Consider the following 72,089-nt stretch of genomic DNA (forward strand, 5'->3'; position numbering starts at 1 on the left):
AGTCGGCGCATGCCCGCGTTTGGGCCAGGTCTCTCGAGAATACTTAGGAGAGGGGGCTAGGGGACCAGGCCAACGTCTGAAGGGTCAGCTACAGTTCCTTTCAACCACGTAACATGGAGCATGTGAAGCAGGAGGGCTTCAGTTTACGAGCATCCCAGGAGAGTGGAAAGAGAGGTCAAGGGGGAAGGGAAAAGAAATAAAGGAGGGAGAGCACTGAACTGGAAAGTATGAGTTTGAGATAAGATTCTTTCCCAGCACTGCTGTGTGACCTCGGAAAAAGCACTTCACCTCTCTGTGCTGTGCTTAGCCTGCCAGGCCCCTCTGTCCATGGGGATTCTCCAGGCAAGAATACTGGAGTGGGTTGCCACGCCCCCCTCCAGGGGATCTGCCAAACCCAAGGACGGAACCCAGGTCTCCCGCATTGCAGGTGGATTCTTTACCGTCTGAGCCACCAGGGAAGCCCAAGAATCCTGGAATGGGTAGCCTTTTCCTTCTCCAGTGGATCTTTTCCTTCTCCAGTGGATCTTCCCAACCCAGGGATTGAACCCGGGTCTCTTGCATTGCAGGCGGATTCTTTACCAGCTGAGCCACCAAGGAAGCCCGCTTAACCTCTCTGCATCCCACGTTCTCTGTTTATAAAGTGAGACAATGACAGCAGCCCCTCAGGTTTCTGGAACATCATTATAAAACGCCTCACAGTTTGGCAGGCCTAATCCAAGAGATTCCCAGGGTCCGCTCCCCTTCTGACTTCTCTGAAGGACTTTTCAGAGCAGACTCCTTCCTAACAGAGGCTTCGGGAGGACGGAGGAGGAACAGCGGAAGGCCTGGGCGGGGGACTGAGCTCCGCGGGCAGGTGCTGCTGTCCATGGTCCTCCCTCCACGGCGGGGAGAAGGGGCTGAATAAAGGCGCCCAAGGGCTCAGTGGGCTTTCCAGAACCGTGCGCAATGAGAGCCAAGGGTGCTGAGCAAAGCTCTCCGGTCTGTGGCAAACGACGTCCCCGGAACGTGGGCGGTTTTCACAACCAGGGGAAAACAGGCGCGGGGCGAGCCCGGCCCGGCGCCCGGCCGACGCCAGGTGGCGCCGCGCAGCCAGGCAGCCCGAGGCGCGGCCGGGAGGGGCGCGGTCGGGCAAGACCGGCCCTCTCCTCCGAGACGCAGAGTTTGCCCCATCCACAGGGCGTCTCTGCCTTCCCGTTAGCATTTGCTGAGCAAATCAACATCTTTTATTTTTTAACACTCGACCCCCAACAGAGATGTACAAGCAAAACGTGATGTACGCAAGACTGATGCTTCTGTCAGTTTTTCCTTAGTTAAAAAGGGATTTGAACTGCGTAGGAGGAACTCAAAACGATATGAAATTGTTCTAAATTGTTACTTTGGCCTGTGGGTAAAGTCTGAGTTGAACAATTAACATTTATAAGGTGGAATGTAAAAACCAAACCAAACCAAAACAAACAAACAAAAGAACTAGCTAAAAAAAAAAAAAAAATCATATGGCAATGAAATGAATCATAACCCACGCTGTGACCCAGGAATTCCACTCTTGGTGGGGAAAGTGTTGGTGTCCAAAAAAAACGTGTATGCAGCAAGAGTGCTCAAATATAAGATTCATTCATAATAGCCCAAAGCTGATGTCTGTCAACAGAATGGATGGACAAATTGTGGTATATTCATATCACAGAGTCGCTCTCAGAAATAAAAAGGGATGATCTGTTGATACTGGCGACAGCATGGCTTCATGGAAAGCAAAAGGAGCCGGGTACTGAACGCGAACACTGAATGTTCCGTGGTCCCATTTTGATGAAGTTCTGGAAGAGGTGCTCGAATCTACAGTGATAGGAAGCAGTCCAGCGGGGCCTCTGTGGGTGACGGCTGCCTGGAAAGGGGCACGACAGAACTTTCTGGAATAACGGAAAAGTTCCAGTTCTTGATTCCAGTGTTGGCTACACAGGTCCGCATAAGTGTGTACATATTCATGGTATGCATTTCGGTAAAATGCGTGCGTTTCACTGCAGGAAATTATGCCTCAATTAAAAAAAAAAAGACGGAGGAGAGAAAAAGGAAGATTATTTCCACTCCTGCCTTTCCTGTGTGTTCCTATATCCATTTTACAATTTCAGTATATGTTTTCCTCTAATGTGAAGAATATGGCTTATTTCTGGTTTCTGTCCCTCCTGTTCCATTTTTTTTTTTTAATAATTTAGCTAAAGACTTCATAGTTTTCTTTTAAGTTCTTATGCTCCTAGCTAATGAATTGTCCAAATCCTCATCACATGATTTGCATTTCACTCATTAGAAACTTAACTGTCAAGCCATTGAAATGATCCTTATTGTTTCTTCTAATTGCTGTTAGGAAGAGCACTGGAATTATATGTGGTTTACTAGACACACATCAATAATGAGGGACAAATTAAGTCGTTTTCCCTGCAGTTGTTCCTCAGATACAGGAAGGGGCATGGTTAAGCAATGCTGCCCTGGGCATCTCTGAAAGGAACAGAAGCAGGCTTCTCTGGGTACCTTGACTTGCCTTTCTTGTCTTCAGTGCCTTTTTGCCACTCCCCTCAGGCACTTGGGGCCTTCGGAGAGCGCTTTACTTCTTGCCGCCATCCTAACGCCCTCTACGGAGAATCTGGTGTTGGTCATTACTCCTCCAATGAGATGCCAATTGGATCCCCACTTGCCAGTCCTCCCCAGGGTCAGAGATTCAAGCGTTGGAGAGACACGGTCACTGTGTTCAGGGACCAGGCACCAAGAACCCGGGGTTTGTAACCAAGAACTTTAAGGGCAGTGGTGTAATGTGGGTGCTTGGAACAAGACACCTAACAAGGGGTACGTGGGGGCCAAGCCCAAACTAAAGACCCCAGAGCAGGGGCTAAAGTGGGACCCTTTTCCTCCCCCCAGAGGGAGGGAGCTTTTTCCCCATACCATCCAGCTATACCCAGAGAAACTATTTGTAGTCTGCACAAGTCACTGCTGAGGCTAGCAATGCCCCAGATGTGGCTTCTGGAAGATTGCCTTGCTCCTCCCGTCAGCACCCCCACTCTGAGTGTCCAGCTGTGATACGAGAGGATGTAGATGGTTCTCTCATCCCCACACAGAACTTACATCCTAACCAAGGAGGGTACAATGATGCCCGGAAGCTAAGCCCTCTCCATCAGACCCCCTTCGGGAAGCCCCCTCCTGTTTGGCCGTTCCTCCGAAAGGCTGTTTTTGATTCTCATCCTTTGAGTTGGGAGACCCTCTCCCTCCAATGCCCTCCAAAACACAGTCCTTGGATCAAGTTTCATCATAATTATCACACATGCAGAGTTTGTATGCACACATATGTATACTGCGGACTTTAGAAAAAACCATCTCAATGACTCAGTAAGGTTGTAGCCTCAGTTTCCTCATCTATAAGACGAGAATAACAAAAGTGTCCACCTTCAGGTGTTGCCGTGAAGATGAAATAAAGAATACTGATTTGTTTAATGCCCCTGAGATATTCTACTTTGCTAAGAATTGAGGGTACCACTTCCACCCGTGCACGTTGATAACAGAGGTGAAGACACACGAGAAGAGTTCAGTCGGCACCCAGATCTCAGGATGGTCACCAGCCTCCCGCCAGGCCCCTGGAAGCTTGTTTAGGCTCCTCCCACAGAAATCTACACAGGACTTACATGCCTCTGCTTCTGGATCATCTCCAAGTCACCTCTCCACATACCTCTTATGGGAGACACTAGTTATGTAAAAAGAGAGTTTAAATATACAGAATTTTAAGGGAGGGAGGCTAACAAGGGAGAGGGTATGTACATATAATTATGACTGGCTCACATTGTCGTATGAAAGAAATCAGTGTAACATCGTAAAACAATTTTCTTCCAATTAAAAATAAACTTAAAAAATAAAAATAAATATATAGAACTTTCAGTTCAGTTGCTCAGTCATGTCCAACTCTTTGCAACCCCATGGACTGCAGCACACCAGGCTTCCCTGTCCATCACCAACTCCTGTAGCTTACTCAAACTCAGGTCCATAGCATTGGTGATGCCATCCAGCCATCTCATCCTCTGTCGTCCCCTTCTCCTCCTGCCCCCAATTCCTCCCAGCATCAGGGTCTTTTCAAATGAGTCAGTTCTTCGCATCAGGTGGTCAAAGTATTGGAGCTTCAGCTTTAGCATCAGTCCTTCCAATGAATATTCAGGACTGATCTCCTTTAGGATGGACAACTTTGATCTCCTTGCAGTCCAAGGGATTCTCAAAAGTTTTCTCCAACACCACAGTTCAAAAGCATCATTTCTTCAGTGATGAGCTTTCTTTATAGTCCAACTCTTACATCCATATATGACTACTGGAAAACCCATATCTTAACTATATGGACCTTTGTTGGTAAAGTAATGTCTCAGCTTTTTAATATGCTGTCTAGGTTTGTCATAGAAGTTTATGGTGAGTAAAAGTGTCAGTAATGAACATCCTTGTCTTATTTTTGATCTCAAAGGTAATACTTTCAGCTTTTCCTTATTGAGTAAGATGTTTGCTGTGGGGTTGTCATATATGGTCTATACTATGCTGAGGTATCCCACTTCTGAGAGTTTTTATCTTAAATGGGTGTTAAGTTTTGCCGAAAAAAATTTTTTGCATCTATTGAGATGATCATACGGTTTTATTCTTCGATTTGTTGATGTGGTGCATCATATTTTTTTGCAGATATTGAAAAATCCTTGCATCCTTGGGATAAATCCTACTCGATCATGGTGTATGAGCCTTTTAATACACTGTTGGATTAGGATTGCTAGTATTATGTTGAGGATTTTGCATCTATGTTCATCAGCGATATTGGCATGTGATTTTATGGAATTCTTTGGTGGTCCAATGGTTAGGATTTAGCATTTTTACTGCCATAGCCAGGGTTCAGTCCCTGGCTGGGAGAAATGAGATTTCCCAAGCCACATAACATGGTCTATTGTTATGTGTCTACAATTTTAAAGAGGAAAAAAATATTTCAAGACCTCAAAATGCTTGAAATGATTGCTTTTCAAAAAGGAAATCATGAAGGATCTGTTTTCTTCTGCTTTTTTTCTTTTCCTCCAGCTTCATTTTTAAATAAGTACATATTGTTTTTGTAATTAAAAAAATGTAGCATAGTTTAAAATTCAAGCAAGTTTTGTGACACTAGTGAAACAAAAATCAGTGCTTCTGCCCTTCCTGCCTTGGCCAAGAAATCCTCTCAGAATATAGGAGTCTAAGGCTGAGGTTGGGGCTCTAGTGCATCTGATCTTCTTGCAAAAATTAAGTGGCAGTGGCGGAAAGCTGGACCTTCCACACAAAGTCTCACCAAGGTTTTTATTGCTTATTGGCAAACCTGGCTTTATATATTTTATTTGCTTTACCCACTTTTTAAAATTTTCCATTTATTTGAAGTGGACAATTTTGCCACATAAATCTAAAAAAATGACCTGGCCGTCAGTGATGACCTGGATTAGTCCAAGTGAAGACATGAAGAAGGTCAAGGGCACAATGCCAAAGTACAGAAACAAATCTTCCGTAGGGGCCACCTGTGGGCTTCCCAGGTGGCATTAGTGGTAAAGAACCCGCCTGCCAGTGCAGGTTAGACATAAGAGATGCAGTTTCCATCCCTGGTTCAGGAAGATCCCCTGGAGGAGGGCATGGCAACCTACTCCAGTGTTCTTGCCTGCAGAATCCCATGGACAGAGGAGTCCATGGGGTCTCAAAGAGTTGGACACGACTGAAGTAACTTTGCATGCACACACAGGGGACATCTGCAGATCCGTGAGGACTGTGTGAACACGCTCCACAAGGGCAAGAATGAGCTTGAGGAGGGAGTTTGATAGTGTGCAGCTTTCCAAGTAAAAGTAGAACTCATGGACTGCTGGGCAGAGACCTCACCCTGCTCAGCCCACACCCGCCAGGTCCATCAGGGGGAGCTGGACCTGGAACTTCCAAGAGCGGAACACAAGACCTCACAGCAGAACTACTGACCAGATCTACGAGTTAGCAGATCCTGGTGATGCACAGGCACATTAGCGTATGAGAAGCACCGCCATAAGCAGCTAGCCCATGGGGGTGCTCACCCACTGGTGATCAGGCCTGCATATCCATGCATTGTCATATTGGCTTCTCACACCCTCCCCCAACCCTACAGCAGAGGAATAGGATTGATGCTACAGGCCCTGTTTTACAAAGGAAGAGAATGATTCAGGAGGATAAGTGACTAGAGCAAAGCCCTCTAGCTTGTTGGTTAGGGAGCAGCCCTGGGGCACCAGTCTTTGACTCCACATGCAGGCGTCTCTCCACTACACATGCCTGCTTCTTTGTGCTGGACTCCAGCTCAGGGAATCAGGTCATGTCAGTTACAGATGGCCCATGCTTGTCTTTGTAGACAGCTTCCATTGACAGCAGCGCAACTTTTCCTATCCTAACCATCTTTATCTCATTTACACTCTATGTCCAAGGCTGTCCATGCCTTTGGGTGGAGTGAGGCAAGTTCACTTTCTCACAAACATCTACTGAGTACCCAAGTAGGTGGACTCTGAAACACTTTAATGAGAATAACAGAGGCTGCAGCTTGTTCCAAAATACCCATTCCATCTTCTTTCTCAGTAACAAAACCCCAGCTTTAATTGAGGTGGTATTGTACCTGGGTAAAGACTACCTCCAAACCTACCTTGTAGCTAGACATAACCATGTAATCAATTATAATGAGAGAGAAGCACACATTACTAGTGAGGATTACAATAAAGTTCTTTAAAGGAGAGACAAATGGCTGTGCAAGATCTTTTTGCCTTTCTTTACTACTTCCTGTTCCCATCTGGATTGTGGATGTAATGGCTGGAGCTCTAGCAGCTCTTCAGTCATAGAGTTTCCTGTGATCAGAGCCAAGGACTAGGGATGAGAGCAGTTCTTGCTGCTGGTTCTCCCGTGGGTGTCTGGAACCCTCATACCAGCTCTGGTTATTGCTCTCTGGACTGAGATATGTAAGAAAAAATATCATCTTACCTTATTCGTTTGAGTCTCTGCTGTAGCAGTCAAATACAATTTCTAACTGATACAGCAAACAAGACCAACATACCCTGATTATACAGAGGTTAGAGGCTCAACAGCTGGATCTAAAGCAACATAACAAACATGAGATAGGAGATTATAGAAGCCATAAGTCCAGGGAACCAGCGAGATACAGGAATATTTCTCCAGAGAAGTAAAACCTAACTAACCATGGGCTGGACTTAGCCACACAGAGAGGGGAGAGGAGAATGTTCCAGGAGAAGAAGAAGCACGTGTAAGGACGCACTGTTGTGAAATTTATCACAACATTGATAGAGGTTGTTGAAGGCCTTTAAGTAAGAATGTTCATCTTAGAAAAATCCCTCCAGTTGCTATGCTGAGAAACTAAAAAGGCAAGTGTGAAAACAGGAGGCCAGTTGGGAGGCTAGTGCAGGAGCCTGGGTGAGACACCCAGGCAGCCAGGGGGCTGGCAGTAAGAGGGGAGAAAGTGATACATCTGAGTGATGCTCGGCAGATAGACTCAGCAGGATGTGGACAGGAAGGGGAAGAGTCAAGAGGGGCTCAGTGTCCTGGTTTTGTTTACCAAGCAAGAACTTATGAGGGTGTCTCAGAAGAGACCCCCATCCATGTCCTCTGCCTGCCTTTGGTCTGTAGAAAAACTTTAGCCGCCTAGGCCTTCCCCAAGTTCCAAAGAATACATTTAATCAGAGAAATGAGAAAATGCAGAAAGAAAAGAAAACAGCCAAGCAAGACAAAATAATAATACTTTAACCATTAAAGTCAAGGACTTTAGTTCTTCCTCAAGGACTATAGATAATATTCTGAACCATGTCTTTTAAGCTGTTTTGCAGACACTGAAACCCCCACCAAGTAGAAGAAGCTAACTGCGTGCTGCCCACAAGCACATAGACCCCAGACGGGCTGCAACCAGAAGGACTATGATGTTGACTCTAGATGACCTCACCACCAACCAGTCAGAAGAATGGCCACATGCCAATCACACCCCTCTCCCTGAACACTAAAACACTCCTCATAACCTTCTCAAGAGCGGGACACAGTCTTAAGGGCATTAGCTGGCTCTGGCCCCCTTTGCCTGGCAAGGCTCTTTCTTTCTACTTCACCCCAAACTCTGTCTCCAAGATTTAATCTAATGCTGATGAACAGAGGCCAGGTTTTGACCACAGGTTGAACAAATCTGGGGACGTGAGAATCAGCTCATGGACTATACTGTGTCTATCACCGCTACAGAAAAATCTTATTTCTTAGCAACAGGCTGTTCTCTTGCCTTGTTCATGGCTGTGTCAATGGGTCAGCTCCAGCCCAGTTACCCATGACTGCTGAAAAGAAGTAAGAAAATCCTTTTCTCAGGCACTGAGGCAGCATGTGATTTATGAGGCTAACACCTGCTGGGGAATAAAAAGAAATGTTTCCAGGGTTTTGTGTGAAAGAAAAAAAGTGGTGAGTAGATATTTACATAGATAAGTCCACAGCAGATATCTGTTAGGAAAATGATCCCAACTATTCTTAGAGTCCAAATTCTATGGTTTTATTCAAGCAGTGATGTCAGTCTCAATTCTCAGGGATGATTTAGGCAAAGGTTCCGAGATGCAGTACGTGAAATATGCTGAACATCAAAAGAAGGTCCTGGAAATAAAGAGAAACCCACTTCACTACAAGGAACACTGTCTCTCACTGGGTACCTGGCGCAGGTCTGGCGGCCAGTGTTACAATTAATCAGACAGAAAGAAGTTAAGTCAGGACTACCGACATGCAGTGCAGTTACAGCAGCTGCCAGAGGAGGGCAGTCTAACCCGATTCCCATAAGAGGATGCTCAAGACTAAGGTGTAAATCAAGGCGCAAATCCGGCCTCAAAAAGACCAACACTCACAGTCCCACTCCGTGGGCTCCCTTGTTGGGAAAATAATGAAAAATATGGAGTTGGGGATACATCCTCAAAACCAGTAACTGCAGTAAAACTTGCAAGAGAGGAAAACTGGAAACAATCTGAATGTGCCATGATGAAGACATGGCCAAGGAAGTTATGATGTATGTAGAATACTATGCTTGCTTTCATTGGAAATGATAACAAAATTATCGCGTTTAGTTTTTAAATGCTGGATAAAAATCTTATGTATGAACATTAAATTCACTTTAATATGCAATTAAAACCAAATTACTATGGGAATGGAGAAGGGAATGGCAACCTACTCTGGTATTCTTGCCTGGAGAATCCTCATGGACAGAGGAGCCTGGAGGGCTGCGGTCCATGGGGTCGCAAAGAGTCGGGCACGACTAGGTGACTTAGCATACTATGGGAAACATGGGTAGAATAGATAAACACCATACACGTTGATAATATAAAATATGAAGATGTAACAATCATGAAACAGGAAATGCAAGGCAGGAATAAGAAGAGTCATGTACAAGGCAAGAAGTGTAAATGTAAATTAGAAGAGCATGGGCTGACCATCTAGAAAGTTTTCAACTATCTTTTAATTTACTCATGGATATTTTAAGCAGAATCTCCGAGGGGAAATGTGTTTTTCTAGATCTAGGGTATCAAAACCCTGCATAAGTAAATAAGAAAAATGAATTACCTAAACACCCAAATTGGAGAACTTAAGAAAAACAATAAGATACCCAGAAGATGATGATGAAGGTAAGAGTGCAAATGAAACAAATACAAAACGGAAGAGAAGGAAATGGAGCGTTTTCTAGGAAAATGCAGGTACAAAATTGGCCTCAAAAAAGGGAGAAGACGTCAGGAAAAAATACAAGAGAAAAAGCAACAAAGAAAGAAACAGAAAATGACCACAGCATTGGTGAAAAGCTGCACCACTTTCGTTGAAAACTGCAATATATCAAAAGAATAAAACTGCTTTGGATGAGCTGATATGACAGTAACTTTTTAAAGGGGAAAAGCAAGGTGCTGAATAGCAGATATGATGTAATGTGACCTTGGTGTAAAATTTACAGACTCATTATAGGCTTCCCTGGTAGCTCAGATGGTGAAGAATCTGCCTGCAATGCAGGAGACCCCAGTTCGACTCCTGGGTCAGGAAGATCCGCTGGAGAAGGGATAGGCTACCCACTCCAGTATTCTTGGGCTTCCTTGGTGGCTCAGTTGGTAAAGAATACACCTGCAATGTGGGAGACCAGGGTTCCACCCCTAAGTTGGGAAGATCCCCTGGAGGAGGGAAAGGCTACGCTCCAGTATTCTGGCCTGGAGAATCCCCATGGACAGAGGAGCTTGGTGGGCTGCAGTCCATGGGGTGGCAAAGAGCAGGACACAACTGAGCGACATTCACTTTGACACTTTGACTTTCGATGGATACACAGTGATATATGTTTATGGCTTTAAGGGTCTAAAACCATCACCGTATAGTACTGGGGCAGTGTGTGTACTCTCGATAGTTCATACTGAGATTCAGGGGTCAGATTTGCTGCATTTGGATGCCTGTTTCATCACTTCCTTTTGTGTGATTGTCAGTAGTTTCCTTAACTTTTCTGTGCCTCTATTTCTTCATCAGTAAAATGGTAACAGCAATAGAGCCTAACTCACAGAACTATGGAAATTAAATGGGCTAATCCATCCAAAGACCCTTGGAACATTATCTAATAGTCACATGATAGATGCTTACTAATTGTTGGCGATGTAATTGTCTTATACATGTGGGTGTTTCCTTTTTAATTTTTTTCCTGAAAGCAAACATTATCAGCAATTGTCCTTTGAAATTGGGAGGAAAGACAGCAATGGATGGAGTGTGCTCTTGGGCAAAGGGAGGATGGCTCTCATTTTCTGAGCTGCTTGCGTGCTCTAAACTTCTACCTCATTCCATAGGACTGTGCAGACAGTGGAATTACAGAACACTTTGGTTTTATTTTTCACCCTTTTCAGTATTTAACCAATATTATCTTTTTCAAATGTTATGCTCCCTCTTAGCACCACTATGTAAGATATATACAAATAAAACAGATTAGAAAGAGAATCACAACAGTTCTGATAGTACTTCTGTTAGAGAAAGAAGCATTAGCAATCTCTTTCCTCCTTCATTTTAAATAACTCTTTTATATTTCTTTTCAAATCCAAAATGATATAGTTTAAAATGAATACATTCTTATAATCCTTCTCCCTCTCTCCAGGGGCAGTGGGCATCTTCCCAGGCCGTCCTGGTGTATCTTGACATAGATACACCGATATGTACAGAAATGTATAATTGTTTGGTATTTTTAACAATAGAAGTGTTATCACACTTCTTGCATTGTTCTGCAAGTGCCTTTTTGCAATTAAGAATAGGTTCTAGAAAGTTTCCTTATCATTATCTATATCAGACACCAATATCTACCTGATTTGTTAAGAGCTAATTAATATGATAATTTTAACACATTAATATGTTTAACTTAAGATGTTAATACCTAAGTAATCAATATGTTCCCTAATGGCAACATTTATGGAAAAGTGAAAGTGTTAGTCACTCAGTTGTGTTTGACTCTGTGAGCCCCTGTCCATGGGATTCTCCAGGCAAGAATACTGGAGTGGGTTGCCACTCTCTTCTCCAGGGGATCTTCCTGACCCAGGGATCGAATCCAGGCCTCCTGCACTGCAAGATGTTTCCTTGTTGATGGACATGTAGTTTCTCCTCCCATGCTCACTTTTGCCAACAGCACTGCCACACACAGCCTTCTGAACATTTGTTCATGCTCCCAAAGAGTTCTTTATGATTTTTTCCTATTGTGCGTACTCCTGAGGGTGTTGTAACTGCTTCAATAATGTGAATTAATTTTTTAAATAACAAGAGTAAGATAAGGGGAACATGAACTTGCTTTCCAAACTTAAGAATTCTGTATAAGTTCTGTGTAAGTTTAAGTTCTGTATAAGTTCTGTATAAAATTCTGTATAAGTTCATCCCTTAAAGCCCAACATGCAAGCAAATATCAGGACACCTCAAAGTGAGTAATACAGCCAAAACACACACACACACACAACAATACTCATTTTCTTCAGGAGGTAGTCCTCAGGAAAGTACAAACATAAATCTGTAGCTTGGCCAAACGCGTGGACGACCTGGCATTAATTGTCCACCAGAATGATTAGGGACAAACTGCATTTAATGGAAATACTGTGAACTATCACGTTTCCTGGGAAAGGTGCCAGTGGCAGGTGACTGGGCGAGGAGAAGCCAGAGGCGGCCAACGTGAGCAATATATGCCCTTCCTACCACTGCTACCACAAATGACCAACCTTTGCAAAGATCCCCTGTTACTTACTATCTTGTCTCTTTTCTATTCCCTCCTCCAAGGGATCTTCCTAACCCTGGGATCGAATCCAGGTCTCCCACATTGCAGGCAGATTTTTTACCATCTGAGTCAGCAGGGAAGCCCATCTCTTTTCTAAAATTTACTATTTCGTGAGAAAAGATTCCACAAATCAATGAAGTACAAGTGTATTAATTTGGATATGAAAAAGAAAACATTCTCTTTCTACTTCCATTTTTCTTTGTGAGTTTTCATAAAGGCCACAACAAGTCTCAAGGCATTCATCACACCCAAGACCAGAAGAAGCGGCACAAATCTCAGGGGAGAGGAAAAACCGTGGGTCTCCAGAACTTTCAGTGGAGGAAAACATTCCCTCATGATCTCTCATGTCAGTGAAGTCAAGAAACAGGACACTGAGGTTCTCCTTCAATAACAGAGCGAACATGTTACGTTGTTTAATGCAACAGCACAATGATCCTCTTCTGAGAAAGAGTTTGATTTAGGATTATAAAAATGAAAAGATGAGGGTCTCTTTAGAACCCTACTCCTACCTCTGACCTCTGGAATGCACAAGTAAAGGCTGGCTACACAGCAGCCATTTTGCAACCAAGAAGTGAATGCCAATACTGTACACATTGTCACACTCACTGAAGAAGAAAATAAAATGAATGCATCCTACTTAATCCTGCAGTGGTGGGATAAAATACCTCAATGTGCATATTTGGGAAAGAAAAAGATATAAGCATACAGCCTAAAACACAAGTGTGTAGGCTTCATACAATATGATTATCTGGGACACAGTGGAGAAGGAGAGGGTGGGATCAATTGAGAGGACAGCACTGACAGATGCACACTCAGCTCAGTTCAGCCGCTCAGTCACGTCTGACTCTTCATGACCCCATGACCGCAGCACGCCGGGCCTCCCTGTCCATCACCAACTCCCGGAGTTCACTCAAACTCACGTCCATCAAGTCGGTGATGCCATCCAGCCATCTCATCCTCTGTCGTCCCCTTCTCCTCCTGCCCTCAATCTTTCCAAGCATCAGGTCTTTTCAAATGAGTCAGTTCTTTGCATCAGGTGGCCAAAGTATTGGAGTTTCAGCTTCAGCATCAATCCTTCCAATGAACACCCAGGACTGACTTCCTTTAGCATGGACTGGTTGGATCTCCTTGCAATCCAAGGGACTCCCAAGAGTCTTCTCCAACACCACAATTCAAAAGCATCAATTCTTTGGCTAGCAGCTTTCTTTATAGTTCAACTCTCACATCCATACATGACCACTGGAAAAACCATAGCCTTGACTAGATGGACCTTTGTTGGCAAAGTGATGTCTCTACTTTTTAATATGCTGTCTAGGTTGGTCATAACTTTCCTTCCAAGGAGTAAGCATCTTTTAATTTCATGGCTGGAGTCACCATCTGCAGTGATTTTGGAGCCCAGAAAAATAAAGTCACACTACCGTGTGTAGAACACAAAGCTGGCGGAAGCTGCTCTGTAACACAGGTAGCTCAGCTCGGTGCTCTCTAATGACCTAGATGGATGGGAGCAGGGCTCAAGAAGGAGGAATGTATATGTATATGTACATTGTTGTACTGTGGAAACTAACACAACATTGTAAAGCAATTATCTTCCAATTAAATATTAATAAATAGAATAGGAAATAAAAAAGCCTATTTGGGGAAGCGTTGAAGACTGAAAGCAAAGAGTAGATTAAATGTTATGAGGTGCTGTGTCTTTTTGTGAGTTTGCAGGTGGTCTAAGAAAGTAAAAATAGTGTAACTTTGATCTGGCAGATTAATTTTAAAATCACACTTCAACATTTGACCTGTTTATCGAAATCCCACTGTGACATCACTGCTCACATCCTCAGTTTCGACTTTCTTTCTGCTTCAAAGTCCTCCAGGCTCACCAGTGCCTTTTTATCAGCCCTGCACTTTTCTCCTCTGACTCCTATGCCTTCTAGAGAAGGCAGATTCCTTTTATCTCATACAAATTCCTTTTATCTCATCCCTTCCCTGAGCTATGAAGAATCACAACAAACAATGATAAGGATGCATGAATGTTTAATAAACTTATTTGAAAGCAATGGCCAAATTAAGGTCTAATTTATAGCTTCATGTCACACTTGAGGAAGCTTCTTCGATAAAGTGTTTGTGTTTGTTCTTCCTGTATCAAAAGCCATGGGATGAAGAATTCTGGTCTGAGTGGAGTCCTACCTTACATTCCTTCCACCAGCCGTTAGCATGTTGTTTATCAATGGAGAATGAGTAATTCAAAATCTATTCCAACTTTCTTTTCTTTGCACTTTTCTATTACAGACTGTAAAATTATATACTATACAGACACTTTATACTATAAACCTCCATCCCTCCACCTCTGCTATAGTCAGGAATTGCTATGTGACTCAGTTCTGATCTACAAGATATAAGGGAAGTCTGCTGGTCTCTTCAGAACCCTACTCCCACGTCTGGAATGCACAAGTAAAGGCTGGCTACACAGCAGCCATTTTGCAACCAAGAAGGGAATAACAAGAGAACTTTGGAGATTTAACTTAGTTGTTGTTGAGCTGTTGAGCCAATGACTTTAGGAGCCTACTCACAATATAAGGCAGGAAATTTCCCTATTTAAGTTACATGAAGCCAGATTTCTATTATCAGATCAGATCAGATCAGTCACTCAGTCGTGTCCGACTCTCTGTGACCCCATGAATCGAAGAACTCCAGGCCTCCCTGTCCATCATCAACTCCCAGAGTTCACTGAGACTCATGTCCATCGAGTCAGTGATGCCATCCAGCCATCTCATCCGCTGTCGTCCCCTTCTCCTCCTGCCCCCAATCCCTCCCAGAATCAGAGTCTTTTCCAATGAGTCAACTCTTCGCATGAGGTGGCCAAAGTACTGGAGTTTCAGCTTTAGCATCATTCCTTCCAAAGAAATCCCAGGGCTGATCTCCTTCAGAATGGACTGGTTGGATCTCCTTGCAGTCCAAGGGACTCTCAAGAGTCTTCTCCAACACTGCAGTTCAAAAGCATCAATTCTTCAGCCCTCAGCCTTCTTCACAGTCCAACTCTCACATCCATACATGACCACAGGAAAAACCATAGCCTTGACTAGACTAACCTTTGTTGGCAAAGTAATGTCTCTGGTTTTGAATATGCTATCTAGGTTGGTCATAACTTTCCTTCCAAGGAGTAAGCGTCTTTTAATTTCATGGCTGCAGTCACCATCTGTAGTGATTTTGGAGCCCAGAAAAATCAAGTCTGACACTGTTTCCACTGTTTCCCCATCTATTTCCCATGAAGTGGTGGGACCAGATGCCATGATCTTGGTTTTCTGAATGTTGAGCATTAAGCCAACTTTTTCACTCTGCACTTTCAATTTCATCAAGAGGCTTTTTAGTTCCTCTTCCCTTTCTGCCATAAGGGTGGTGTCATCTGCATATCTGAGGTTATTGATATTTCTCCCGGCAATCTTGATTCCAGCTTGTGTTTCTTCCAGTCCAGCGTTTCTCATGATGTACTCTGCATAGAAGTTAAATAAACAGGGTGACAATATACAGCCTTGATGAACTCCTTTTCCTATTTGGAACCAGTCTGTTGTTCCATGTCCAGTTCTAACTGTTGCTTCCTGACCTGCATACAGATTTCTCAAGAGGCAGGTCAGGTGGTCTGGTATTCCCATCTCTTGAAGAATTTCCCACAGTTGATTGTGATCCACACAGTCAAAGGCTTTGGCATAGTCAAGAAAGCAGAAATAGATGTTTTTCTAGAACTCTCTTGCTTTTTCTATGATCCAGCAGATGTTGGCAATTTGATCTCTGGTTCCTCTGCCTTTTCTAAAACCAGCTTGAACATCAGGAAGTTCATGGTTCACGTATTGCTAAAGCCTGGCTTGGAGAAGTTTGAGCATTACTTTACTAGCGTGTGAGATGAGTGCAATTGTGTGGTAGTTTGATCTTTCTTTGGCATTGCCTTTCTTTGGGATTGGAATGAAAACTGACCTTTTCCAGTCCTGTGGCCACTGCTGAGTTTTCCAAGTTTGCTGGCATATTGAGTGCAGCACTTTCACAGCATCATCTTTCAGGATTTGGAATAGCTCAACTGGAATTCCATCACCTCCACTAGCTTTGTTCGTAGTGATGTTTTCTAAGGCCCACTTGACTTCACATTCCAGGATGTCTGGCTCTAGGTTAGTGATCACACCATCGTGATTATCTGTGTTGTGAAGATCTTTTTTGTACAGTTCTTCTGTGTATTCTTGCCATCTCTTCTTAATATCTTCTGCTTCTGTTAAGTCCATACCATTTCTGTCCTTTATCGAGCTCATCTTTGCATGAAATGTTCCTTTGGTATCTCTGATTTTCTTGAAGAGATCCCTAGTCTTTCACATTCTGTTGTTTTCCTCTATTTCTTTGCATTGATCACTGAAGAAGGCTTTCTTATCTCTTCCTGCTATTCTTTGGAACTCTGCATTCAGATGTTTATATCTTTCCTTTTCTCCTTTGCTTTTCACTTCTCTTCTTTTCACAGCTATTTGTAGACCAAATGACAGGCCACAGTTATGGCAGCCTAGCGGAAAAGAGTATAAACCACATCTAAGAGAGGCAGGTATCTAACCAATTAACTAAACTATTGAGTAGAATATGAACAGTACTAAATTGAAATAAGCAAAAGTCCAAACACAGAAGCAGAAAGAGAAATTTTGTATTACCAATAGGACCAAGGAAATTCTCACAGAAAACATGGGAAAGACATTGGAGCCACAGGCACTTCATTTTGCAAAGAAGTCAAGGAGTGGTGGACTGCCCATACCAAGGAGCTAGCACAAAGAAAGGAATAGTGGCCTGGCACAGCACAGTTAGCTTCAAAATAGCCCTGGGTGGCTGGAGAACTGAACTGTGTTTCATGACAACAGTCCTGGTTGATCTTCCTACATTACAAAATGGATCTCGCAGGCCTAGTTCTCCTAAACCATTTCCCACTTTCTATTTCATGTTCAGTAGCAATTTCCATCAAAAATTCATCTACTGTGAGAAGCTAGGTATAACTCATTGGCTATTACCCTTCAAAGAAAAAGAAAATAATGTTCGACAATGGATATAAACATTTGGTCTTTCATATGAGTCACTCTCTGGGGAAGGCCATGGCAACACACTCCAGTACTCTTGCCTGGAAAATCCCATGGACAGAGGAGCCTGGTGAGCTGGAGTCCATGGGGTCGCTAAGAGTCGGACATGACTGAGCGACTTCACTTTCACTTTTCACTTTCATAAATTGGAGAAGGAAATGGTGACCCACTCCAGTATTCTTGCCTGGAGAATCCCAGGGGCAGGGAAGCCTGGTGGGCTGCCGTCTATGGGATCGCATAGAGTCAGACACGACAGAAGCGATTTAGCAGCAGCAGCAGCAGCAGCATGAATCACTCTCACTCAAAAGTGATTTTTTTTCCCTAGGAGGACATTAGGCAATTTCTGGAGACATGTGTGGTTGTCACAATAAGGAGAGTTGGCTTCTGCCAACATCTAATGGGCAGAAGCCAGGGATGCTGCTAACATCCTATGATACACAGGGCTGGCCCCCCCCATAGCAAAGAATTATCTAAAGTGTCAATAATGCTGAAATCTCTGTAGTATTTGATTGTGGCTGGTGGAGCTGTCACAAGTGGCTTCATATCACCAAATGAGATGAGTGGATGGCAGCAGCATCCTAAGACCAGTGGTCACGTGAGATGCACCACTGTGTTTTCTAATTAATACTGAACCAAAGTGTGCTGACTGAAGCGATCTACTAGTGCCTTTACTACTTTGGGGTCCTTTATACCCAGAAACCCCTACAACAGAATTCTCAGCAATAAATATTTGCTTAATCAATGAATAAAGAAACAGAAATTCCATCACACAGGGTTCAAAGTACATTTTATATAATGAAGTTCGCTGGAGATGGGGTGACAGGAGAAGGGTGGAGTGATTTTCAGAATTTTAAGCCCTTGTGTACAACAACAACAAATACTTAAAACAATTGTTAAGGCCATATTGGGCTTCTCCAATATGGGATGCTCCAGACTCAGAAGGTAAAAGAATGGACCTGCTATGCCAGTCGGACACAACTGAAGCGACTTAGCAGCAGCAGCTATTCCGGAGACACAGGAGATGCGGGTTTGATCCCCAGGCTGGGAAGATCCCCTGAAGGAGAAAATCACAACCCACTCCAGTATTCATGTCTGAAAAATCCCATGGACAGAGGAGCCTGTTGGGCTGCAGTCCCAAGGCCATATTTACTATTTCATTCAAAAGAAACTCCATGTCAAGAATAACAATGTTTTACAAAAGTAGTCTTCTTAGAAAAACTTTTTAAAAAATCATACTGAACTACAATGGATGCAGCCTTTGTGAAGAACGGCAGTTAGACCACAGATGGAATATTGAAAACTGTGCTAAATCACAGATGGTATATTTTTTCCTATATTTCACAAAACAGCCAATTTCTACCATGTTTTTCTTTTACATTTTGCTCTTGGTAATCCTGTAGATTGAAGAAAAAAAAACAAACCTAAAAACTAAAAAGAAACGTGAAAACATTTACTTTTAGTGCTGTTTATAATCTTAGTCTTTAGTGGATAGAAACACCACTGAATATTCTGTGGTGTCATTTACTTTTAAAAAAAAACTTGGAGTGTAATTCATTTTAGGTGTGCAATTTGTTTTATGAGCCGTGCATGCTTATTTGGGGTTGTGCTGTTTTTTTATTGAGTGCAATAAAGACACTTCTTATCAATTGATTTGTTGTATCAGCAGTGGGCTTCTCTCCAGACTGAGACGTGGCAGCTTTTCTGAGGACATTATCCCGCATCTAATTTCACCACAGACATGAATCCAGGTTCATTAGGGCCCACTTGCACTGCCTGTTATGACCTAATTTCTAGGATTCCTGCTCGATGGTGGCATTATCTTCCTCTCACACAGTGTATCACATGGCTGTCAAATGGCTTCTCTCCCTTTGATGGTTCATCACATACACAACTGTGAATTGTGCCAACTTGTATACCAACTGATCAAATCAAAAGTTCAAAAGTTCACTCCCAGTCCCACGTGACATTGAAACTTCAAATAGTGTAGAGCTTACACCTTGGATAAGTAAGAAATGGCAAAGTAGGGTAGAAACCAGAAATGTTAGGGGACTATTTCAGTGCTATTAAAAACACAAATCCACCCAAAGGGGGATTAATACAATTCAGTTGCGTATTATGCAAGCCACCTGCCTTCTCTCTAGCCCTGGGTGTGATGAATACTGTCCTTTTGGGCTTGGCTGACTTAACCATGACTGCTAGAGCAGGGGATGCTTGCAAGGTCTGATGTCAATGTGTATCTCACATATTTGTGCATTTCCAGGGTGAGAAAATCATGCCTTGAGAACAAGATCACAGTGGGTGCAGATCTCACAGAAGCGCATATCCCATCATCCTGGGGAACATGTCCTTCGGTCATACTGTGTGTGAGACAACACACGAGCAATACACGCCCACGGAGAGCAGTGCGGTACTGTGGAACAGCTGTGTAAACAGGCTTAAGAATGTAAAATGAGGAAGCTGTGTCTTTAGAAACATATTTCTTTTAAATTCCCAAATATCACATCTGGTTGCATCAAGTTGTCATTATGACATAGTATTTAAGATGATTTAATGGGTTATTGCAGCATAAGAATCTTGGAGTTTATTTAACTACTGTGCATTAAGAGAATGTAGCTCTCTAAACTGTGTTCTGACAAAGCTGATACAAAGCTGTTCTTGATGTTGGATGACTTTATTGTATGCTTTTTTTCTTCCTTACTGTAGTCAGTATAAACATAGCTTTCAAACATAAACAGAATATATGCGAAGACAAGAGTGAACGTGGAGCTTTGGAATAGAAATGTAAAGTGAGAGGCACACACCAAAATGTAGAAAGCTATTCACTGTTAAAATTTATGAGGTGCATTCACTGTGAGTATGAATATGGGGATGCCACAGTTACAAGGCACCACGTACCTCCTGGCCCTTGTCAGCAGATTCCCTGAGTGGGCCTCTGCCAGCCAGCAGGTCAGCCCCCAACCCACAGGCAGGTTACCTCGGACTCAGCAAAGCCTTGCTCCCTCCTCACACTCTCACACCCCTTCACCTCCCCCAATCATCAGGAACCTCTTACTACGTCCCCTCAGAAGTACACATCATTTTCAACAGAAAAATGAGGCTCTGTGTAGTTAGAACAATTTAAGATAGCTGATCTAAGGCCAAACTCCAAATCCATCACCCCCATTTCCCAATCCATAGCTTTGTCTACCAAATCATCTCATCCCTGCTGCTACTTAGGTCAACTATCTTCGTGGACGTCAATATTACATGTTTTTCCAATATGGAGAAGTTTCTCAACGGAACAGCTTTTGTATGCTTTTCTATCCCTGCTGTGTTTTTGCCTTAACATCCTTTTAATGTGCTAAGAACTTTTATGAAGGGGTTAAATAAACAAACACTACAATGAACCGCAGACTTGGAGCACATCACAATGACTATTTAACAAGGTCTTAAACAAAACAGAAGTTTAGTCTGGGACTGGCACAGAGGCCCTGCTCAGTAATGTCCTCAAGGACATAAGCTCTTCCAGATCACTGCCTTGTCGTCCCTCCTCATGGTCCAGGCAGCAGGATGCAGGAAGAGATCAAGAGAAAGACAGGTGAAAAGCTGGCATCGACTACCTCCAAAGAGTGTCTCCCAGAAACTTCCACGTAATGCTGCGCCTTGCATCCCATTGACCAAAACTTATCATTCAGCTGCAAAGAACAGACCAGAACATTTCGTTTTTATTCTGAAGAACCATGTGCCCAGGCAAAATCCTACCATTATGAAAGAAGACAATGGAACAGCACAGTTGCTGTGGATGGTGAAATGTGCATTTGCCTGTGGACTTTTAATCATTAACAAGTCTTCCTTATTCAATGTTTCTTTCATCAGTTACAGACTCTAGCATTAAATATAGTGCATACGTTTTATCTGGAGGCAACCCTGATGAATAGTTTAACCCGATTGATGAATGCTTGATTAATCATTAACCTTGATTAATGACCGCTTGAGAGAGTCTGAAACAAAGTGTGGCCTCAGCGACAAAGAGTTCTGCTATCCATTGGTGATGCCTGAAATGGGTACCCACAGGAAGAGAGAGTGGGATTGAGGATGCCTTCTGTTATATTCCTGTGCTAGCACTCTCATTTGGTATTCACTTTCAAATAAAGTTAATGGTTCTACAAGTAAGTCTAGCAGCATGATAATAACTAACGAAACTGACACTACCCCAAACAACGTGTGCCTACGCCTACTATTTCCATCCCAACTGGCTTCTTGCAAGGTAAGTGTTTTTATGATCCTTAATTTAGAGATGAAGAGGTTGTTTTAAGCAGAACAATGGGCTTCCACCAAAGTCACCTAATAATAAATGGCAGATACAGAATTTGAATTTCATTTTTCAGCATTCAAAGAAAAGAAAATTTCTCTTGATAGACTTTCTTGAATCTTTAAACTATTATGGTGCCATGTGCTAAAACAAAGATAAAATAGGAAGAAAACAGAGTGATTGTATATTATCTACTAATGATTCTCTCTTCAAGTTTTTGAGTCTTCCCTAATAAACTTCCCATGGTACTCTAGCCCAAATGAAACATTCATTCAGCAAACTTAAAACTGAACCAAAAAGTTGACTGAAAGGAACCCTAGCAGGAAATAGGTTACACAGATGAATAAAAAATCAGTTTCCAACTATAGAAAAATTATAAACGTGTAAACAGAAAACCCCCATTGTGTTCAGAGAGGCCAGTACAAGGACCTGTGGTGGTCCAAAGGGACCAGCAGCCACCATACTAAGAGGGGGTGGGCAGAGCGCGTGTCAGAGTGACTTTACAAAAGAGGAGATGGTTGGGTCCCAGAGGGTGGGTGGGCCATCACCAAGCACACTCAAGCAGTAGCTAGCCAAGCAGGGAGCAGCAAATGCCAGAACCAGGGTGGGGGTTCCAGAAACAGTGTGGTGAGTTCAGAAAAAGCCAGGCAGCATGTATGTGTAATAGGGGTAACTGAGGCAGGGCGTGGCACGCCTGGAGTATACAGTGAGTTGGAGGACCACAGGCGAGGTAGACAAGATGGTCCCAAGAAGCTATTTCAGAAGCTCGCAGCCCCTGAGTGAGGCTAGGGTTTATGGATTTTAGCCTGTAAGCTGTGGCAGCCACTGGAAGCTTTTATAGCAGGTACACAGAATAACCACGTTGGCCTTTGAGAAAGACCACTGTGGAAGTGCGACTATGGTTTCCTAAGGCAGAGGCCATGCAATCAGGTAAAAACTGAGCAGAGTCTAGACTGAGAGTTCTTCCTCTGATATTGACACTCTTTGAAGGATTTATGAACACCCTCAAGCCACATGTTCCAAACGTGGGAATGAGTGAGTCTCTGAGGAAAGGCTCAGTACTTTTCCCCTGGTTCTCAGGGAAGTCCAAAATATTCGAGAGTTGAAGTAATAACATTCTACAGCTGAAAAGAATCTGGCCTAAGCTCAATTCACAAAAGTGGAAATTTTTTAAAAATAGAGATAAATGTAAGAGTTGTACAGAAGTCATATATAAAACAAGTAGGATTTTAAATACGGTATTTGCATTTATTTTAAAAAATGAGCAAAGGCCTTGACAATAAGACAAGTGTATGTGGCTCATATTTTATACATAAAGCAGAGAAATTCATGTGTGTATAGGAACCTTGCCACAGATTTTCCAAGACAGGCCAATCCTCTTCAACATCTCATATTCTTGAACTTACAAGTGCTCTCTTACTTGGCAAATACCCCAAACTTAGTTTGAAAAGTAAATTCCACATAAATTCAAGTCTCTGAGAAGGTGGCCAAAGAGGGTTTTTAATAGAGTTTGGGGAGAGGAGGGTATTGAGAAGCATCAGATCTCAAATCTCTAGCTATAGAACTATAAACAGAAAATGGGGCAGTTATCAGGTAAATATGGAAAGAAAAATCTATATCAGTTGTTCTTAACCTTTATGGGGGTCACAGACCCATTGCCTCAATAATTTTGAAAAATTGATGAATGCTGCAAACCTCCTCCAGAAGGGATCCATGCAGATACTTCCTTACAGAATTGTGCAGAATATAAGAGATTCACAAAAATCCAAGGATACTGACCTGACCCTGGATGCAAATTTAAAAGCCCATAGTCTCAACAGCTCTCCTTTCTCTCAACAAAAATTCCTTTATCACAGTTTATCATCTAAATTAGTCCCGTTAATGTTTACATTATCTGGTTTTCATTGATCTCATTCACTTTGCAATTAATTTTACCTTTCCTGCAAATATGCAACCTCCATCAGTTCTAAAATCACAAAGTCAAAAAGGAGACTGATTCCAGTTTCCACTAAGTTGAACTGTTGCCCAAATGTCATACAAGCTCCCAAATGGATTCATAAACCTAGAATAGAAAACACCGTGCTATGCTTAAGCTTCATAAAAATGCCTTATCCTCTCAGCATCACTGTGTGTTCTTACAATCAGGTATTTAAATCCTGGTCTACTGTATGGATATATGTCTACATTCTTTAACATTCTCTCCACTACAAAGCAAATTTATAAACGCTAAAAGAAAAAAGAAAAAAAAAAAAGCCCAAATCCAGCAATGGTCTTGATCTCTTAATGGATTAGGGAAAAGAATAATTTGAAGGGAAAAAATTACAGCAATTTCTATATCACTTCTTTTCTCTCCCACATTGCAGTTACTGAAAACCTTTGATTAGACCTCTGAAAAGGACCACACATTCAATAATTTGAAGCAAAAGGTTAATGGTGTTGTTACAACTATTATCCCTTTTAAAATCATTATCCTCTTGTTTTTTATGGCTGTATTACCTTCACCTTTCAATGAACCCACTTTACCAGCTGTTTCCCTCTGTCATAAAGTTTGCTGAACATCATCGTGGAAATAGGATAAATGCCATGTTTTATCAATCAAGCCTAAGGGGATTTGAGTCTTCTTATATCCACAACTGTAAAGGGAGTTTATTGCAAGTTTCTGTTTTGATTTGTAAATTGTCCTTAAGTAAAACACATACCTGATGCCAAGGAATAGAATGTAAAAATGCAAGACGTTATACTACAAAAATCTGCATCATAAAGTTTGATAGGTTGACAAATGAGAAAGCTTAAGATTACTGAGGAACACTACAGGCTTGCTTTCTTGGTAAGTTGACATCTACCTGCCGGCATTCCTGAACCTACCCATATGTGAATTCCCTGGTCCTTAATGCTGCACCACCCCAGCAAGCCAAGGAGTGTATGAAACATAAGACTGAGGTTTTTATCCTACACAGGGCTATGTGGTCTCAACACAAATCTGATATAATGAAAATATTCTTTAATCATATGCAATAAAATTTTAATTTACAGTAAAATTCCCAAAATACCATTACACACTGGAGACTAAAACATGCATTACTAAATTAAAGGACATTATAAAATATCCATAATTTACTGATAGCAAATGTCAAAATTTTAGGTTACAGCTAAATGAGTACTTAGGAAATTCTGAACCCTTAATAAGCACTTTTAAAAACTGAAAATAAATGAACAAAATATTCAACTAAAGTAGACATAAAAAAGGCCAAGAAAAAAATTCAAATAAAGTTGTAGAAAGGAAATAAGCATAAAAATAAAAATTCATACTTTATATATTTATTCAAACTTTATATGTACATAATGTGTGTATATATACAAAGAAAGAGAAAGAGACAGAGATGAATAACAAAACCAAAATCAAGTTTCTTAAAAAGATGAGTACTATTTATAAATCTCTAGCAAGACTGCTGCTGCTGCTGCTAAGTCGCTTCAGTCATGTCCGATTCTGTGCGACCCCACAGACAGCAGCTCACCAGGCTCCCCCGTCCCTGGGCTTCTCCAGGCAAGAACACTGGAGTGGGTTGCCATTTCCTTCTCCAATGCATGAAAGTGAAGAGTGAAAGTGAAGTCACTCAGTCGTGTCTGACTCTTAGTGACCCCATGGACTGCAGCCCACCAGGCTCCTCCGCCCATGGGATTTTCCAGGCAAGAGTACTAGAGTGGGATGCCATTGCCTTCTCCGCTAGCAAGACTAATCAAGGAAAAACAGAGAGGTCATGAATTAGCAAAATTAGGAATTCAAAAGAAACATAGATAACTTATACATAATTATAGATGTTGTAAGTTAAAATTATTGTTATTGAATAGGGGGTCCCAGTGCTAGTCACTTACAAAATCAATACAAATGGTAGAAAGGAAAGGTATCTTTAATCAGAATGCCAGCAATCTGGGGAGATGGTGGACTCAGTGTCCCTAAGAAACTGCCTACAAAGATTCTGTCTGGCCTTGAAATTTTTAAAGGGAAACAAGGAAAGAACCTCAGTTAATCACTGAGATGGGGATCGGGGTTGTCGTCATCCCCATCGTGTGCAGGCTTGTCCACTCCTGGTGATCTTCTTCCAGATGTTATCTTCACATAGTTTGTTCAGGAGATTACTGTGGGGGAAGCCAGGAAAGAGACCTGGTCATCTCTTAACTATGTATTCATCATTTCTACTTCTTTGATCTATGGAAAGAATTGACAAGCTAGGCAAACTAGTATGTGATTTAAAGACTTGAAAGCTGTACTTGAGCCAGAGATGAGTGGAACATGGGGGTGCCTGGTTTAAGGTTAAGACAAAAGTGTGCCTCCTGCAGAGAGCTCTTCCCTGCCAAAAGCTGCTTATACTACAAATGTGTGTGTGTGTGTGTGTGTGTGTGCCAGTAGCTTTGAAAACATAGATGAAATGTAAAATTTCCTAAAAAAATATTTTAATCACCAAAATTACTCAAAAACAAATTTTTAATAAGCCAGCAAACATTAAATAATTTGAACTAACAATCTAAAAACCATCTCTCCCCAACAAATTTCATGTGATAATTTTGTTAACTTGACCCCAAAAATCTCTCTCTCTCCCTCTCTCTCTGCTTTACAAAATTTTCCAAAAACACTGAAATACTGAAACTTCTCCAACTCATTCTTGATGTTATTATATCCCTAGGCTGAGACCAATCAAGGGCAGTGCAAAAGAAAATTAAGTCCAAATCATTTACAAGTATAAATGTAAAAATAACAAAATAGTATCAAATTAAATCAATAGTGTATAAAAATAATACATCATGAATGAGCTGGATTTATTTTAGAAAGGCAAAAATATTTCAAAATTATAAAATCAGTCAACACAAAGAGTAAAGGACAAACTAATACAATTATTTCAACAGATGTAGAAAATTTTCAAATAGAAACATTTATCTAGAATAAAATCTTTTGACAAGGTAGGAATAGAAAGAAACTCTCTTAAGTTAAAGATGACATCATTCTTAACCTCAAATTTTGTAATGAATCCCAATAAATTCAAGAAAAGGGCAAGAATTACTGGTATTGGTAATTGGTGTCACTGAACAATACTATAATACAGAAATCCTAGCCCATGAAATATGATAATGAAAAGAAGCAAGGGGCTTAAGATATGGCTTTAAGAACAAAAATACCCTAAATAGTCAAGCAATATGCATTGTTTTTTCAGGTATGTCCAACTCTTTGTGGCCCAATGAACTGTAGCCTCCCCATGGAATTTTTGGGGAGGCTAAATTCCATGGCTCTATGGCTCCTCTGCCCATGGAATCTTTCCAGTCAAGAATACTGGAGTGGAGTGCCATTTCCTACTCCAGGGGATCTTCCTGACCTGGGGATTGAACCTGCATCTCTTGTGTCTCCTGCATTGGCAGGTGGATTCTTTACCACTAGCACCACCTGAATAAGAGGCTTAGGGTATATCTTTAAGAACAAAAATGCCCTAAATGACTACATACATTAGGGGTCTGTAAAATAAGGTCCATGGGCCAAATCAAACCTATCATGATCCAAATTCAGTAACTTCCATGGTCCAAATCTATTTCTTTATGCATGGTTTATGGCTGTTCTTATTCTGAAACTACAGAGTTAAGTAGTTTTGATTAAAAAAATACTCACCATTGGCCTTTTCCAGAAAAAGTTTACACACCTCTGATCTACAAACAAACCAGTAGAATAAAAAAAAATATATAACATAGTTTCTGGGCTCAAGAAGTGTACAGAAAATCAATGGCATCTTTATAAACCAGCATGATCTAATTGAGAGCTATCTCACAAAAAGAACAAATATTTAAAATAACAATAATGATAAACAAATAAGCAAACTATAAGGCATATAGAAAAATATGCCACAACTTTACAAAAAAACAGTCTTTGAAGGATGTGCAATAATAACTGAATAAAAACTGAATAAGTGCCTGTTTCTTCAGCAAACTGTTCAATCACAATATATACAATAACTGTCAAGTCTGCATGGAATTCTTTAGGCCAGAAACTGGAGTGGGTAACCTTTCCCTTCTCCAGGGGATCTTTCCAACCCAGGGATAGAACCCAGGTCTCCTGCATTGCTGGAGGATTCTTTACCAGCTGGGCCACAAAGGAAGCCCAAGGATACCAGAGTGGGTAGCTTATCCATTCTTCAGGGAATCTTCCCGACCCAGGAATAGAACCAGGGTCTCCTGCATTGCAGGCAGATTCTTTACCAACTGAGCTATCAGGGAAGCCCTTTTCCATTGTGCACCTGCTTCACAACTGTTTTGACTATTTCTAGATTTCCCCACAATGTATGATGTAGATAAATAATAGATAAGCGGAATGTGATTGTATTCCATACCACAGTAAAATAAAAGGTGTAACGACAAGAGGAGTAAGAGAGAAAGGAAAGCAATAACCATACTTTTAATGTATTGTGACAATCATAAAATATTTAAATGTATTATATATTTATAACATGCTTAACTCTGACATAAAATATACCTGTATGTTTTACTACAATCCTGTGAGGAAGATATCACTAGTATTTTCAATTTATGTATGAGGAAACAGCCTTGGAGAGAGTAATGGCTTTGACACGTTAGATAGGCAGTCATTCAATGAGGATTCAAACTCAAGCAATTTAATTCCAGACCTTGTTCTCTTAATCTTCACTCTATGAAGTAGGTATTACTCCCTTCATAAATATATGTCATATTACTCATCTCATAATTATAAAATGGAGAAAAAGAAGCTTGGAGCTATTAAATGACTTGACCAAATTCACCAGCCTAGAAACTGGTAATGCTGAAATTCAAATGAGAATGTTATTAAAGTGCATGTTATTGCTACTGTACCAACTATGGTCCAAAACTCAAATGATACCAGTGGAGGAACAAGAAGAATATAAAGCCTGGATATTAATTATTCAGCAGACACTGTGATTTGGGGTAGAACAGAGCTTCAGAAATGTCAATAGACTACACATTATTAATCAATTTATCAAAGTCAAGAATCTAAATATTTAAACATTTCTACAACTGAAACATAGGTAGCAAATAGCACAGTCAGTAAAATGGTTTGTAACACATTAAATCTCTGCCTCCTCACTAATGAAATATACTTCAGATCATTTGATTCTAGTAATTTTCTGTAGAAAAATAGGCTGGGAGTATCAGGAGAGGAACAGTGGAAAGTGGGAAAGTACCCCCAAGTTACTGATTCACAATCTGCAAAGCTGCTTCCTTCAATAGTTATATCATCTTTTAGCATCCCTGCATTCCATTCTTAGGTAGAAATGTAATTACTATCAACAGTAGTTCAAAATAAGTTTGGGGCTTAATTTCTTGAAAATGTGATATATACTTACTGTAGATTTAAGGGAAGAAATATCAATAACCTCAGATATGCAGATGACACCACCCTTATGGCAGAAAGTGAAGAGGAACTAAAAAGCCTCTTAATGAAAGTGAAAGAGGAGAGTGGAAAAGTTGGCTTAAAGCTCAACATTCAGAAAACGAAGATCATGGCATCCGGTCCCATCACTTCATGGCAAATAGATGGGGAAACAGTGGAAACAGTGTCAGACTTTATTTTTGGGGGGCTCCAAAATCACTGTAGATGGTGATCGCAGCCATGAAATTAAAAGACACTTACTCCTTGGAAGGAAAGTTATGACCAACCTAGGTAGCATATTCAAAAGCAGAGACATTACTTTGCCAACAAAGGTCCGTCTAGTCAAGGCTATGGTTTTTCCAGTGGTCATGTATGGATGTGAGAGTTGGACTGTGAAGAAAGCTGAGCACTGAAGAATTGATGCTTTTGAACTGTGGTGTTAGAGAAGACTCTTGAGAGTCCCTTGGACTACAAGGAGATCCAACCAGTCCATCTCAAAGGAGATCAGTCCTGGGTGTTCATCGGAAGGACTGATGCTGAAGCTGAAACACTAGTACTTTGGCCACCTCATGTGAAGAATTGACTCGTTGGAAAAGACCCTGATGCTTGGAGGGATTGGGCGCAGGAGGAGAAGGGGACAACAGAGGATGAGATGGCTAGATGGCATCACCGACTCGATGGACTTGAGTTTGGGTAACTCTGGGAGTTGGTGATGGACAGGGAGGCCTGGCATGCTGCAATTCATGGGGTTGCAAAGAGTCGGACACGACTGAATGAATGAACTGAACTGAAGGAAAGAAAGAGAATCTTTTACAATATTAATAGCCATAGATAACAATTTTTAACCATCAAGGACATTTTTAAAATTGAAGCAATCCCCTGAGAATTGCCATAAAATTGCCTTAGTCAAGAGATTTGCTTGGACCTCAGCCGTAGGCTGTCAAAGTATATGGGATTTTGTTGGGCAAAGACTAAGTTTGTGATGTAGAAATAGAGTTTGACCTCCAAAGAAAGTGGTTATCAATCTAAAGTATTGTGTATAAAGCTTGTATTCGATGCCCAATGAGCCAGCCTGAACAGCTAGGTGACCATCTCTGAAGTTTCTGGGTCAATGACAAATAGATGGAACTTTCTGCTCAAGCAGCTCTCTGGATTTGGACATGATCCCAGGCACCAGCTGTAAGTAAGTACTGGGATAGCTCTGACTTCTCTAGAGAAAGATACCTATCAAGGGTCAGTCATGGGTTTAGGGTCCCGTTCAAACAGGCTGAATGTTAAAGCCTGTGTCATAGGCAAGGATGAACCATGCAGGAACCTAGCTAAATGTGTGTTATCACTGAGATGAGTAAGGAACCTGGATTTCAGAGAGCCACTCAAAAAGTTGGCAAGAGATAATTTTTGGCTATGTCTAATGGTTGGTCTGGTTCAGATCCCTCATCTAGCCAACCTTGGTTCTCTAGACTCAGAGACTACAGGTTGAATACCCTCAATATCCAGAGTTAAATGATACTAAAATACTAGTAAAGATCCTGTTGCCACTTGATAAGCATTTGGGAATGGGTCAGTTTTGCTGTATTTCCAAATTCTCAAAGGATGTTTTTATCAGTCAGGTACTGATGCTTCATCAGACTAACCATACTGGATTAAGGTCATCTCAGGTAGTAGGAATTCATTGAAACTGACCAAAGAGCATCTTATTCAGTACCCTGAACAACACACTTTAAAAATTACCAATCCATCCTTCAAAAAATCCCACTGCATGACAAACACAAAATTAAAAAACAGTAATTATTTGATAGAAGAATAAAGGGCTAAGCACTTTTCCACTGCAAGACAAGAAACATTGGAAATTATCTACAGGACACAAAATATTGGGACAGAACTGAGGTTGAGATCAAAGTGAGTTGTAACCTAATCAAGACAAACAAGGATGTGACTGAAGGAATGAATAATAATTTTTTCAAGAAGGCCCCCAAAATTTTCAAATACAGAGTCAGCAGGATGAGGGAGCAGGAGTAAGCTGTGGGCTGCTGGAGTGTTCTTGGAGTGGGTTCAGTCCAGTTGCTCAGTTGTGTCCGACTCTTTGCGACCCCATGGACTGCAACACGCCAGACTTCCCTGTCCGTCACCAACTCCCGGAGCTTACTCAAACTCATGTCCATCAAGTCAGTGATGTCATTCAATCATCTGATTCTCTGTCGTCCCCTTCTCCTCCTGCCTTCAATCATTCCCAGAATCATGGTCTTTTCCAATGAGTCAGTTCTTCGCATGAGGTGGCCAAAGTATTGGAGTTTCAGCTTCAGCATCAGTCTTTCCAATATTCAGGACTGATCTCCTTTAGGATGGACTGGTTGGATCTCCTTGCAGTCCAAGGGACTCTCAAGAATCTTCTCCAACACCACAGTTCAAAAGCATCAATTCTTCAGTGCTCAGCTTTCTTTATGGTCCAACTCTCACATTCACACATGACTACTGGAAAAAGCATAGCTTTGACTAGACAGACCTTTGTTGGTAAAGTAATGTCTCTGCTTTTTAATATGCTGTCTAGGTTGGTCATAGCTTTCCTTCCAAGGAGTAAGCATCTTTTAATTTCATGGCTGGAGTCACCATCTGCAGTGATTTTGGAGCCCAAGAAAATAAAGTCTCTCACTGTTTCCATTGTTTTACCATCTATTTATCATGAAGTGATGGGACCAGATGCTATGATCTTCATTTTTTGAATGTTGAGTTTTAAGCCAGCTTTTTCACTCTCCTCTTTCACTTTCATCAAGAGGCTCTTTAGTTGAAGTGGATATTAGAGCCAAAAAGAGAAATGCAGCAGTTTTAGGCAACTTCAGGCCACCACAGTGTTAGCCTATACAGCCTAAAAGAAACTGGCCCACATCTCCTAACCCCATAAAACGATAGATAACATTCCCATTTATGACTGGAGGAAGAAGGACCTAAGGTTGCTATATAGGAATTTCTTCCTTATGTTTTAGTATTTAGTATTTTCAGGTAAATTCAACATATATTAAGGTAGAGCTCTACATCAGCTACTAACATTGACTATTCTAGACAAGAAAGAGTCAACATGAACTTAAAAAAAATAATGGCATGAAAGTGAGATATTACCCTATAAAAGTAAAACAAATGTTTTCCCAAGAAAACAGCATTAATGTAGAGAAGAGAAGGAAATGTTGCCAAAAATTGAAATATTCCTTGTGACAGAGAAAGCAATGTTGCATCCACATATTAAGAGCAGGCTGATAAAGAAGTACACTTAGAAAGTTTAAAAAAAATCTTAAACAAGTAAAAATATGATTAGCGTAAAATGAAACACAGTGGGAGACAGAATAACAAAATGCACACACTCAAATCCAAAGCAGTTTATTTAAAAGTCAGTTTAAGAATGTAAAGCAAAAGACAAGTGATATGTATAGATTATATGGGAAAGACTTGAGTTTTCATAACTAAAGTGCCATCTAAACACTAAAAAGAAATATTGGAAGTAGACACACATTCCCAAATATATCCTGCTATTGTTTCTGAATTCAGAGGTTCAGAGCAGTAAAAAAAAAATACTATGAGAAAACAGTTTTATTACAATGGAAAGAGAAATAAACATATACTGAATGTATCATAAAATGCTAAGTGCTAAAACACAGTGGAGAAATGTCTATATTGCTTTGAAGAAAATACTATGATCCTTGAATCCTTTAACAGCGCGTTTTATCATTAGCATATGAAGACAAGCTAAACACTTCTTGGACTAAAAAATATACCAGCAAATTTGTTTTTTTTTCTGAAAAGGAAAATTACCCAATTATATATTCAGGCGAAATAAAGAATTACATGTATATATCCAAAAAAGAGGAAAACCTTGGATATAAAACACATTGGAGAGAAAAGCAATCAGTAAATCCTAGAGTAACATCAAAACAAGAGTGATAATGTACTTCTAAAGCTTAGTGTTTAGAACAGATACTTATAAAAACAAGAGGTATAACAAAAAATTTAAAACAATTTAAAAACTCTGGAGCTAAAATAGTCATTTTTTAAAATTACAGATAATATAAAAAGAACTGAGTCTTGGAGCAGGCAACAAGCTTATAGAAATGCTCAATGTTTTATTTGTTTCAGAGATTATAGACACTGATGTAACAGAAAAACGTAAACTCAAAAAAGGTTGCCAAAAATTAGGGGTAACTTTTGGGGGGAAAAGTGACTGAAAAAGAACAAGGACATTTCTGGAGTGCTGATTACACAGTGTGCTCACACTTAAAAAAGTCATCATGCTCTACACTCTTGATTTGAGCAATTATATATACATTATAATTAATAATAATCATATTATTTTAATTATATTATTACACTTTTGATTTGAGTGATTATATATACTATCATAATTAATAACATATAATTATTATAGTACTATAACTTTATATAATTACTACACTTTAAATAAAACTTGAAGGATAGATACACGGTTAATATATAAAAATCAATTGTTTCTCTATATACCAGCAAGTGGAATTTGAAATTAAAAATACAATAACATTTTATTAGTATCTAAAAAGTGAAATACTTAGGTATAAATCTAGCAAAATATGTACAAGATCTATATAAATAAAATTCCAAACCTATGATGAAAATCAAAGACACATAAATGCAGAGATATTCTATATTAATGGTTAGGAGGACTCAATATTGTCACAAAAATTAACTCAAAATAGATCACAGACCTAAATATAAAACACAAAACAATAAAACCTCTAGAAGATCACATAGGAGAAACCCTAAATAGCCTTGGACATGGTGATGACTTTCTAGTTACAGCACCAAAGGCACAATCCATGAAAGAAGTAAGTTAGAGTACCCTAAAATTTAAAATTTCTATTCTATCAAACGTGGCGCCAAGTGAATGACAAGACTAGTCACATGATGGAAAAGATGTTTGTAAAAGACATATCTGGTAAAGATGACTTTCCAAAATAGACCAAAAATCTTAAACTCAACAGTAAGAAAATAAACAACCTGGTGAAAAAAATGGGCCAAACATGTTAACAGATACTAAACCAAAGAAGATATAGAGATGTCAAATAAGTATATGAAAAGATACTCTACATCATACTGTAGCCTACCAGGCTTCTCCGTCCGTGGGATTTTCCAGGCAAGAGTACTGGAGTGGGTTGCCATTTCCTTCTCCAGGAGATCTTCCTGACCCAGGCAGGGATCGAACCCAGGTCTCCTGCACTGCAAGCAGATGCTTTACCCTCTGAGCCACTATGAAGCCTGTTCATACATCATCAGGAAAATGTAAATCAAAACAACAGCAGAGGACTTCCCTAGTGGCTCAGCGGTTAAGAGTCTGCCGCCCAGTGCAGGGACACTGGTTTGATCCCTGCTCTGGGAAGATTCCACATGTGACGGGGCTACTAAGCCCGTGGGCCACAGCTACTGAAGCCTGCATTGCCCTAAAGCCCGTGCTCTGCCGCAGAGGAGCCACCACAAGGAGAAGCTCACACACTGCAACTAGAGAAGGCCCGCATGCAGCAATGAAGACCCAGCACAGCCGAAGTTATATAAACTAATAATTTTTTAAAACACCTCTACACACCTAGCAGAACAGCTAGTATCCAGAACACTGACTCCACCAAATGCTGGCAAGGATGTGGGAGTGACAGGAACTTTAATTCACTTCTGGTATGATGCAAAATGGCACAACCACTTTCGAAGATGGTTTGGTGGCTTCTTACAAAACTAAACAATATACCATTCAGCAATGTGCCCACTGGTGTTTACCCAAAGGATTTGAAAACTTTGTCCAAAAAACCTGCACTGAGATATTTTTAACTTTACTCATAGTTGCCCAAACTTGCAAGCAACCAAAATATTCTTCAGTAGATGAGTAAATCAGAGAAGGCAATGGAACCCCACCCCCCCCCAGTACTCTTGCCTGGAGAATCCCATGGACGGAGGAGCCTGGTAGGCTGCAGCCCATGGGGTCGCTAAGGGTCGGACACGACTGAGCGACTTCACTTTCACTTTTCACTTTCATGCACTGGAGAAGGAAATGGCAACCCACTCCAGTGTTCTTGCCTGGAGAATCCCAGGGATGGGGGAGCCTGGTGGGATGAATAAATAAACTGTGGTAATTTCAGACAATGAAATATTATTCAGCACTGAAAAGATATGAGCTACTGATTTCAAACATATGATATTCTGAAAAAGGCAAAACTATGAAGACAGTAAGAAGATCATCAGTAGAAGGAAAAGGGATGAAAAATTTTAGGGTAGTGAAAGTATCCTATATGATACTATAATGGTAAGTATCCTTATACATGTCCTTATGCATTTGTCTAAACCCATAGAATGTGTAACACCGAGAGTGGCCCTTAATGTGAACTGTGGACTTTGGACACCTATGACGCGTCAATGTTGGTTCATCTTTTATAACAAATGTACTATTGGCGGATGCTGTAAATGGGGGAAATATATGCATATATAAGGGCATGAGAATATGGGAAATCTGCACCTTCCTCTCAATTTTGCTGTGAATGTAGAACTGCTCTAAAAAATAAAGTCTGGAAAAAAACCTCAATGCCTAAATACAAGATTAGAAAATTCAACCTGTTAAAGGGAACAAAAAAAATTTTGATTAATCAGTCAAAAATCATGAAAGGGACTGAAAGAACAACAGAAAGAGTACTAAGAAGATTATAAAATAGGATAACAAAAAAAAAGTGATCACAATAAATGCAGAGGAGTTAACTTTACCTTTTAACAGTAAAAATCCTTTTAGAATAAGCTAAAAAGTAAAACCCAGTTCTGTGCTGTTTAAAAGAGAAGCACTAAAGGAAGATAGACATAACACAGAAACCGATGAAGATAAGTCAGGCAAACAGTAAAAACGACAACAAAAGCCAGCAAGGTCCACGTCAGACAAGTCAGAAGCCTTGAAATGGTGTTTTGGTCATGTCTAACTAGGAAAATGGAAACCATGGCAAATATTTTCAGTATAGAGAATTTAATGGAGAGAACTGCCCATAGGTGTGGAGTTGCTGAGATATCAAAAGGGAAGAGGGTGTGGTGACACCAGGCTGAGGGGCAAAGGAAGGAAGCAGTGTTTGCAATGCCCTGTTGCTAAAACCACTGTGGGTTGGCTGGTGGAAGCTGGAGTCACCTGGAGAAGCAGCCTAGACAGGAGGCAGGAGGAAGGGGGATAAGCACCTTAACTCTTCTTTTCCTTCACACTCTTATCTTCCTCCCACTGACAAACCCATCTGAAAACCTGGGAACCTGGGAAACACAGACTCATACAGCAGCTACCGTAATAAAGAGCAGAGGTGGGCAAGGAATGGGTATGCGGACAAAAATGTCTAGGATGAACAAAGAATGTTGAAACGAATGTTTTAAAATAGATAAAAGGTCAGTTCAGTTCAGTTGCTCAGTCATGTCCGACTCTTTGCGACCCTATGAACTGCAGCACGCCAGGCCTCCCTGTCCATCACCAACTCCCAGAGTTCACCCCGACTCATGTCCATTGAGTCAGTGATGCCATCCAGCCATCTCATCCTCTGTCGTCCCCTTCTCCTCCTGCCCCCAATCCCTCCCAGAATCAGAGTCTTTTCCAATGAGTCAACTCTTCACATGAGGTGGCCAAAGTACTGGAGTTTCAACTTTAGCATCATTCCTTCCAAAGAAATCCCAGGGCTGATCTTCAGAATGGACTGGTTGGATCTCCTTGCAGTCCAAGGAACTCCCAAGCATCTTCTCCAGCACCACAGTTCAAAAGCGTCAATTCTTCAACACTCAGCTTTCTTCACAGTCCAACTCTCAGAGCCACACATGACCACTGGAAAAACCATAGCCTTGACTAGACAGACCTTTGTTGGCAAAGTAATGTCTCTGCTTTTCAATATGCTATTTAGGTTGGTCATAACTTTCCTTCCAAGGAGTAGTAAGCATCTTCTAATTTCATGGCTGCGATCACCATCTGCAGTGATTTTGGAGCCCAAAAAAATAAAGTCTGACACTGTTTCCACTGTTTCCCCATCCATTTGCCATGAAGTGATGGGACCAGATGCCATGATCTTCTTTTTCTGAATGTTGAGCTTTAAGCCAACTTTTTCTCTCTCCTCTTTCACCTTCATCAAGAGGCTTTTTAGTTCCTCTTCATTTTCTGCCATAAGGGTGGTGTCATCTGCATATCTTAGGTTATTGATATTTCTCCCAGCAATCTTGATTCCAACTTGTGTTTCTTCCAGCCCAGCGTTTCTCATGATGTACTCTGCATATAAGTTAAATAGGCAGGGTGACAATATACAGCCTTGACGTACTCCTTTTCCTGTTTGGAACCAGTCTTTTGTTCCATGTCCAGTTCTAACTGTTGCTTCCTAACCTACATACAGGTTTCTCAAGAGGCAGTTCAGGTGGTCTGTTATTCCCATCTCTTTCAGAATTTTCCACAGTTTATTGTGATCTACACAGTCAAAATCATATAAAAATCATGAATCTCTATGCCCTGAACAGTACAGCTTTTACACATAAAGTGAAAACCTTCATTTCTAAAACAAATTAGAGAAAACTTTCGGGGGTAGAAATCTTTAGTATAAACGACTGTAAGCCTTTCTTTCACCCCCATATGGAATTATGAGTGAAGTCTGATGCCCACTAGTGCTTCTGTGGGACTGCACTCTCTCTCCGGGGGAACTCAGGGAGATTTTGGACTTTGCATTGGGTTAACATGGTCCAGAGTCAACCAGTAAAGCCATGGGACACAGAGGAGAAAGATACATGAAAGATATGGTCCAAGAAGTTTAAAAGAATCCGGGAGAAGTTTGGGCTTCCCTAAGCATTATATCCAACCAGTCCATTCTAAAGGCAATCAGCCCTGGGATTTCTTTGGAAGGAATGATGCTAAAGCTGAAACTCCAGTACTTTGGCCACCTCATGTGAAGAGTTGACTCATTGGAAAAGACTCTGATGCTGGGAGGGATTGGGGGCAAGAGGAGAAGGGGACGACAGAGGATGAGATGGCTGGATGGCATCACTGACTCAATGGTCGTGAGTCTCAATGAACTCCAGGAGTTGGTGATGGACAGGCAGGCCTGGCGTGCTGCGATTCATGGGGTCGCAAGGAGTCGGACACGACTGAGCGACTGATCTGATCTCATCTGATCTGATCTGAAGCATTATATGATAAAATATTCAAGGCTCTGCAGATTACACATTGTGTGCATCTGTGTGTGTTTGTGTGTGTGTTTGCATGCACGTGTAATTCTAAAAGCAGGGTGAAATGTACAGAAGGATTCACAGCAACTTTTGATGGATATTACCTTGTAGACGAGAGTAGGAATGGATGAGAGATAGATATCAGTCAGGGACCAGTTAGAAGACAGAATCATAAGTTATTTTAAAGAATGCAATATGAAAAAATTTTAACTAGGAATAAGGTTGTTAATTGAAAAGGCAGAGAGAGAACTCTGAGGTATCACAGGGTAGCAGTCGCAGGAAACCGCAGAAGAGGGGCCTTGTGGACCTGGGACCCATGTCTCAGGACTAGATGCTAGCCAGCTGATAAATCTAAGGGGTGCCATGGCGTCTGTTCTTCATATCTGAGAAAAAGCAAACTTCATCAACTGCTTCTACAGGGGCATGAGAAGGAACTGGATGCAAAACCCACAGGAGCAAAGATGAAGGACTCGGCTAAGTCTCCCTTCATCAGGCCTGCAGGCTCTATTCAGGATCCTGAGTGATAAAAACCTGACGTGAAGGCAGCTGACAGAAAAGGAATGTGTTCTGTAGAATCCTGGGCGTATCCCAGGGTCACAGAGCAGGAGTATAGGCAGGTGGTAACGTACAATTAAACCAAAGAAGAGTTTTCTATTTGAATATAATCACATGAACTATAGTACTAGTTATGTGTAAAGAAATTTATTTCCAATATCATTATTGACCCCTGCTTTTCACAGATGTAAGCTGTCTTATCTACAATTTACTCTTATTCGAATTAGCCAAATTAGCACAATCTTTCTGGGCTTCCCTGGTGGCTCAGATGGTAAAGAATCCGCCTGCAATGCAGTAGACCTGGGTTTAATCCCTGGGTTGGGAAGATCCCTTGGAGAAGGGAATGGCTACGTACTCCAGTATTCTTGCCTGGAGAATTCCAGGGACAGAGGAGCCTGGAGTGTTACAGTCCATAGCGTTGCAAAGAGTTGGATGTGACTAAGCGACTCACACTTTCACTTTTGTTCTCGTTTCATTACAATCTTTCCAGTGAAAACCACTTTTCATGTCGTTTCTGAAAATTGTTTATGCCACCTCTGAACCTGGCACCCCACTCCAGTACTCTTGCCTGGAAAATCCCATGGATGGAGGAGCCTGGTAGGCTGCAGTCCATGGGGTCGCTGAGAGTCAGACATGACTGAGCAACTTCACTTTCACTTTTCACTTCCATGCATTGGAGAAGGAAGTGGCAACCCACTCCAGTGTTCTTGCCTGGAGAATACCAGGGACAGGGGAGCCTGGTGGGCTGCCGTCCATGAGGTCACACAGAGTCGGACACGACTGAGGTGACTTAGCAGCAGCAGCAAACCTTTAAAAGCATTCTTTGCTTTTTTTTTGAACAAAAACCCCAGCCCACCTTGAAAACTCCCTACTCCAAAACATGGATTCAACTTTCTCTAAGCAGCCCAGATAAGGCATAGTGAGAAGAGCACTAGAGCCCAAACCTGGGGGGTGTAAATCACATTATTTATTGCAAGCACAGATGATGTTTTCCCATATGGCGACAGAGATAGAAAATATAGAGTTTAAACTAGTATTTTAAATTTACTGTTAACACTTTTGTATTATGTGCTTAATTGAATTTTTAATTCTCTACCTAAACTATTCTAAATTGATAAGCCATGTAATATACCTTTAAATAAAATATTAATTAAAACAAATATAAACATTTATTCATTTCTCCAACAATAAAGTATCTCTAAAACTTGTCAATGTAGAATTGTGATATATAAGACTTGCCACTAAACTCTTTTGTGACAATTTTTACATATATCTCTTAACACTTTATGATGAAATTAGTTCATTTTGCATTGTTTGTAACAATTTGGATTCCAATGAACTTGTAAAAGATACAGGTCTATTGTATACTTTAACCCAGTTACTTAAGCTTATTTTAACCCAGACTGTTGATCTACTAAAGATGGATAGTTCTTATTTTATAATGACATTCATTCATCTTGTGTTCATTTGACAAATATTTAATATATTTATTAATATATTGGTGATATAGTGATGTATGGTTGGATAGACAAATGGATAGGAAAGAAAATACATAAATCCCTATCCTTGAGAATTTAAATTAAATTCTGTTTTGAAGACAGATAGGAAAAAACAGTAAAATAAATAGCATGTTAGAAAACAACTGCACAAGGACCTACTGTACCACACAGGGAACTCAGCTCAATATTATGTAACAACCAAATAGGAAAAGAATTTGAAAAAAATAAATATATGTAGAAGTGGATCGCTTCACTGTACACTTGAGACTAACACAGCATTGTTAATCAACTATACTCCAATATACAATTCAAAGTTTTTTTAAAAAAGAATACAGTAAATGCAATAGAGGGAAAATGAAGAGAAATAAGGAGGTATGAACTATTAAGGATGGGATAAGCAACCTAGAGAGCATATTAAAAAGCAGAGACATTACTTTGCCAACAAAGGTCCATCTAGTCAAGGCTATGGTTTTTCCAGTGGTCATGTATGGATGTGAGAGTTGGACTATAAAGAAAGCTGAGCACCGAAAAATTGATGCTTTTGAACTGTGGTGTTGGAGAAGACGCTTGAGAGTCCCTTGGACTGCAAGGAGATCCAACTAGTCCATCCTAAAAGAGATCAGTCCTAGGTGTTCATTGGAAGGACTGGTGCTGAAGGTTAAACTCCAATACTTTGGCCACCTGATTCGAAGAGCTGACTCATTGGAAAAGACCCTGATGCTGGGAAAGATTGAAGGTGGGAGGAGAAGGGGATGACAGAGGATGAGATGGTTGGATGGCATCACTGACTCAATGGACATGAGCTTGGGTGGACTCCGGGAGTTGGTGATGCACAGGAAGGCCTGATGTGCTGTATAGTCCATGGGGTCGCAAAGAGTCAGACACAACTCAGCAACTGAACTGAACTGAAGTTAATATTTTAGATAAAATGACAAGGAAAAATCTCTCTGAAAAGGTGAGTGGAGATCTGAATATAGTGAAGATGGTATCCATGAGGATACCTAAGGAAAGAGAACATTCCAGGCAAAGGCAACAACATCTGAAAGGCCCTGGGGTCAGGATGCCTGATGTGAGAGAAGATTTGAGTTCTTCCTCTCAACTCTAAACCGGGACTTCCTGGACTCACAATGATAGCTTTTTCCCTTAAGTTGTTAATTTGTAGAGAATGTTACATGTAAAATTCACACTGAACACACACTCACACCAAATTTGTTTCATTTTGTGTCTTATTATATAAGTACATTTTTTGGTATTTTTGTCAGTTCTAACAATAAAGAGGTTATAATTTTTTTAATGTAATGTTACAGTTAAAAACAAAAGTAATGACTAAAACAGTTTGAAATGTAATTGTATTTTAATATTATTATTAGGAATTCATCTTTAAATGAATAAAAATTATAACTTTCATTTTCAAAAGATGTTAATTATTTCAAATGGGAATTTTAAAATAAGTTGATTGTGTTTACACTTTATGTCAATGTAAGGTTAATATTTTCAATTAAATGTTTTAATTGGTTGCTCATATGTTAATCTTTCAACAGGCACAATTATTTTCAAGAACTTGAGACCTCCAAATACTATCTTAAATTCAATTAGTTTATAATGTATTTGAATAAATTATAGTTTTAAGGACAGCTCTTTTGAGAGGCTAAATAAGATTAAGTTAAACAATTAAAATTCTGCTCCCTACATACCTAGTATGAATAAAAAATTATTTCACTAATTTTTATTATTATAAAATACTTCATGTATCCTAAAATAAATAATATAAAGGTATAAGGTGCAAAAATAATTGTAAAATACTCAAGTCTTCCACAAAGGTTAATAGAGCATTAGCAATAATTTTGAACTTTCCTCTCTGTACCAACTCCCCTCTCCCTTTTTCATCACCTCCTAGGAGTAACTAATCTTCTAAAATTTATATACATTATTTCTTGTTTTCTGTCATAATCCATGAATCCCTTAATGATATATTATTTATATTTCATATGCCTTTGAGCTTCATATAAGAAGTATTATGTTATTTGGTTTTTATTGTAACTTGCTTTTTTCATTTAATACCATCATGAGACTTATCCCTTTTGAGATATATAGAGCTGTACTCAACTCAGTTTCATTACTGCATAGGATTCTATTATGTGAATATACCACAATCCAGTCATCTTCCTATCAATGGACTTTTCTTGTTGTTAAAACTTTGCTATTAGAAATATTGCTGCTATGAACACTCCTGAACACATCTCAGTGCATTGGGTATATCCCTAGGAATGGGTTGTAGACTAGTATATGCATTTTCAATTTTTTTAAAAATGAAAAATTATTTTACAAAATGCTTGCATGAATTTACATTCTAACCAGTAAGGTATATTATGGTTATTTGATTTTTTTTTTAAAGAAACATTTTATCAGAATTACTGACTTTGCCCTTATTTGTACTGATAAACTTTGTCTCAATGATTTTAGAAGGCTTTTCTAAACATATTTTTTATATTGACCCTTTGAAAGTTATGTTCTTTGTAATTAGCTTCTTCTAGTATACATCTTATAGTGTAATGAATAGACTTTTTCAAAATTTCAGTTCAGTTCAGTTCAGTTGCTCAGTTGTGTCTGACTCTTTGTGACCCCATGAACTGCAGCAGCCAGGCCTCCCTGTCCATCACCAACTCCCAGAGTTCACTCAAACTCATGTCCATCGAGTCGGTGATGCCATCCAGCCATCTCATCCTCTGTTGTCCCTTTCTCCTCCTGTCCGCAATCCCTCCCAGCATCAGGGTCTTTTCCAATGAGTCAGCTCTTCGCATGATGTGGCCAAAGTATCGGAGTTTCGGCTTCAGCATCAGTCCTTCCAATGAACACCCAGGACTGATCTCCTTTAGGATGGACTGGTTGGATCTCCTTGCAGTCCAAGGGACTCTCAAGAGTCTTCTCCAACACCATGATTCAAAAGCATCAATTCTTCAGTGCTTAGCTTTCTTCACAGTCCAACTATCACAGCCATACACGACCACTGGAAAAACCATAGCCTTGAGTAGACAGACCTTTGTTGGCAAAGTAATATCTCTGCTTTTCAATATACTATTTAGGTTGGTCATAACTTTCCTTCCAAGGAGTAAGCGTCTTTTAATTTCATGGCTGCAATCACCATCTGCAGTGATTTTGGAACCCAAAAAGATAAAGTCTGACACTGTTTCCCCATCTATTTCCCATGAAATGATGGGACCAGATGCCATGATCTTCGTTTTCTGAATGTTGAGCTTTAAGCCAACTTTTTCACTCTCCTCTTTCACCTTCATCAAGAGGCTTTTTAGTTCCTCTTCACTTTCTGCCATAAGGGTGGTGTCATCTGCATATCTGAGGTTATTGATATTTCTCCCAGCAATCTTGATTCCGGCTTGTGCTTCTTCCAGCCCAGTGTTTCTCATGATGTACTCTGCATATTAGTTAAACAGGCAGGGTGACAATATACAGCCTTGATGTACTCCTTTTCCTATTTGGAACCAGTCTGTTGTCCCATGTCCAGTTCTAACTGTTGCTTCCTGACCTGAATATAGGTTTCTCAAGAGGCAGGTCAGGTGGTCTGGTATTCCCATCTCTTTCAGAATTTTCCACAGTTTATTGTGATCCACACAGTCAAAGGCTTTGGCATAGTCAATAAAGCAGAAATAGATGTTTTTCTGGAACCTTCTTGCTTTTCAAAATTTAATACACTTTAATTACTCTCTTTAATTCCCTTATTTCCTTGGTTTTATTTAAGAGATCCTTTTCTATACATATAGATTTGACTATATGGACCTTTGTCAGCAAAGTGATGTCTCTGCTTTTAAATATACTGTCTAGTTTTGTCACAGCTCTTCTTCCAAAGAGCAAGAGTCTTTTAATTTCATGGCTGCATTCTATCTTCTAATTCACTAATCCTATCTTCTGCCTCTGTTATTCTACTATTTGTTGGCTCCAGAGTGTTTTTAATTTCATTTATTGCATTTAGAAGATAGATGAATTAGAAGATAGAATGGTAGAAATAAATGAATCAGAGAGGATAAAAGAAAAACGAATTAAAAGAAATGAGGACAATCTCAGAGACCTCCAGGACAATATTAAACGCTACAACATTCGAATCATAGGGGTTCCAGAAGAAGAAGACAAAAAGAAAGACCATGAGAAAATACTTGAGGAGATAATAGTTGAAAACTTCCCTAAAATGGGGAAGGAAATAATCACCCAAGTCCAAGAAACCCAGAGAGTCCCAAACAGGATAAACCCAAGGAGAAACACCCCAAGACACATATTAATCAAATTAACAAAGATCAAACACAAAGAACATATATTAAAAGCAGCAAGGGAAAAACAACAAATAACACACAAGAGAATTCCCATAAGGATAACAGCTGATCTTTCAATAGAAACTCTTCAAGCCAGGAGGGAATGGCAAGACATACTTAAAATGATGAAAGAAAATAACCTACAGCCCAGATTATTGTACCCAGCAAGGATCTCATTCAAGTATGAAGGAGAAATCAAAAGCTTTTCAGACAAGCAAAAGCTGAGAGAATTCTGCACCACCAAACCAGCTCTCCAACAAATACTAAAGGATATTCTCTAGACAAGAAACACAAAAACGGTATATAAACTCGAACCCAAAACAATAAAGTAAATGGCAACGGGATCATACTTATCAGTAATTACCTTAAACGTAAATGGGTTGAATGCCCCAACCAAAAGACAAAGACTGGCTGAATGGATACAAAAACAAGACCCCTACATATGTTGTCTACAGGAGACCCACCTCAAAACAGGGGACACATACAGACTGAAAGTGAAGGGCTGGAAAAAGATTTTCCATGCAAATTGGGACCAAAAGAAAGCAGGAGTCACAATACTCGTATCAGATAAATTAGACTTTAAAACAAAGGCTGTGAAAAGAGACAAAGAAGGTCACTACATAATGATCAAAGGATCAATCCAAGAAGAAGATATAACAATTATAAATATATATCCACCCAACATGGGAGCACCGCAGTATGTAAGACAAATCCTAACAAGTATGAAAGGAGAAATTAACAATAACACAATAATAGTGGGAGACTGTAATACCCCACTCACACTTATGGATAGATCAACTAAACAGAAAATTAACAAGGGAAAAAAAAAACAAAAAACAAAAAAACATGTATCTATAAAGCTCACTAAAGCAAAGCACAGTAAAATGAGGTATGGCAATAAAAGGCGTTAAATTTATCAAATAAAAAAAAAAATAAAGTGCTGAAAAATTAAAGCTGTCAAAAAAAAAAAAAAACAAAGTAGGGGCAGTATTCTTTAACAATGACAATATCATAAAAAACAAAGAAAGGCTGTAAAAGTGTTCCAGATTAAAAGAGACTTTATCAACATGACAATGAAATGCAATATCTGATCCTGGACTAGATCTTGTACTAGAAGGAAAAAGTGCTAAAAAGGACACTGAGGGTCAGTTAACAGTATTAGAATACAGACAGTAGATTTAATAAAAGTATTTTATCCATGTTAAATTACTGAAGCTGACAACTGTACTATTACAGTTATTAACCGAATATCCCTATTCTTAGGAAATTCAGAAATATGTACTGAAGTATGTGGGATACTTCATGGGAATAAAAACCATGATATCTGCAGCAGGCCTTCCAAGAGTTTAGAAAAAAACTTTTTGGGTGGGGAGCAGACAAATAATAAAGAAATGGGGTGAAATGATAAGAACAAGTGAAAAATCTGGGCAGAGGTTATATGGATATTATTTGTATTATTTTTGGAACTTTTCTTTAAGCAAAAAAAAAAATAAATAAATAATTTCATGGCTGCAGTCACTGTCCAAATGACTTTGGAGCCCAAGAAAATAAAATCTGTCACTGCTTCCATTTTTCCCCTTTTATTTTCCACAAAGTGTTAGGACTAGATGTCAAGATCTTAGTTGCTTGAATGTTGAGTTTTAAACCAGCTTTCTCACTCTCCTCATTCACCCTCATCAAGAGACTCTTTAGTTCCTCTTTGCTTTCTGCCATTATCTGCATATCTGCATATTGTATCATCTGCATATCTGAGGTTGTTGATATTTCTCCTGGCAATCTTGATCCCAGTTTGTGCTTCATCCAGCCCTGCATTTTGCTTGATGTACTCTGTACAGAAGTTAAATAAGCAGGATGACAATATACAGCCTTGACATAACTCCTTTCCCAATTTTGAACACTCAATTTTTCCATGTAAGGTTCAACTGTTGCTTTTTGACCCACTTATGGGTCTCTCAGGAGGCAGGTCAGGTGGTCTGGTATTCCCATCTCTTTAAGAATTGTCCACAGTTTGTTGTGATCCACATAGTCAAAGGCTTTTGCCTAGTCCATGAAGCAAAAGTAGATGCTTTTCTGGAATCTCCTTACATTTTTGATACTTACTGCCTGAAGAGAGTTTCTAATTCAACAAGCAGGGACAAGGAACCCACAAGAAAGCAAGCAAACTTCCTAATTCAATGAGACACAATCAGCTGTCTGGGGGGCAACCAGGTGGCCAGAGTCTGTAGAACAGAGGGGCAGAGAGAAGACGAGAGGGCAGGGGCAGAGCTGAGGTGTGAAGAGGCCCTCCCAGAAGGGTCAGCTGTGTATGCATCTGTGCACGTTTGTGAAGAAACTGCTTACAGTGGCAGGAAAAGTCACCTGGCAGAATGAGAGGTAACAGGGGTCTGTACCCATGCAAGACTGGAAATAATGCCTGTTCCCAGTGGCCAGACTGGAAAAGCTCACAGTCCTTAAGGCATGGGGTAGAGTACTCAGAGGGCTTTGCATGTGGGAATGATTAGCCATAGACTGACCATTACCCTTCTCACAAAGCCTAAAACTGTGAGATGTGAAGTAGTCAAATTCTTTCCAATTATCTTAACTTTATCCCAGAACAGAATTCAAGAAGATCCATAGGGATACAAAAATATACAACATCCATAAAAGATAAAATTCACACTGCCTGGCATCTAATTAAAACTGCCAGGCATGCAGAGAAGCAGAAAAATATAACCTGTAATAAAGAAATATTCAACAGAAACCAACCCAGAACTAACACGGATGTTACAGTCAGAAAAAAGCACACTAAAACATTTATTATAGCTGTACTCCATATGTTCAGATTACAGAGACAGAAGATATAAAGAAGAAGACCCAAATAAAAGGTTGAGATAAAAACTACAATGTGTGAGCTAAAAATTAAAAAGTAAAACACTAGATGGGATTAATGGCAGGTTAGACATTGAAGAAAATTTAGTGAACTTAGAGACATAACAAAAGAAACTAAAATGAGACACAGAAAGACTCAAAAACAAACAGAGCTTCAGGGAGCTGCAGGACAACTTCAATCAGCCTAGTATACAAGCAACTGTAGTGCCTGAGGGATAGGGGGATAAGCAGAAAAACATTTTAAAAGAATAATGGCTAAAAATTTCCCAAATGTGATGTATACTCTAAATTCACCCATCTAAGAACTCAATACATCTCACATCATAATCAACTCCTCAAAAACAGTGATAGAGAGAAAATGTGTAAAGCAAGCAGAAGGAAACGTCTGCATATTTCTCCAAGGAAACAATGTGAAAAACAAGGCAGTGGAGTAATATCTTTAAAGTAGTCAAAGAAACAACTGCCAACCTAGAGTTCTATAACCTATGAAAATGGCTTTCAAAAGCTGAAGATAACCAGAGGGGAAATGTTGTCGGGGATGGGGGATAAATCAGGAGTTTGAGAGGAACACACACACACCACTATATATAAGTAGTAGTAGACAGCAACAGCTTACTGTATAGCACAGAAAGCAACTCAGTACTCTGTGGCAAGCCACATGAGAAAGGAATCTAAACACGAATGACTGTGTGTCCTCATACAGCTGAATCACTTTGCCATACGCTTGAAACTACCACAACACTGAAAATCAACTGTACTCCAATCAGATGTTTAGATAACCAAAGTTGAAATAGAAACTTTCTCTGGCTTACAAAGGCTAAAAAAGTTTATGACCAGTGACCAAATGAAGTTCCCTCAAAGCAGAGAGAAAGTGATACCTGATAGAATGAGGGTCTACACAAAGGAATGAAGAAATGGACTGCCTGGATAAATAGATGAGTGATTTCCACTGTTAATAGGTAGCTGATTATTTAAAACAAAACTGATAACAGTGTAGCTTACTAGCTTACTGTTTATAACAGATAAAAAAGCAAAATGCATCACGATAATAGAACAAAGGCTGCAGGGAGAGACTTGAAAGTATACTAACATGAGGTTGTTTATTTTATGAATTGGTGAAACAGCACTTTGAAGTAGACTGTGGTAAGTAAAGATATACTCTATAAAACCACTGGGCTTCCCTGGTAGCTCAGCTGGTAAAACTCTATAGAATCATTAAGCCAACAAAGTGGATTAAAAATAAAATCATACTGGATTCCATTAATTTGTATTTATCCCTTTATTTTCTGCTTTAATTCTACACTGACACTAAGGGGGGGGGTATCAATCTAAATTTTTAAGATAAATATTAAATAACTATGACTGAAAAAATTATATAAGAAAGTTACAAATGATCCCCTGGTGGCTCAGACGGCAAAACGTCTGCCCGTGATGCGGGAGACCTGGTTTCGATCCCTGGGTTAGGAATATCCCCTGGAGAAGGATATTTGCCTAGAAAATTCGATAGATGGAGGAGCCTGGTGGGCCCCAGTCCATTGGGTCACAAAGAGTTGGACACGACTGAGTGACTTCACAACAATGAGTTAACAACCATAAAAGCATCTGACCAAGGTAAAAAATTAAAATCTTGGAGACATTAAAATCTTTTATTTAAAGACAGAAAACATCTAAATGTATAACTTGCAGAAATGAGAAAACTTATTTTCTTTTCAGTAACTGTTGAAATTCCTCTGATGTACTAAAAAGTATTGCTATATAATCACTTGCTGTCCATGTAATGCTATCTTTTTGAGTTGAATCATAAATGCCAGAACTTCCTAAGAACCAGTCACTAATTGAATTCTATTTTTAATAACTGTGGATCTGAAAGGAAACGCATAAGCAATACCACCATTGACAGATAATGTAAATTATCTGGTAGCTCATCACAAAATTGCTATTTTCTGAGTTAAAAATCTTTCCTTGGAGAGAGAGGTTTGCAAGTTTTTTTTCAGTCAGTGTAAAAGTATTTTGGTTTTAGCACATATGACTATCTGTGTTGTATGTGATGAAAGACTAGTGATAAGACATAAAAAGAAAAAGATAACTATTAAAAATTCTATTTTCAGAATAATGTGACTTTAGTAATTAATGGGGAACATTAACTACATAGCATACTTACCTTAAATTACACTAAAATTATCAGCAGTTTTCTTTAAAAGTAGAGACAGCCAACAAGAAAATGAGGTAGAAATCTAGGAAAAGAAAACTTTCAGTTCATATTAAACAATAAGTTTGCACTTCTAATAGGAAGCTGTAGGAATAAATATCATCTTTTGAAAAACAGGATTAAGAAGACTTTTTGGAAAGTCTTGCCTTTCTAATCACTCATCAAAAATAACTTTCTTGATTCTTAGTTTTCTCTCCAATTTATTTTCAACTCACAGAAAGTTACGTTTTTTTCCCCCATTATTTCATCATAGAGTGAAAAGTGCCATTACTGATTGAACTGTGAAAACTGGTTCTTATCCCAACATAGGGGTCTGTTGACCATATAATTTATCATCCAAACCAGGATTGACTTGATATTGAAAGGGCACCATACTAACAGAATCAGTAGGACTGTCCTCCTCCAGGACTGTTCCGGGAACAGTAAGATGGATGATCTCATGTCCATGTGAAGGTTTTGATGGGCAGCCCCTTTTCTACCTGTTACATTGCATTTCCACCAGTGTCCCCTTATACCTCAGGTTCTAGGAATTCTGAACTACTTCTGGTTTCTAAACTATGCCGTCTTGCTTCACACCATTAAGGCTTTGCATATTCAAGCCCTCTGAATAGTTCAGTATTTAATATTCAGTACTTCAGCAATTCCTATGAAGCTTTTAACCCTGCTTAGATGGCGTCTCTTAGGAAAGGCTGAGGCTAATGTCCCTCCAGGGTTGACCAGTCTCTTAATTAAGAGTCAATCACAAGACATACAGACGAGCAACAGGCACATGAAAAGATGCTCAACATGACTGATTAGAGAAATGCAAATCAAACCTCAATGAGGTACCACCTCACACAAATCAAAATGATCATCATTAAAAAAATCTATAAATAAAGAATGCGGGAGAGGATGTGAGACTAGGGAATCCTCCTGCATTGTTGGTGGGAATGTAAACTGGTCCAGTCACTGTGCAGAATTCTGTTGTTGTTCAGTCCCTAAGTCGTGTCCAGCTTTTTGTGATCCCCTGGACTGCAGCACGCCAGGCTCCCCTGTGCTTCACTGTTTCCTGGAATTTGTTCACTTTCATGTCCATTGAATCGGTGACGCTGTATAACCATCTCATCCTCTGTGCCCCCTTCTCCTTTTGCCTTCAATCTTCCCCAGCATGAGGGTCTTTTCCAATGAGTTTGCTCTGCATATCAGGTGGCCAAAGTTTTAGAATTTCAGCTTCAGCATCAGTCCTTCCAATGAAAATTCAGGAGAATAGTATAGAGGATCCTCAAAAAACTAAATATAGAGTTGCTATATGATCCAACAACCCCACTCCTGAGCATACATCAAGACAAAACTACAATTCAAAAAGATACATGAACCCCAATGTTCATAGTAGCACTATTCACAGTTAAGCCAAAACATGGAAACAACCTAAATGTCCATCAATAGATAAATGGATGAAGATGTTATCCACGTACACACACACACAATTGAATACTCATTTCAGTTCAGTCACTCAGTCATGTCTGACTCTCTGTGACCCCACAGACTGCAGCATGCCAGGACTCCCTATGCATCACCAACACCCGGAGTTTGCTTAAACTCATGTCCATCGAGTTGATGATGCCATCAAACCATCTCATCCTCTGTTGTCCCCTTCTCCTTCTGCCTTTAATCTTTCCCAGCATCAGGGTCTTTTCCAATGAGTCAGTTCTGTGCATCAGGTGGCCAAAGTACTGGAGTTTCAGCTTCAGCATCAGTCCTTCCAGTGAATATTCAGGTCTGATTTCCTTTAGGATTGGCTGGTGTGATCTCTTTGCAGTCCAAGGGACTCTCAAGAGTCTCTCCAACATCACAGTCCAAAAGCATCAATTCTTTGGTGCACAGATTTCTTTATAGTCCAACTCTTACATCCGTACGTGACTACTGGAAAATCCATAGCTTTGACAATATGGACCTTTGTCAGCAAAGTAATGTCTCTGCTTTTTAATATGCTTTCTAGGTTGGTCATAGCTTTTCTTCCAAGAGGCAAGCATCTTTTAATTTCATGGCTGCAGTCACCATCTGCAGTGATTTGGGAGCCCAAGAAAATGAAGTTTCTCACTGTTTCCATTGTTTCCCCATCTATTTGCCATGAAGTTATGGGACCAGATGTCATGATCTTAGTTTTCTGAATGTTGAGTTTTAACCCAGCTTTTTCACTCTCCTCTTTCACTTTGGTCAAGAGGCTCTTCAGTTCCTCTTCTCTTTCTGTCATAAGGATGGTGTCATCTGCATATCTGAGGTTATTGATATTTCTCCCTGAATCTTGATTCCAGCTTATATTTCATCCAGCCCAGCATTTTGCATGATGTACCCTACATATAAGTCAAATAAGCAGGGTGACAATATACAACCTTGACGTACTCCTTTCCCAATTTGGAACCAGTCTGTTTTTCCATGTCCAGTTCTAACTGTTGCTTCTTGACTTGCATTTAGATTTCTTATGAGGCAGATAAGGTGGTTTGGTATTCCCATCCCTTGAAGAATTTTCAACAGTTTTTTGTGATCCACACAGTCAAAGTCTTTGGTGTAATCCATAAAAAAAGAAGTAGATGTTTTTCTGGAATTTTCTTGCTTTTTCTATGATCCAGTGGATGTTGACGATTTGATCTCTGGTTCCTCTGCCTTGTCTAAGTCCAGCTTGAACATCTGGAAATTCTCAGTTCATATACTGTTGAAGCCCAGCTTAGAGAATTTTGAGCATTACTTTGCTCACGTGTGAGGTAAGTACAATTGTGAGGTAGTTTGAACATTCTTTGGCATTGCCTTTCTTTGGGATTGCAACAAAAACTGACCTTTTCTAGTCCTGTGGCCACTGCTGAGTTTTCCAAATTTGCTGGCATATTGAGTGCAGCACTTTCACAGCATCATCTTTCAGGATTTGAAATAGCTCCACTGGAATTCAATCGCCTCCACTAGCTTTGTTTGTAGTGATGCTTCCTAAGGCCCACTTGACTTCACATTCCAGGATGTCTGGCTTTAAGTGAGTGATCACACCACTGTGGTTATCTGGGTCATGAAGATCTTTTTTGTATAGTTTTCCATCATTAAAAAATGAAATAATGTCATTTGCAACCACATGGATGGACTTAGAGATGACCATACTAAGTGACGGAAGTCAGAAAGAGACAGGAAACAGCATATGATACCACTTATATGTGGAATCCAAAGTATGATGCAAATGAACTTACCTATGAAACAGAAACAGACGCGCAGGTACAGGGAGCAGACGTGTGGCTGCCAAGGGGGATGCGGGGAGGGCTGGACTAGGAGTTTGGGATTAGCAGATGCAAACTAGTATACATGGAATGGATAAACAAGGTCTTACTGTACAGCACAGGGAACTATACACAATATCCTGTGATAAACCGTTCTGTAAAAGAATATGGCTTCCCAGGTGGTGCAGTGGTAAAGAATCCCCCTGCTAAGACAGGAGACATAGGAAATTCGGGTTTAATCCCTGAATCCGGAAGATCCCCTGGAGGAGGAAATGGCAACCCATTCCAGTATGCTTGCCTGGATAATCCCATGAAAAGAGAAGCCTTGTGGACATAGTCCATGGGGTTGCAAAGAGTTGGAGATGATTGACTGAGTGAGAGTGAGATACATATGTGTGTGTGTGTGTGTGTATACACACATATATATAGGGCTTCCCTAGTGGCTCAACTGGTAAAGAATCTGTTTGCAATGCAGGAGACCTGGGTTCGATCCCTGGGTTGGGAAGATCCCCTGGAGAAGGGAATGGCTACCCACTCCAGTATTCTGGCCTGGAGAATTCCATGGACTGTATAGTCCATGGGGTTGCAAAGAGTCAGACTTGATTGACTGACTTTCACTTCCAGCTTCACTTTTCATATATATATACATATATATATGTGTGTGTGTGTATATATATATATATCTGGGAGAAGGCAATGTCACCCCACTCCAGTACTCTTGCCTGGAGGGTCCCATGGACAGAGGAGCCTGGTGGACTGCAGTCCATGGGGTCGCTAGGAGTCAGCCACAACTGTGTAACTTTCAAGTAGACAACCTGAGTGACTTCACTTTCACTTTTCACTTTGATGCATCAGAGAAGGAAATGGCAAGCCACTCCAGTGTTCTTGCCTGGAGAATCCCAGGGATGGGGGAGCCTGGTGGGCTGCCGTCTCTGGGGTCGCACAGAGTCGGACACGACTGAAGTGACTTAGCATAGCATATATATGTCTGAATCACTTTACAGCACGGCAGAAATTAACATAACATTGTGAATCAACTCTACTTTCATAAAAGAAGTTTAAAACCAGTATCACTTAGCATCTGCAGGAGGAGTTTACAGTCTGACAGAACTCTGGGCCTTGCAATGCTTCTACTGTGGTCCTTTCACTTCATGAAACCTACCTGTGTCATTCCTTCACAGAACTGCACGTTCCTTGAAATCAGGTATGTCAGTAGATCTAAGTCTGACTTTTCTTTGGAGAGCTAGCCTTCTGTCACTGCGTGTGCTCAGTCACTCAGTCATGCCTGACTCTGTGCGAGCCCATGGACTGCAGCCCTCCAGGCTCCTCTGTCTCTGCAATTTTTCAGGCAAGAATACTGGAGTGGGTTGGCATTTCCTTCTCTGTGTGTCTCCTGCACTTCAGGTGACTTCTTTACCTGCTGAGCCATTGGGGAAGCCATTCACTGCATGTGGTATTAATAAGTATATTAATTAATGATTGCTACATAACAAACTGTGAGGCTTCCCTGGCGGCTCAAACAGTAAAGTATCTGCCTGCAATGCTGGAGACCCGGGTTCAATGCCTGGGTCAGGAAGATCCCCTGAAGGGACTGCCAGCCCATTCAGTATTCTTGCCTGGAGAATTCCATGGACAGAAGAGCTGGACCAGCTCTCTAGTCCATGGGGTCGCACAGTCGGACACAACTGAGAGACTAACACACACACACACATATTGCAAACTGTATACTATAAATGTTTGTGGCTTAAAACACACTTTTTTTTTAAGTTTATGTGGGACCTTCTGCTGATGTGGGCTGGTCTGGCTGATCCCAGGGGCCCATGCCTCTTCAGTCAGCTGGTCAGGTGATTAGAGGCTGGCTTTTTGTGCTGGTTTCAAGATGCGTCTGAAAATTCTTTCACACTCTTTCTTCTGAACCGTGGAGCATAATTCTCCTCCCCTTGAATATTGGCCAAACGTAGAGACTCATTTCTAACTGAATGCGGCAGAGTGATGGTGTGGGATTTCTGAGGTCACAAAAGGCATTGCTGCTTCCAGCTTGTTCTCCTGGATGGTCTGCTCTTGGGAGGGGCATGGGCTTGTTATTAGGACATACAAGCAGCCTAGAGGGGGAGAGAGGCCCCCGTGAGGAGTAAGGAAGTTGTCTAGTTAATAAGTAATGCCGACTGACCAGCCAAGTGAGGGAGCCACTTGGCCTGTAAGAGCAACTTAAAAGAAGAGAAAGTTCTGGCCTCAGATGACTACAGGGCCGGCCAAAATCTTGTCCAAACCTCGTGAGAGACCCCCAGCCTGAACCCCCCCATTTAAGTGGCACGTGGACTCCTGACCTTCAGAGGCCGTGTGAGGTAATAATCGTGGACTGCCGCCTTGAACTGCTGAGGCTGGGGAGCTATCTGAGGCACAGTGGAATTAATGGACACAGTGGCTAGGATGTGGGATGGCCCCTCTGCACGGCACACAGCCTCTCATGCCCCACCATGTTGGCGGGCACTTGTTCTCAGGACTTGAAGCTTCCCAAAAGAGAGAGGGCAGAAGCTTATGAGCCCGCTGTGGCCCATCCCCAGAGATGATACCTATGGCTGTTGTGTTAGTCGCTCAGCCGAATCCAGCTCTTTTTGACCCCGTGGACTGTAGCCCGCCAGTCTCCTCTGTCCATGGGATTCTCCAGGCAAGAATACTGGGGTGGGTTGCCATTTCCTTCTCCAGGGCATCTTCCGAACCCAGGGATCAAACCTGCCTCTCCTGCAGTGGCAGGCGGATTCTTTTCTGCTGAGCCACCAGGGAAGCCCCAAACATCACCAACACAGCTAAAGCAGGCCAGCCAAGGGTCAAGGGTGAAGACACAATACTGCCTCCTTGAGGGAAAAAGCTGTGAAGTCATTACAAGGCATGGATAAAGAGAGGGTAATAATTGGGGCTGTACTGCCAGTCAAGCTACCCAAACAGCATTGTCTGTCAGCCAAAGTGTTCCCCTGCCTTGGTCCCGGGAGTGAGCTCTTGACTGCAGCACATTCGTCGAGTGCTCTCCACCCTAGGACTGTATGACTCAAGAGGAAAGATGAATGGTTTCCTCTTGACACTGAGCAGTTCTTGACGCCTAGATTTCTGGAGCTCTCCTACTTCCTTTCCCGTCTGGTTCTCAGTCATCCCTTCTGTAAACTAGTAGATGCTTTCTTATAAATGCCCATTCTTCCCTGCCCAAGTTAATTGGAGTCAGTTTCTGTTTACTATCAAGAAACCCAGCCAAGGAACCCAGTGACCTTGGCAGCACTCAGCTCAGGACTATATGAGCTCCGGTATTTCTTCCAAAGTTAGGGGCCAAGAGATGCCACAAACAAAGCACCAGGAGATCCTTCAGATGATCACTGGCATTTAAAAAATGTCTTTGAAAACTCTTTAAACATCCTTAAGGACAATTGTAATAAAAATGCAAAGCAATCATAATTAACAGTATAGAAGCAACCCTAAAATGGTGTTTTCTGGGGACTTCCCTGGCAGTCCAGTGCAGGAGGTGTGGGTTTGATCCTTGGTCAAGGAACTAAGATCCCACATGCTGCATGGCACAGCCGAAAAAAAAAAGCCTGATGGATTGTGTATCAGTAAAGAAATGGTGTATCTGGCAAGGGCTGACTGCACTGTCTGGCAGCATTTCCATGCGGCAGTGTGACTGTCTGCCAGGGAAATCACAGAGCAGGAGAGGTCAAAGTTTCTGGCACTTGGACCAAATACTCATATTCAGGCTGTGAAGGCGATGGCATTGCACCTCCTGCTTCCCGTTGACATATGGCTGCTTCCGGCCGCTGTCTCCGCCCATCTACTGCAGTATAGCTTTATAGTCACTCCCAGCCTGAAATGATTTCCACTTTCAGCTGGTCATGCTTCCTTATTAATTTGTTAAACAATCAGGAATGACAGAAGGTATCAACTCCCTTCCCAGTCCCGGATATTTAAACTGTGAGTAGTCATTTATATGCAAATAGTGTGCCCACGAATCTTTAAGAACTTTGCTTATGCAGAGTTCCAGAGCACAAATGTTGCAGAATCAGATGCCTCCCCCAAACATCTCTCCCTCTGACATTCAGCAGCTTCTAAAGGAAACTCATTAGTGGTTTTTCACTGCTGAAGTTACAGCAGCTGTCAATCAGGGATGGGCTTGGGCACTGGGCAGTGGAGACAGTGTGTCCTAGTGATTAGGAGCACAGGCTTTAAAACTGAATGAAAACTGTGAGTTCCAGTCTTCGCTCCACCTCTCATTATCTGAGTGATTTGGGGCAAGTTCCTTGACCCCCAGGGCCTCAGTTTCTCTATTACAAAGATTGTGCCAAAAAGAGAAACTATCTCATGGGGTTCTTCAGAGAATTATATGAAAAAATATGTGCAATACACTTAGTCTACAGCTTGCAACATAGGAAGCAATCAATAAATGCTAATTGTTAGCGCTTATATCATTATTATTAATACTAATACCACTACTATTAATAATAATCATTTAGCATGCCAGCAGCTTCCAGGACTGGAACAGCAAGTCCCAACAACGTCTGACTCACCAAGTTGCAGTAGCAGAGCTAATGCTGGCCCAGGCAGGATTGGCACCAGCCCCTAAGGGCAGCATCCAGGGAGGCAGGGCGAAATGCTGCGGCTCAGAGTCCAAGTTCCATCCCTAGATGCTGTCAGGATCTCACCTTCACACTCCATCTGGGTTGGATTAGCCGTATCTGAAGCAGAGCCAACCCTCAGAAGGGCTGGGCTCCAGACTCAGCAGAGAATCGGAGTGGATGCCTCAACCTGGGCAAGAAACAAGACAGCTGCAAGGGTCTGACTGAAGCTTGGGAACACCCGGGGTTCTGGTCACACAGTGCCGGCTGGGGCAGCAGAAACTCTCCAGACCCATCCAATCGGCAAAAGAGAGCCAGTTCTTACAGGGCTGCCAAGGCCAGATCTGAAGCACACTGATGGCAGGGCTGTAATGTGAGCTGCTCCTGGGTTGTAGGGACAATAAAGATCCTCCTCTCTGTGCTAAGGGAAGGAATAACAAGTAAACAAGGAAAAGGAAAACTGGACCTCACGGAGCAGGACGTCTGTGGCAGCCACAAAGCATTCAGGCAGGAGCAGGGCTGTGCAAGAGCTGTTATCTCATCTGGCAAATTCAGGGCACCTCAGGGCTCCGCCACCCTGTCCTTGACCGTTGGACAGACGTGGTCAAAGGATCCCAGCCGATGAGTCATTCGCAACAGAACTCTCCCACAGCCTGCTACTCACAGGGGGTCTCAGAGGGAATCAGAATCAGCATTTTAGCAAGATGCTCACAGAATACCCATACGTGTTTCAGTTTAAGAAGTTTTGTGAGGATGCTTTTACCAACTGGTGGGGTTTAGCATGTGAATTCAAACCTATTTGCCATCGTCCCTATGAAAACAGACAGAAATTGCGGGTTGCTGAAGGCGTGAAGATGTCCCTTATTTCAGAAACAAGATGGGAATCTCTAAGTGGTCTGCCAGAGACTTTTGGCTCATGAGAAGGTTGCCGGTAGCCAGAGCTAAGACTGTCCCAGCCAAGAGGAGATGGAAGGTCAGGAGGAAGTCAAATATTAAGATCTCTGGAAAGTGGAACAGACATCTGGAGCAGGAGCATGGTAAGAATTAGAAGACGCTTCCTGTGACCCTTGTGTGTTATGAAGGATCTTATCAACAGTCTTTGCTGTTGGCTCATCTTGTCTGCTCTACTTCATCATTTGCAGTTTGAGGTGGAACCCACTCAGCCGTGCTAAGGTGCTCCAAGGAAAGATGACTTTCTCTAGGGCAGGACGGCAGATGGGAGCCACAGCAGTCCCCTGAGAACAAGGAACTGGTGACTGAAAGAATCAGAGCTTGTGAAAGAAGCAGAAGTGACAATTTGGGGAAGTACTCAGGACCCTCCCACATTTTCTTTACCACTGTGCATCTTCGTGTATGTATGAATTTCATGAAAGTGCCTTTCCCTCTGTGGCTTCTTTTGAGAGACCTAAGGGATGAATCTTTACCCTCCTCTCTCCATCACTGGTGGCAGTAGTGGAAAAGAACCTACCTGACAACGCAGGAGACATAAGAGATACAGGTTCAGTCCCTGGATGTGGAAGACCCCCTGGAAAAGGGAATGGCCTCCCACTCCAGTATTCTTGCCCAGAACATCCCACGGACAGAGAAGCCTGGCGGGCTACAGTCCATGGGTTTGCAAAGAGTCGGACATGACTGAGTGACTAACACCCCAACCCCTAAACATAGAGACCCACATATACTCCAAACTTGGCACACAATTTCAGGGGTTTACAAGAACCCCTATGATTTCAGGGATCTCAGGTTAAGAACTCAAGCCTGACACTTCCCGTACATTTTTATTTCTTCTTTGAATCCCTCACTTTAAGCCCCGAGACTACCATTGTTTCTAAACAAATAAGGATTACCAGGTGGTATTCCATTTCCAATGAGAACGAACTCACCTTTCAGACAACGAATATTCAGAGCCATGGTCCTTGCACCAGATATGCGATTTAAGCTGGGATTTCTGGGAAGGCTCACAATAAACATCAGTGACAAGGCCAGAGGCTTTGATTCAATTTGTTTGGGTGGAACCCAAGTGTAGGGAGAGAGCAAATGAGCCAAGATGGTATGTTCAGGCTCTCCTGCTCCACATTTTGTAAATAATGACTATGTAACAGATGAGATCATTTCTAGCACCTCACACGCGCATCACGAGGTGCTCACTTGGTTGTGGGCTAGGATCTGTCCAGTACCCCAAAATCCTGAAATTCTTCATTGGTTACAGATAGTATTTGAAGCTTCCTTTAAATGTTCTAATTACAAATATGATTTTAATGTTAACTAGTAAAATATATTCTCTTCTACATCTCAACAAGAGCATTTGTTTTTCTTGCCTTGAGAAGGATGACTGTCAGAAGTGACATGACTACCAGCTACTGTCACATGAAATATTACAAAAAAATATTACAAAGTACTGACACATATGTGTTCTCACTGAATCCTTTAATTATGACCAGCCTGACTTTGAAGAAACTGAGGCTTAAAGAGTCCAAATGGCTTGTCCAAGGTCATGCCATGAGGAAGTGGCAGAGCCAGGGCTCAAAACCAGCCCTGTCAGATTCAAAGTCCGTCTCTACCTAGAACCGCAAAGGCCACCATTTGTTGGGCATTTATTGGATAGCAGGCATTTTTCAGGGCTTCCCTGGTGGCTCAGCTGGTAAAGAATCCTCCTGCAATGTGGGAGACCTGGGTTCGATCCCTGGGCTGGGAAGATCCCCTGGAGAAGGGAAAGGCTATCCACTCCAGTATTCTGGCCTGGAGAATTCCATGTCGGACACAACTGAGCGACTCTCACTTTCACTTTCAGGCACTTTTCATTCAATAATGTGACCCACAGCGAGGAAGGTGTTAGCATCAGAAGCTCAGAGAGCTTAGTCCCTTCCTCAACTTTACGCAGCAAATGCTAGAAATAAGGTTTGAATCCTACTCTTTGACTGTTTCCACAGTTTCCCCATCTACTTGCCACGAAGTGATGGGACCGGATGCCATGACCTTAGTTTTCTGAATGTTGAGCTTGAAGCCAACTTTTTCACTCTCCTCTTTCACTTCATCATGAGGCTCTTTAGTTCTTCCTCGCTTTCTGCCCTATGGGTGGTGTTATCTGCATTCTTATTATTCTTGAAAGAAAGTGAAAGTCAGTCAGTCATGTCCAACTCTTTGTGACCCCATGGACTATAGAGTCCATGCAATTCTCCAGGCCAGAATACTGGAGTGGATAGCCTTTCCCTTCTGCAGGGGATCTTCCCAACCCAGGGACTGAACCCAGGTCTCCCGCATTGCAGGAGGATTCTTTACCAGCTGAGCCACAAGGGAAGCCCATGCGCTAGCAATAAGCAATCTGAAAATATATAGGAAGAAAACAATCCTATCACATCAAAACAGCAGAGAAAATATAAATTATAAACCTGACCAAAAATGTGCAAGACTCATATGAAGGAAAAGATACAGTTTTACTGAAGAACACATAAGTTCCTGGAAGGTGTTTAAAACTGCTCATTCACAACAATTTAACATAAATTCAATATTCTCCAATGCTATCCCTATTGAATATACAGTTGTTGTTGTAGTTTTTAATGAAAATCAGACAGGTTGGTTCTAAAATTTTTTTTGGAAGAAAGCAAGTATAAAAATAGCCAAAATAAAATGCTTAAAGAATAGAAAGGAAGTGATACTCTACTAGTTACTGAAGCATACTGTAGAAAAACCTGAAATAAACAAAAATGTTGCTTTGGTGTAGGCACAGCCAACAGAGCAGTACAAGAGAGAATTTTTCTTTTTAAACATACTGATGGACTTTGTCAATTCACTGTGTGATAGAAAGACATATTCTCATACTGAAGAATGGGGATAAACCAGTCAAAATAAGTTATGTAGGAGGAATTAGCTATCTCTTGGGGGGAAAATAAGTATTTTTCCTGACAAGAGACTCAGATTATTTAAGAACTTAAGATAAAAAATAATTAGAAAATTTTAGGAAAAAAAATATAGAGAAAGGCTTTATAGTTGCAAGAAAGGGAAGGTCTTTTTATGATTAAAACAATTGATAACATAATGTAATGACTGATACATGTGACCACAGCAAATGAATTTATATTCAGTTTAAATAAAAAGCGTCTGTAATATTTATAAAAGACTAAAATGCACAAGATGAGAGAAAATGTTTGCAGTATATAACACCAAGTTTCAATATTCAAAATACATAAAAAATAACAACTCAATGAGAAAAAGGACAAGATGAATTGCCATCTCGCAGAACAACATGCCGTGTGAAAATATGCAGTTTCACTCACAGTCACTCATATTCATAAAAAAGGTAAATTTAACCCCTAATGAAATACCATTTTTCACCCATCTGACTGGAAAATATTTCAGAGTGGTTATGTCTAGTGTTGACAAGATAAAAAATTGACTCATCCATCCACTCATTAAGAGGATATAATTTTTTGGAGGACATTTTAGCAGCATCTATTTACATTTAAAATGACACATCCTTTGACCCAGCAACTACACTGTAAGGTTTCTATCCTAGGGGAAATACTTGTACACATATACAAGAGACTTATACAAGAGACTTACACAAGATGTTCAGCACTGTTATTACTAATAACCCCAAATCTAAAGCTACTTAGATGCCTATTAGGGGTACTACGATTATACAAACAATGGTGCTGTTACAAAATGGAATTGTGCGTTGCATAAAGGCAGGCCTTTAGGTACTGATAAAAAAATCTCCAGGATACTTCAACGTGAAGAAAAACAAGATGCAGACCCATAACTATAAGATAATTTATGTATGTGTGTGCAAGACAAACACATAAAACTAAATATACACACCATGCGTGCATGCTTAGTCACTCAGTCAGTGTCTGATTCTCTGCAACTGCATAGACTGTAGCCAGCCAGGCTTCTCTGTCCATGGGATTCTCCAGGCAAGAATACTGGAGTGCGTAGCCATTCCCTTCTCCAGAGGGATCTTCCCGACCCAGGGATTGAAGCCAGGTCTCCTGCATTGCAGATGTATATTTTACCACCTGAGCTACCAGGGAAGCTTACAAATGTACATACTAAGCTGACAACAGTGGGTATGGCTTCAGACCAGGGAAAAGGGCTCCAGTGGTGGAAGGGTCTGAATGGGACCAGAGCAGGGGCAGGGGACTGGCCCCGTTCACATGTTCGAAGCACAAGTCCACCAGAAAACAGTCTTGATTTTCTGGACTCAGTTCATAAAGTGATTTTTAAATGTTATTACAATTTACATTGCTTTCATGATAATTTTATTACTTAATTTAATTAGAATTCTTCCTGAGCTTCAAATATTTGCAAGGAGGGATTTTGTGAAATCAACAATAGAGTCTGTTACCGCGTGACCGTCTCCAAGACAGAGTAGGGGGCAGTCATGTAGAACGATGTTGGGTCACGATGAGCTTTTCCCATCGAGCCTGCACTCAATACAAATCTAATTATATTTACCTAAGATCGTTAATGGTTACTTATCTCACATGCCTTGCTTTCTGATCTGCCTGTTCAGTTTTCATAATGGAATTGTAATCTGCTATTAAGTTCATCTGCAGGAGACAACTTTCCTTGCTCCATTCAGCTGTCGTCACAACACACTACATTACCTATGTGTAAACCATGCAAGAAGAAGGCAGGATCCTTATGCTGTTTAGAATAAGATAGCTTTAGCAAAACAGTCCTTCTGCCCTTATGTGAACTCCAGTCTCTCCACCAAAATGGAGAATCAAATAAAACTTGTCTGCAGTACTTCTTTTTAGAATTGTGTTTTATTTTCTCTTGTATCCCTGTCCTTAGTTGCCTTCTTCCCTCATACGCCTTCTCCGTCCCAACTTTCCTTGAAGCAAAAAAAAAAAAGTTCATTTCAGTTATTTCCTCTGCAGTTGCCACAAATCATTTTTGGAAGAAAGCAGAGGGTCAATTTAGGTACATGGATGGACAGGGTGGGCTTCTTGAGTGGCTACCAAGAGATCTGCCTGCGATGCAGAAGACACAGGGGACGCTGAAGGTTTGATCCCTGGGTGGGGAAGATCCCCTGGAGGAGGGCATGGCAACCCACTCCAGTATTCTTGTCTTAGAGAATCCCATGGACAGAGGAGCCTGGCGGGCTACAGTCCATAGGATCACACAGAGTTGGACATGACCGAAGCGACTGAGTATGCAATTACGGACAGGGTACCCCAGAACAGTGCTGGCCACGTCCAAAAGAGCATCACTAACTCAGAGAGGAGCACGGCATAGTCACGTGTCCATACACTGTGATAGTAGGGAATCCATGCTGGTAGTGGTCAACATCTGATCTCATTCCTTATTAAAGGAAGTTCATCTTCTTTCCTTTCTCCTTTCTCTTCCATCCTTCTTCCCTTCCTTTCTTTCTTTTTCCCTTAACTTACACTGAAGGCAGTTTAATGAAGATGGAAGGCCTTGGTTCTGACCTTGGCCCTGCACTTACTGGCTATGGAATGAAGCAGGCTACTCCATCTTTCTGAACCTCAGGCTCCAAGCCTGTAATCCTGGACCTCATTCCAAGGCGCCCCTTCACCAGGTTACTGTCAGGCTGAATGCGACTGCCTGCATTGAGCATCCTGACTGGCATTCAATGGTGTGCAATCAAGGTTAGGTCCTTCTCCTACTTCCTAGGCATCTTTACTTTGTGAACTCAATTTCCAGCTCCGAAACAGGAATTCAGACAGCAAACACATTTCAAATGTCAGCAGCCTTGTCAGTGCCACCCCCAAATTAAGATCCAGGTACGGGTGAGCATAAACTGAATATAACAGGCAAAAATAAGATGAATGTGTGCATGACACAAGAATGAATGGGAGCTGGTACTTATGTAGTGATTTAATTACCTTTATAAGACCTGTGGCTCAGCAGTAAGGAATCCACCTGCAATGCAGGAGACCACCTGCATTGCAGGAGATTTGGGTTAGATCCCTGGGTCAGGAAGATTCCCTGCGGCAACCCACTCCAATATTCTTGCCTGGAAAATCCCACAGACAGAGGAGCCTGGTGGGCTATAGTCCATGGGGTCACAAGAGTAGGTAGGACATGACTTAGGGACTAAACCACTGCCACCAAAAGACCTGAAGGATCAGGAAAGATACTGGGCAACTTGGAGTCAGCATACAATAACCTTTCTCGCAGTGATGACAGCTAGAACTCTGATGATGGTTAAAATAACAATAATAATATAACAATAGTATAATAACAATAATAATAACAGCAAGTATCTGAGCACCAATAACAGTTAGTAGCTTAGGGAGGGAAGTCAAAACTTAAAAAGCAAACCATATTAAAAGTGAGCTTTGTGAAGGGTTTTCTTTTATCTCCTGACTTGAAACCAAGGGTGGCCCCTGTGTGGAAGTACAAAGAAGACACAGGCCGCAAAAATTCAGAGAGAACGCTTCGGTTTTAGAGAACTAAGAAAAGGTGTTTCACAAGCTGGAGAGTATGGGGGAAATCCCTGTTGCTGTCATTGTTGTTTCCAGTAAACATTCACTTTAGAATAACTTTAGGTTTTCAGAAAAACTGGAAAGTTAGTATCGAGTCCCTGAGCCCCCCTCACTCTATTTAGCCCATGGTTAACATCTCATGTTAACATGTTCCATTTTTTAAAACCAAGAAAACAATGCTGGTGTGTTTAGACTCTGATTAAACTCCAAACTTACTGTCCTTTTACTGTTGTGGGCACCATTCTGCTGCTACTGCTGCTGCTAAGTTGCTTCAGTTGTGTCCGACTCTGCAACCCCATAGACAGCAGCCCACCAGACTCCCCCATCCCTGGGATTCTCCAGGCAAGAACACTGGAGTGGGTTGCCATTGCCTTCTCCAACGCATGAAAGTGCCATTCTAGGACACCACATTTCATTGTCATCATGTCTCCATGGTTCTCTGGGGGTTTCTGGGTCTTCTCTTGCTTTCTTGGCCTTGAGTCTTGAGGCACACTCATCAGGTGCTTTGTAGAATGTCCTTCAGATTGGGTTTGCTGAATGTTTTGCTCATGTTTAGACTGGAGTTATGGGTTTTAGCAAAGAACATTAAAGAAGTGAAGAGTCTTTTTCATGTTCTCATATCAAGGGTAACTTCTGTCAACATAACTAATCACTGGTGGTGTTAACCTAACATGTATTTGCCGGCTGGAGACAAGAGACCAAATCCAGCACACGCTTAAGGGGAGGGAAGAGAATCTACATCAAAGGTTGAGAATTCTTCTGTAAGGAAGATTTGTCTCTTCTCCTCCATACTTTAGTTTACATAACCATTGTGATCAGTATAGAGTCACATAGATTTGGGACTTTTTTCCTCTCTCTTTTTTTTTTCTCCTGGCCCTGCCCTGAGGAACCTAAGGACCTAAACCCAAGGAGAAAACCTGTCCATCTGGATGGAGGACCCTACGGCCTGGAGTGTGAAGACCACATTTTCTTCCTTCCTTTCCCTCACTGTTTGGCCTTGATACTAACTCCAACCACAGCAGTACATGTAGCTACAACGCCTAGAAGAACACCAGATTTCTACCCAGAGGGCTGGATGAAGGGGCCCCTGGGAGTCACAGGAAATGGGGAAAATAATAAAGGGGAAAGGAATAGGGAAAGGTAGCCCCTAATTCTGTGTATGAACTGATAAGAGTCCTAGGCTCACTCTGAGCTGCTTGCGTAGGGTAAAGACCCACAGCAGGAGAACAAAGTCTTTAAGAACTGAACTGACGTAGGAACTTCTGCCCACAGAAGGAGAGCTCAGGACAGTCTGAACACACACAGGTTCACTACCTGTCAACAGAAAATAGCTGGCATTCTCCAGAGGATTTTAACAGGACTCAGAATCGTATAAGATTCAAAATGTTTATGGTATAATCTAAAATTACTCAACATACAAAATACACGGAAATGTGACTAATTCTCAACGGAAAAGACAATCAGAGGTCAAGCTCAAGATTATCCCGATATAGAAACTTTTTCAGACCTTTAAACAACTATTATCATCATGTTCAATGAGACAAAGGTAAATACTCTTGAAATAAACAAAAAGATCGATATTCTTAGCAGGGAAATAAAAACTATTTTTTAAAGTGAGTATTTTAGAACTAAAAAATACAATATTTTAAACAAAGAAATTCGTGGGATGATCTCAATAACACAGTGAAGGTGACAGAAGAAAAAGTCAGAGAACTTGCAAACAGATCAACAGAATTTATCCAATTTCTATAACAGAAGGGAAAAAAGATTGAAAAAAATCACCCTCAAGGTACTGTGGGACAATATCAAAAGGTCTACTATTCATCAAATTTAAGTCCTAACAGGAAATGGGAAAGAGATAAATGCAGAAAAAAAGGTAGACATTATCAAAGAAAACATAAATTTGGTGAAAAACATAAACATACAGCTGTAAGACAAAATAACCTCAAAGGAAACCAAACCTATCCACATTATAATCAAACTGCTGACAACTAAGATAAAGACAAAATCTTGAAAGTAGACAGAAAAACAATTCCCTTTATGTATGTCCATGGCAAGAACAATTGGAAGGACTGTTTGGTTTTTTATTAGAAACCAAGGTTCTGAGAAGGCAATAGTATAAAATCTGTAAAGTGCTAAAAGAAAGAACATTACACTGTACACCTGAAACCAACATAATGTTGTAAACCAACTATATTTCAATTTTAAAAATAAGGTATGTGGCAATGTAAAAAAAAAAAAAAGAATTGCCAGCCCAGAAGTCCATATTTAGCACACATATCCTTCCATAATGATGTCAAAATAAAACTTTCTCAGACAAACTAAGGGGACTCATTGCAGCAGGCCTTCTCTAAAATACTAGAAGGAATCCTTCAACCTGAACTATTCCCCGCGGCAACTTGGAACTTCCGAATAAAGAAAGAGTAATAGATGAAAATAGACAAATTTTCTCTTAGATTCTTTAAAATACATGTTATTACCTGAAGCAAAAATGTAAACACTGTCTGATGGCGTTGTCAATACATGTGGATGTAATATACATGCCAACTATGGCATCAAAGGGTTCGGATCAGATCAGATCAGATCAGTCGTTCAGTCGTATCCGACTCTTTGCGACCCCATGAATCGAAGCACACCAGGCCTCCCTGTCCATCACCAACTCCCGGAGTTCACTGAGACTCATGTCCATCGAGTCAGTGATGCCATCCAGCCATCTCATCCTCTGTCGTCCCCTTCTCCTCCTGCCCCCAATCCCTCCCAGCATCAGAGTCTTTTCCAATGAGTCAACTCTTCGCACGAGGTGGCCAAAGTACTGGAGTTGCAGCTTTAGTATCATTCCTTCCAAAGAAATCCCAGGGCTGATCTCCTTCAGAATGGACTGGTTGGATCTTCTTGTAGTCCAAGGGACTCTCAAGAGTCTTCTCCAACACCACAGTTCAAAAGCATCAGTTCTTCGGCGCTCAGGATTACTGACCCCTTAAAAAAGCAAAAACAAAAACACTACAAAGAGATATAGCTCAAAATCAGTGGACACATTTAAATAGATTACTAAAAGATATAGGAATATTTGAAAAGACAGGAAAGGTGTAATAGAGAAACACCCATCACAGGCACAAACTAAGCAAATAGTAAAATAATACACCTAAAACCCTAAAATCAACCATATTAATGATTGTGTTGGTCTAAACTCACAGGGATGGAAAGGGGGTCTTCTGCATGGCAGACGGATTCTTTACCAGCTGAGGTACCAGGGAAAACAAGGTTAGGTTAGGTTATAAAGAAAAGTGGTAGAGTAAGAGCATGCTGGGGGCAAATCTAGATAAACCGGAAAAAAAGAGAAGAGCAGCTATTTCAGGAATTTATGCAGAGATGGATTTGGGGCCTTTTCCATGTTCTTTAGGAAGAGATAAAAGTTGTAAACCTTGTAAAAACTTTATTAAAGTTCCATGTTAACACGCTAAATTTAGAGCAGAAAATCAACCTTTAGTTTGGGATTATTTTAAAAAACAAAAGAAACACCGATATCAGGGAAGATTTTTAAATCTCAGTATATGATTGGTCATTCCGTGATCGCTCACAACGTTGCTATTTTTTTAATAAGGGAAGAATTTATAAGTGTTAGAAAATCATGGCCAGATAGTGGCAGAGACGTTAGATAACAATAATAATAAAATTAGAATCGAGAAGGAATGAAGGATTAAAGAAGAAAACGAAACTAAGGAGAGGCGACAGGAGCTGCGGACAATGAGAACAAGTCATCAAGGCAACTAGAAATTTTCTTGAATTATGACACGGAGGTCAGGAACTCCTTTAGGGTGGGGCAGAAACTTGGGTGGCAGACTTTGTTTAGAAACAGCCTGGTTGATGACCTTATTCAGAGCTGGAAGAACGACCATTCCTACCATTCTCGTTTAAAGAGGCTGAAAGAGGAGATGGGCAACTGAACTCCTTAGGGTCCTTTCAGGTTGAGAACCCCAGCCTTCAGTCTCCCTGTCTGCAGCTCTATCTTAGGCGGGCAATTCTGAAACGCGGGAGTGGCTAGGGCTCGGGAACCTAAATTCCGAGGTGGCCGGCCCCCATATCTCACAAGGATATACTATTGAGTTCGTTTTCCAGGACACGTACATCCTCTTAATACAGATGTAATCAGAACCACAAACCCCTTGCAGCCACCACCTCACGTTCCAGTGTGAATCCCCTTAAGCCCAGGCTGCTAGAAATCCCGCCTCCAACTGTAACCATGGGAACGGCTGACACGCCACAAGCCGGAGATTCCTGTTTCCGCCCCCTCCCTAACAAATATTGTTTCCCACTAGCTGTCCACATGGGCGCAACGCCTCTCTATTGGTCAGGGCCCCAAGACCGTGCCTTGCCCCAGCCAATAAGCGGCCTGTGCACGTGCACGCTCGCGTACTCTGATTGGTCACCACTCATTGATCACGCACTGCCGGCCTGCTCCAGCCCGTGCGCGGGGGCGCCAATGAAATGACTCAGTAGCCCTTTACAACCAATCGGCACGTCGCGGAGCTCCCAGCCGGCCTATGGGAGTGCGCCGGGGGTGGGCTGTCCCGGCCCCTCGCCTTAGCCAGCTGGGTTTGTTAAAGCGACAGGCCCTACGGCGCGCCGGGGCTCCACCGGGCAGCGCACGGCGGGCACGGGGGCCCGCGGCGTGCGCCTGGCGCCCGTGACAGCGGTGCCGCTCGGCTCGCGACCCCAGCTCCGGGCCGTTGCCGACCGCCTCGGCGCGGCCGCGTCGCCCGGTAGAATGGGCGGCGAGGCGGGGTCCGCGGCAGCGGCGGCGGGCTCCGAGGGCCGCGTGAAGAGCCTGGGTCTGGTGTTCGAGGACGAGCGTAAGGGCTGCTACTCGAGTGGCGAGACCGTGGCTGGACACGTGCTGCTGGAGGCGGCCGAGCCGGTGGCCCTGCGCGCGCTGCGTCTGGAGGCCCAGGGCCGCGCCACCGCCTCCTGGGGCTCGAGCGCTGGTGCCGCTGCCCCGGCGGCCGCCTCGGAGGTGGAGTACCTCAACGTGTGCCTCAGCCTGCGTGAGCCCCCGGCCGGTGAGCGCCGACCCCGGCCTGGGAGAGGGGCCGGGGGGACGGGGAAGGAGCGCTCCGGGGGATGCCCGCCGGCCAGGGGGCTGGGCGGGGGAAGGTTTCTGGGGGTGGGGTCCGCTCGCAGGGTGGCCCAGCATCCCTTTGGGGGCTGTGGCGGGCAAGCAACAATGCCTGCGCATCCCCACCTCACAACCCCGGGGAGAAGGTTCTCCTCTCCACCTGGCGCCCCGCCCCTGCCTCGCTGGGCGTTGAGCTGCATCGGGGTCCCAGGACCGCCTAGGCAGGCTGTGGGAGTGAGCCGTTGCCATGGGAACCAGGATCTGGGGCTCTAGGTCCTGTTCCTTGTGGCCTAAGGAATGGAGGGCAGAACCAGTCTGTCCTGATGTGCCCGGTGTTTTACGGGCCTTCCCTTCACCGGCATTCCCCCCTGCCCCGCCATCAACCCCCAACTCGCATCCTTCTTGCTTCATGATGAGTTAGCAAAAAGCTCAAATCTTAGGAGGGAAGTCGTTCCCTGAGCATTAGGAGTTCAAAGGAAGTGCTTTGTGACTTGATCCATCATCCTGGGATCCCCCCCTTTTGGGGAGCGGGTTTAAGAGTTCTACCTTTGTCTTTATCCTTCGCTTCTTTTTGTTCTCTTTGCATCTTCTTCCTTCCTTACACCTCCCATAAACCTTGAGTTACAGTGGGATCTGGCCACTGAAAGAGTTTGTGGAGGAATAATGACCCTGCTTCTGAAGTTGTTAATAGTGTAGGATTTTCCAGAAGTACCCCTGTGAAAATTCACAGCATGGATTCCGTTAATGTTCGGTGCAAAAATAGATTCCCTTAAAATACCAGGGACAGCGAGTCTTAGTCTTTTTTTAGTTGAGGAGCTCCTTTAAACTGTTTACCTTTTTGCCTCATCAGCTTCAGCATTTATCTGTAAAATGAAACAGTGATGTAGACTCCGCTGTTGAAGAATGAAATGCAGTGTATCAGTGTTTAACCTTTGCTATGTATTATACAGAAATTAATAGTAAATGCAGTTTTGCCTTGTCCTGCTATGGAACAGTAGACTGTTCACAGTTAAATCTTTATGTGAGCATCAACTAATTCCAAAAACTTCAGTGAGGAAAGCACATGTGAACCAAAGCCCTCTCTGGGATTAATAAATGCAGTAAGTTAGGTGACAGTTCTTTCTTGCTCTATGCCCTTTCATCAGTATGGTTTCCAGAATCAGCCCACACAGGCCTTCCCCAAAGGTAACAGACAACACAGATTTTCAAGATGGCTGACTGGAGTCAAGGGCAATGGAAGAGGAAAGTAACTGGGTTTTGTCCAGGACTTCAGACTCTCTGTGTCCATAACTACTGAGTTTTTGTCCACGATTTTGAACTGCTTGTATGTCTGTGCCCATAACTACTGAATAAATAGATGTAAGATTAATAGAAGTTAGACCTGGGATTTGCAATGGGAAAAACGCTTTGGTGAAATACTGACTATCAAATAGTGTTCTGATTCACAAGTCAGATTTTTTGTCATTCTGATGAAGTAGAATGGCTCATTCTAGACAACCTGAAAAATCTTAGCTTATTTTAGAACATACAGTAACAAACACTGGCGAAAAGTAAAATCATAAGTCTATTTTAGTTGACTTAATAGAGGGGGAAAAAAAACCTAGTATCTATAATCTGAGAGAACTTAACAACATTATATAGCTGTAGATTCTTAGGTTTGTTTAATTTCAAAATCTAGCTGAATTTCAGTCACCTGAAGAGATTTTTTGAAATCTAGGCTATGGGATGTGTTTTCAAAAAATGTACTGGATAATTTGTTAGCCTTGTTAATCTAACTACTTGCTGTCTTGGTGGTTGATTTTCTTCATATTTTTATCAGTAATAATGGTAGAAAAACAAGACACATCAGAGAGTTGGTTTCACATGTTGGCGGCACACCAGGAGGATGACCTTGTGTACATTCCTCAACCTTTGAGCTCCAGGCTCTGCCTCTGTGTTGGTCTGGTAGCT

General features: G+C 41.4%; 1 protein-coding gene and 2 long non-coding RNA genes across 3 annotated transcripts in view; 1 reads left to right on the forward strand and 2 right to left on the reverse strand.

Annotated features, from left to right (window-relative positions):
- Positions 1–25,566: 25,566 nt before the first annotated feature.
- Positions 25,567–49,813, reverse strand: LOC147349799 (uncharacterized). Its single transcript, XR_015150584.1, has 3 exons — positions 49,697–49,813; positions 27,330–27,367; positions 25,567–25,813 (listed from the first exon to the last, which is right to left on the reverse strand). It is a non-coding gene; the product is annotated as an uncharacterized LOC147349799 (long non-coding RNA).
- Positions 49,814–67,471: 17,658 nt separating this feature from the next.
- LOC147349800 (uncharacterized) lies at positions 67,472–69,413 on the reverse strand. The gene is made up of 2 exons (XR_015150585.1): positions 69,152–69,413; positions 67,472–68,002 (listed from the first exon to the last, which is right to left on the reverse strand). It is a non-coding gene; the product is annotated as an uncharacterized LOC147349800 (long non-coding RNA).
- A 228-nt stretch (positions 69,414–69,641) lies between these two features.
- The window catches only part of ARRDC4 (arrestin domain containing 4), a 14,314-nt gene continuing 11,866 nt past the window's right edge, over positions 69,642–72,089 (forward strand). Inside the window, exon 1 of the mRNA XM_086365374.1 lies at positions 69,642–70,083. Coding sequence (XP_086221500.1) covers positions 69,792–70,083 — 292 coding nt within the window. The 5' untranslated portion in view covers positions 69,642–69,791. The remainder of the gene's footprint in view (positions 70,084–72,089) is intronic.

This window comes from Bos grunniens, chromosome 21 (assembly GCF_055505025.1).
Source record: "Bos grunniens cultivar Pamir isolate PY7600 chromosome 21, Bosgru_T2T1.0, whole genome shotgun sequence".
NCBI lineage: Eukaryota > Metazoa > Chordata > Mammalia > Artiodactyla > Bovidae > Bos > Bos grunniens.